The sequence below is a fragment of the Salvia miltiorrhiza genome, chromosome 3 (assembly GCF_028751815.1).
Source record: "Salvia miltiorrhiza cultivar Shanhuang (shh) chromosome 3, IMPLAD_Smil_shh, whole genome shotgun sequence".
Classification (NCBI taxonomy): Eukaryota; Viridiplantae; Streptophyta; class Magnoliopsida; order Lamiales; family Lamiaceae; genus Salvia; species Salvia miltiorrhiza.
This window is the reverse complement of record NC_080389.1, coordinates 40,558,598-40,630,686: the sequence shown is the minus strand read 5'-3', so window position 1 is coordinate 40,630,686 and position 72,089 is coordinate 40,558,598. Positions and strand designations below refer to the sequence as shown.

The following is a 72,089-nucleotide window of genomic DNA, read 5'->3' as shown; positions in this document are numbered from 1 at the left end:
TCACGAACCTTCAGTCGAGCCTTCAATCGAGTTAGTACACGAGCCTTAAACGAGTCGAACTCGAACTCGAATAACATATTAATTAAAAAAATTTTCTTAAATTTATAACAAATTCGAGCTTGAACACCATATATACGAACATCTAACGAGCCGAGCTCGAGCTCAAGCTCGAATTCGACATTATCGAGCATCACCCGAGGTCGAGCTTAGTATAGTGGGTGACGAGCCGAGCTCGATCATCAAGATAAAAGCTCGAATCGAGCTCGAACACCCGAATATTTAAACGAGCCGAGCTCGAGCCTGCTTGTATTCGGCTCGGCTCGGCTCGTTTACAGCCCTAGGCACACCTGCAGCCAGCGGCGGCGGCGAGGGTGAAACAGTAGGTGAGCGGCGGAGGAGACCTGGCAAAACGACGTGAAGCAGCAACTTTTTTCTTTTATTTATTTATTTATTTTATTTAAAATAACTTGATAAAATTACGTCGTTTTAGGTGTTGTAATGTAACAACAAAACGATGTCGTATTCTACATCGGAAAATCTTCCACGTCAACAAAATTTGACAGCCACGTCACCACCGATTAAGGTGGTAGTCAACGCGGGTGCAATTTGCAATTAAATTAAGGTGGTGTATTCTGGGGCTATTTTTGAAGGTCATGTGCAATTTGCAAATTTCGTGAAAGTTCGTGTATTTTTCGGCTATTAACCCTTGAAAATATGCATGATTTTTTGTATCACGTAACAAACTGAATTATGACTATACCCTTGCTACAATCTAATCAACTTAAAAATGTAAACAAAAAAATATGGACCATATGATCAATGAGATGGATGGATGAGATTGAGTACTACATATCACCTAAGGTTTAAGTACTATATAGTTCATTCCCTGTACACATAAGGCTATGTTTGGTATTCATGTTGGGATATATTATGATTAATATAACCAAGACAACTAATATAGATAAAGTGAGATATTTTATCTAACTAGGTGTTTGGTAAGCTATAATAAAAACCAAGATAACATAAAGCAGGTGTTTGCTACAATAGGTTAATCTCCAGATTAAGTTATACTCCCTCCGTTCCTCTAGAATTGACACTTTTGAATTGGGCACGAAAATTAAGAATAAAAGGGTTAAAAGTGTAAAGTGGTAGGGTTCACTTATTTTATGTGTGTGGAGAATGTAGGGACCACCTATCATTTTAGGAAAATGCTAATTCTAGTGGGACAAACAAAAAAGACAAGTGTGCCAATTCTAGTGGGACGGAGGAAGTACTATATTGACGAAAATAATCCTACAATATTTTCAAAATGACAACTATATCCCCCACTAAAACCAAAGTGAGGAGCAGCAGTGGGATTGCCTTTTCGAAGAGCTTTCTCTTCTATCTCAGCCCAACAGACGACCCCTTGTTTGTATACGGGAAATGTAGAAAGTTTATGGAGAAACCTCATCAAATTCGTCTTCACCGCTACCAAACATCATCCGAAATGGAATCTACCCAAGAAGGTTAGTCCGCATGCATCGATTTAATCTTACATAATTTAGGACATGGCGTCAAACATATGTTACTACGTCAAAATCTACTTCTATCAGCAATAATTGTATTGCTCCCATCAACATTAAAATTGGGAGCCATAGTTTCTTATCCTCTTGTTTTTCTTGGAATTATATAACTATATTGCGCCCATTGACATCTCTTGTAATTCCATCGACTTAATCAATATTGCTCCCACATGAAATTATAATTTTAATCGTATTTTTATTCCAATATAATTGGGAATTACAAGAAATTACGTGTCTTTTTACAAGAAATGAGCCTAATTATATTGATCTCATCGACATGAAAATTGGAGAAATCATACTTGGAATTGGAAGAAATATGAAATTAGGTAACATGATAACTCTGAAATTTGTTATAATTTGATTTTCTGTTTGTGGGCTGCTTTAAATGTGAGAACATGTCTTTTAAGCGTTTCTTATCCTTTTTTTTTCTTTTTTTTTCTGTTGTTGCTTACATGTTTGAACAATAGGATTGATTTTCAAATGTAATTGTGAAATAAAAAATTTTCATGGGTCATGTCAATGGCAAGAAAACCAATAAGAGCGGATGTAGTTGGTCATCTAAGGAGGAGAAGACTCTTCTTGCAGCTCTGAAAGAACTCGTGGCTCAAGGTTGGAGGTCAGACAAAGGGTTAGGGTTAGCTACCTTAATAAACTAAAATATGCTTTAAAGAAACATGTTCATGGAACAAATCTAGAGGAAATCCTCATATCAACTCGAAGCCGAGCACATAAAAGAAAAATTATTACTCCTTGACCAAAATCTTGAGTCGAAGTGGAGTTGGATTCAATTTGGAATGAGACATCCATGATTTACTGTGATGATGATCAGTGGGATTGTATTGTGAAGGTAAACTCGGTACATTGATTGCATATTATAATTTTCAACAAATTCTTGCATGATTTAAATTTGTGATTATGGAATGATGAATGAAGCGATATAAACCTAAAGTTATTGCTAATTGTAATTATCTTTATGCATGCATTTGTACATCAGGTAAATGAAATGAAATATATAATTCAAAAATGGAAGAAAATAAGATATTAACAAGAGTGATATAAAGATGTTTATTAGCAGTTATTTGTATAGTGGCCGGATACTCAGTGCCTTAGCTACACTTTATATTGGCATGGAACTCGATCAGATTCTTTGTTTGATATAGTCATGTGGATATTAATGTCTATATCTATGAAATCCTTCATTTCCACTACAACCTTCACATGCATATAATAAAATGTGGGCATGCTTGATCTGAAATGATACTAAAGATTATCTACTATGATGATAATAAATATGTAAAGTTGAAATTTTGTTATTGGGGAATAATCCATATCTCTGAAATCCTTCAATGAATTTTTAAAAATGGATGAAAGCTTTCTCATTGTGGTGCTAACTATGTTCATGAATGAAATGAGATTTGTGACCCTCTGAACCTGATCATAGCTTTTGTTTCATAATTTTTCTCTGCTATATAAATGACTGTCTTCTGAATATTGTGGAGAAGAGTCTTTATCTAAAATTGTTTTCTTTCTTCTATATTTTTTCCCTCGATGATTATAGTTTGGTCATGAAGTCCATTGTTTCTTTCTCGTAGTGAATAAGGACTTGAAGTTACACGTACGAGGTTGGCTTATTTTTACTTATCTTCACATGTTTTAAAATGTTAACTAGTGATTTCTATAGAAAACATGACTTATTTTTATCCTTAGAATTTCTTTCAAATTAATTTAGATGTTTATGCTCTGCAGGAAAGTATTACGAAAAAGGTGCATTATTTGCATAATACTATAATTTTTGTGATAGCTTCCATGATTTAAATTTGCGATATATGTTGAATTTTGCTTTTTGTTGACATGACAGAGTGATAGTAATGCTTGTTCAATGCGGTAAAAGCCTTGACCTTACTTTGTGGATTGGAAAGAGATTTTTGGAAACGGACTTAGGAAAAGCGAGGAAGGAGGTATTCGATCTGTTGGGTTCCATTCCTGATCTGTTCAACATTTGTGAAATTCTAGCCCACAAGGTGGAACACTTGGAGATATTCATTACGTTCTACGCCTCCTCAATTCTAAGTAACAAATATGATCCAATAATGTCAAGATAAATTGGAAATCTGATGCCACCATGTCAAATACATGGCAAAACTATTTTCATGACAACTTTTGGTTGGGAGTTTCTGTGATTATTTTGCCTCATGATTTTAGCAATTAGTGTCACAAAATATTTTATCCTAGAGGATTGCTTGGTTATATTTCCTGTACGTGGAAATATTTTTTACTAGATTTTTAGCAATCAGTTTTATATACATAATAATTATATGTTTGGATTTCTTTCTATTTAGTTACTTGTGTTTGAGTTTCTATATTATGTACTCAGAAAGATTCACAGGTTTCGGATGTTCCATTTATTACTATCAAATTGTATGAGTTCGTTAAATATTTGTCCAGAGAAATATGTGGTTGTTGTACTATATATGGGTAAATTACGCTTCTATATAATTGTTTATAGTTTACCAAGGTTGTGGCATTATGTTGCTCTATATTAGTGTGCAACATTTGATTAAATGGGTAGGAAGCAAGGTCAAGAATCTCCAAGAAACAGTGGAACAAGAACTGTGTGGGAATTGCAATTATGGATGAACATTATGTTGTTTTCGACAACAAACTCTTTAAATAATCTTACATTTTTGTGGGACGTACAAAAATGGTTAAAAAAAGTTGCACTCTTGATGGAAAAAGTTAATATTTGTTTCAATGTGATTAACGTTGTAATACTAATATCATCGTGATTATGATCAATTATATAGTTTGTATTACTAATATAGTGTCTTGTTTTGCCGATATCTCATTTTCAAGTATATATGTTAGATAAAGGAAAAGAAAGTTGAGTTTCAATAATTTGTATACAAATTAATATATATATATATATATATATATATATATATATATATATATATAAGGTAGTGCTATTCAATGGACTCCCCTTAGTATATAATATAAGACTTCATCACAACCGTAGATTTTATAGGATGGACGACTGGATCTTAATTTTTAAAAATGATTAAATGCATTTTTTATTTCTTTTTATGCAGCATCGGACTACAATAAAGGGGTAAATTTGACATATAATTTCAACGCAAATCTTCTCGGTTTGACTTTCCAAATATTTTGCTCAATATGCTCCGTTTCTGATGCGTGATATATTAGTAAATTGAAGATTCACAATGATTACATCTAAGATTATGGGAGGGTGTGACTCAATTTGAGTAATAAATGAATCTCAACTAAAAAGTGACCGAATTTTTTAGTGTTTATCTCTTAAAATTTGAATTTTATATCATTGTATCTAATCAAAAACCCTTCTAGCTTCTGAATAAAAAGTAAAAATTTCCCTCAACCAGTTCAAAGAAAAATCCAGTCGGCCGAAGGTGGTGAAGTGTTTCAGTTCATCCACCAAAAAATTCGATTAATTTTGTCGGATTCTGTCAACGAGTCGACGGAGATGGCGAAAACTAATTCTAATACACCTGGTAATTGTGTTCAATTGCGTTCTCTACTCCTTTTTTTAAAAAAAAATTTGTGGGTTCCATAAACTTTATTCTATTTTTGGGGATATGTCCTACATGTTTCGTGAAATTAATAATCGTGTAAATGGTGCCGAGTGGTAGGTATTTGTGGTCCCTATTTTGGGTCTTTTTTTGTAGAATTGTATATAGTTTTGGGTGTTGGGTGCCTAAGATATTGTTGTTAATTGAACGATTTTTTAGGTTTTTTGTGTTGCATTTGACTTGAGAACATGTGAACCTAATTTTTCTGCATTATTTTTTTTTTAGATGATTTTCAATGATGTATATTCTGATTTAGGTTTTTTTTTCAATTATTAATGCATGTTAAAAAAAATTACATCTAGGTATGACGAGTCCCCATTTTTTTTTTTTATCTGAATCCGATTTTAGATGTTTGTGTATAGTGACTTGTTTTGGGGTAATAACTTTAATTTGTTGTTGGAAGGTTACGAGGGGGCAGTCTACACACGTCGGAAAGGTTCGAAAGTCATAGAACGTGGGGAGCCAAGTGGGCACAAAAATGGAGGTATATCAATATCATATAAATTCATCACTTTGTATGAATATTTTATGAGTCATGTCTGAATTTTTTAGAGTTACATTTATTATGCAGACCATGACATGGATAATGTTGCAAGTAAAAACTCTGGAAAAAGGCTGGACATTGGTCAATCTAGCAATGTTGTACAGGAAGGTAAAAAACAATTTGCAGAAACTTGCGGGGGGTGCATTATTTGATTGCATTTTGTTTTGGTAAATACCAATTTGTTATTTGATGTTCCAGTTCGGTCAAAATATCGGAATGATCCCATATTTGCTTCCTTTGTCAAGGCAATAGCTGAAGGTATAAATTTAAATTACCTTGTTATTGTTATGTCTTTTATGTTGTGGTTGCGTGTGCATTAATTCTGATATTATGTGAACAATGCATATTTTGAACGCTAAAGTTATGGTATTACAACATTGGGTTTAGGATTGAAGTGGTGTTGTGGTGTGAATTCTTGTGTTATTGTTGTGTGAATTAATAAGTGAACCGTGTGAATTTTTTAGGAGTAAATAGTCATTTGTTTCTTGGCATGATTTTCTTGGATCTATAAAATGGATTTTAAATAGCATATTTGATTGGAAAAGTTTGTCATCGCTTTATGAGTAAATGATATATTGGAAGGAATAGTATAGTTTATTATTTATATACTATTGCTTTAAGCAAAGTCATGCATTTTTGTTGTTGGAAATCATGATATAGTACACAAATGAATTAGTTGCTGGGGTGGTATGAATTTTTTTTTTCTCAATGATTATAGTATGTGTAAAATAATGTGTGAATTTTTTATTTGATTATGACGTAAGCAGGAGATGCTAGAAAGAGGAAACTCAATGATATTCCAAAAAAAATGTCGCCGTGGTGATTAGGGAGAATGTTCAAACTGAGACAGTGGCTGTTCCCGACTCTCCTGTGGCTGTGACGAAGAAAACACGTCACGAGAAGAGGAAGGAAACGTTGGTTAACTACATACCAGACGTAATCAAGTCCGAGAAGGATTACGCCTCTTTGTTTACCCGGACCACACCATTTGCACTTGTGAAAGGAATTTCAGAGATGAACGACCTACAACAGAATTCAGTTGGCAAGCTTGGTTTTGAACATATCTTAGATCTGAAGGTGAAAGATCTACCGGGTCGACTTAGCTATTGGGTTCTAGATGCATTCAACATCAGTATGCTTAAAATTTTCATATAAAAAAGGCATAACTAAATTGCAATAGAACTAAAACTAAAGCATTACAAAATATTCGGATATGCATATGTGAAAAATTCAGATTGAAAAATTATAGCATAACTAAAGGTTGAATTGCAAATGTATTCAAGCTCATAATTCAGAAAAAAAAAATATGAAAAACATACTAAACTAAATGCATAACTGTAGAAAGTAGAAAACAAATGTCATTATGCAATTAATCATCATCGCTGCTATCCTCTTCGGCAACCTTCCCGCAGTTGCGCGAATCGTGCCGAACCAAACGCCCACATTTCTTGCATCGTCTCTTCGGTTTCTTTGCCTTGATAAGTTCTTTCTCATATGTAGACTTCAACCGCTTCCCACTACCCTTTGTTTTAACAGGGTCAGGCGGATGGATGGTAATTTCAGACGGAAGTTTGGACCCGTAGAACATCTGAAACATTCGTTCCTTAGCCGGTGCAGATGGTGTAGAATGAGTATCGTTACTGTCAGCCCATCTTTTTAGTTCAGCCATGAGAGACTCTGTTAAAGAATCATTTCCTTCAGCAATTGCAATACATCTAAAAGCCTCTGAGATTAAAGGCTTGTTGTGGGGTTGTGCGGCATCTCTAGCTAGAACACTATTACCCGCATCCTTCCGCCATCTATCAACAATATACTTTTCTGGAATAGCTTTGAGACCTAAGTTACGCATGACGACAAACATGTGCCTGCACACCAAACCCATCTTCACAAAGTGTTTGCAATAACAGGTTATGGTGTCAGCCACCATGTTATGGACAACAGCGAATATGCCACTGGATCGATCGTCCACGACGTACTTATTCTCTTCATCTACAATATCCATTGACTTGATACGACAGCGGTTACATGCCTCAGTGATCTCAATTTGGACATCCAAGAAAACCTTCCTGGTGTAGATATCAGCTGCATGCTCCTCTATGGGGGTGTGTGTCTCCAGCTTTGGTGTAGACGTCTGGTCGGTCATACACAATTATTTGTACGAGTGTCTTTGTGCCTGCATAGCACTTTCGTAATGAATGTAGAAAGCTGCCAAGTTAGAACTGCGATTCAAATACTTACGAAAAAAACTGTTCTCACTTTCGGACATTGATGTCGTCTTAAAAAGACCACTCATACTTAAATCACGGAAAAATGCAGGAATCCAATAAGAACGCTTGGAGAACATATCAGAGAACCACGAATTTTCCTCCAATCCATACTCATTTATAACCCCATGCCAATTATCCTCAAACTCAGAAGGTTCATCAATTTCTGACCAAGCAACTCCATATAAACTACTTGTCAGTTCAGCGTTCTCTCTCAATGATATTGGGAGTTTCAGCGCAATCTTTGTCATTATATGCCACATGCAGAACCTGTGCCTTGTAGTCGGCATGACATTTTCAATGGCTATTTTCAATGCGGGATCTTGATCAGTTATCAACATAGTAGGTGTGTGTCCCATGCAATCCCGAATTGTTTTAGCACCCAAGAATACGCACTCACATCCTCCCTATTTAGAAGGGCAGCGGCAAATGTAACACATCCCCCATGGTTGTCTTTCCCGGTGAAAGGCGTAAATATCATGTTGTACCTAGTAGTTGAAAAATGTAGAGTATTATAACATTATTTAAATATTCATGCACAATTAAACTTTGTGCTAAGTATTTTCATATTGATAATGAATATTTCACATTCACTTCATGAATTATATCGTGAATATTCGTGCACTAAAATGCATGCATTCCAAAACACAACATATACAGAAACTTCAATCTAAAGCATTGCAGTAGATATTACTAATTCAGAAAAAATCCACGTAGCATAAATATTAGGGTATTGATTTTCGAATTATTAATGGTGAAACTTAATCATGAGCATGATAAAAAGAAACTAACTTGTTGGTTGAGTATGTGGCATCAAACGAAACGGAGTCGCCGAATACTCTATAATTCTGTACTGCTATAGCATCACTCCAGAATATGCTTTTAACTTTATGAAACTCATCAAGCAAATATTCACACTTGAACCCCTCACCAAGATCTCGCTGCGAGATTAACATGTCCAACAACAATTGTTCATCGGAACCATCAGGATAGGTACTCATTTGATAGGACAAGTTTCTGAAATCGTTACTTGTACATCCAATATCTTCGTAGCTACCGACCAACTCCTTAAAGACTCTAAATGCTCTAAATGGTCCAATATTCGCTTTTGCACACTTCAACATGACCATGTGATGTCCCGCATCAAGATTTCGATTGCATCTCATCAAGTGGCGACATTCTGGGGATATTAATTTGTGATTATGAGCTTCGGAAAAACTGTTAATGCAATACTGATTCTCGTTCTGTAAGATGACAATAATGCGTGCCTTATAACCGTTCCTAGTAGATGGCTTCCTACGTCTCTTTTTTTTCTTGGGCTGCCCTTCAGAATTCTCATCATGTCTTCCAGGATTAATCCCTTCTCTGGCACACACGAGGTGACGATATATGATCTGCCCATATAACCCTTTCTTAGATGACCCTCTACGAACATCAAAACCTGACGATTTTCCATATTTTTTATAAAACTGAAATGCATCTTCTTCAGATTTGAAGACTTGACCGACAAAGGGCTTCAAAGATTCATCGCATACAGGAATATATAAGTGGTCACCATGAAGTACGCCTTCATTGTTCAAGATAGGCACTGTTAGCAAACGAAAACAATAAATTAAATATCAAACACTGCACCCTATAATGGTATGAATGTTTATAACATTGGCATGAATTATTGATACACAGTCCTGCACTAAAACGCATGCAATTCAAGAAACAAAATGTACAGCAAAATTAATTCTAAAGCATCGCAAAAGAAATTTGTGAATGAATAAAATTGTTACTTTGTGCTAAGTATTTTCATATTGACAATGAATATTTCACATTCCCTTCATGAATTATATCGTGAAGATTCGTGCACTAAAATGCATGCATTCCAAAACACAACATATACAGAAACTTCAATCTAAAGCATTGCAGTAGATATTACTAATTCAGAAAACATCCACATAGCATAAATATTAGGGTATTGATTTTCGAATTATTAAATCAAAGTATATATCTTCTCAACTTCAGTTGTTGATTAATGGTGAAACTTGATGATTTTGATGCAAACATTCCAAAATAAATAAATTAATCAAGAAACCAAAAATTTCGATCATACCTGTAGTATCCATATATACTGATTGCGTGAAATTGATGATATATCTGGCGTTTTCTGTCGCTGAAACCAAACTTGGACGATGCAGTGTTTGTGCCTAAAACTCTAGTTTAGTTTTCTGAAATAATAACGCAGGGAAAATTCATCCATAATGAAGATATGCACAACGTGATCCCATAAATCATGGGATTCATATTAATTAAGGGAATTGTATTTACATTATTAACCTTATAGGCATTGTTCGGCTACCACCTCTCCAAAATGATCTGGCCGTTAATTACAATTGAGATCAAGAGTGGAGATTAAGTCTTATTTTATAGTATAAGATTGAGTCTTATTTTAGCGCAACCCTATATATATATATATATATATATATATATATATATATAGGGGAAGGCTAAAATAAAAACCAAAGTTAGACTATAAAATAAGAACTAATATAGGCCATTAGATCTTAATCAATTAACGGCTGGATTTAGTCAATGATTTCTCTAGCAAATTTTCGGTGCATATGTGTATTGGGTAAACAAGTAATTTTGTGGTTTTAATTAATATCTTTTCCTAAATTATGGGGATTACATTCAAGTGTGTATCTTCTTTCTCAATTAATAAATCACTATTAAACACTTTAATTAGAAAACTGAAAACCTCACCTTCGGAGCTTCTAAACATCCCCAGAAAACTTTTTTTTTCTGCATGCGTAATTTGTTCTTTGTTTGTTCTTTTTATGCGCACATGATTTCATGGGTTGTACAGTATGATACATCTAAATTGTAATGTGGGTTTCATATATTATTTGATTGGCACGAATTATTTTAAACATCTCAATGAAACGTATAGTTCATCACGTGTACAATTTTAATTCAGACTACACTATGTTTTTATTTCTGAACTAATATGAACTACAACGAATTAAATCACATATTTATTTTTATTGCTGAACTGTCATGAATTATGTACTGAACTAATATGAACTACTACGACACATGTAGGGTGAGGCTAAAATAAATAATTCATACATAAATAAAAATTAATTCGTACAAAAATTAAAAATAATTCATGCAACACATATAAGATAAGGCTAAAATAAATAATTCATACATAAATAAAAAATAATTCGTACGTAAATAATAAATAATTTGTACAAAAATAAAAAATAATTCACGCAACACTATATCATACGATTTTTTTAAAACCTACACATGAACGATATCATACAAAAATTTGTTTTTAAAAAACTCAAGTCTATCAATTTAGAATGATAAAAATGATTTTTAATAAAGCTATTAGTTGTAATCAATAATGGCAGATTTGTTCTTCCATAATTAGTGGGCGTACGAATCGGAACATGTAGGTGAAGATATGGAAGATCAAAAATCTAATTCCTATTTTGTCATTCGATTAAATATCATTATGCATTTTAAGATGAAATACTGCGAACTAAAGCAAGATCAGATAATTTAATCAAGACCGTTAATTACCAGCAGATCTATGGCCATAAATTAGTCTTATTTTATAGTCTAAGTGGAGTTTTCTGAATAGCCCTCCCCTATATATATATATATATATATATATATATATATATATATATATATATTGTCTACACACGCTTGTTTTCTTTTTATACGATGTCTCAAATATATGGCTTTCTTCACTCATGTACATATTCTTATTTAACTCTTTAACCGACTCTAACATTAAATTCATTTAAAGAATAAATATGTGCATATTAGAAAATTTATTTTATAATTTTCTTTTTCAATATTTTTTTTAAACTTTGTGCAAATTGCAATCAACCTATATAGGATGAAGGGAGTATACAACCTCCTCCTATATATAATAAGCACACAGAAACATTCATTTTTCACTTCTATACTCTACCCCATCATAAACTCCTTATTATTTTATCTTTACTTATATTCACAAAAAAATCACCCATAGCCACCACTGAACTCACATCAAAATGAAATCTCTTCTCCACTCACCTAACATTTCATCAAACTCATGTAATAAAAATTGTTGCATATTTTTGTGGTATCCACTCATAGGGATGGCAGTGGATCTTGGACCCGGTCCAGATCCGTGGATCCAGATCCATTTTTACAGATCTGGATCTCAATTTTTTGGACCCGACGAATATGGATCTGGATCTGGATCTCAGTTTTGAAAACGGATCTGGATCTGGATCTTGAAATTTTAGATCCGGATCCGGCCCAGATCCGATCCGTGGATCTGTTTTATTTTATATATATTTTTTATATTTTATATTTAGTTTACTAATAATATTAACTAAATTAAAAATAATAAATAAATTATATTCAAAAGAATAAAAACTAAAAGTAATTAGATAAAAGTATTTTGTGTTATATTTTTCATGATGGAAATTAGATGTTGTTGATTTTGTGAAATTTTTTTAATTTAATTTAAAAATAGTAGATCCACGGATCTGGACCCGTGGACCCACGGATCTGACGGATCTGGATCCAAAATTTTCAGATCCACGGATCTGGATCTGGTATTGGCCCGACCCGGTCCAGATCCGGCCCGTTGCCATCCCTGTCCACTCACAATAAAATGAGATCTCTTCTCCTTTCACAACATACTCACCTAACATTTTTTAAAATTAGTATCATAAAAAATGCTACATACTTTTATGGGATGAAAGTATAATATACAACATGAATACACATGTACTTCACACAATCTAGAAACAGACAAATACCCAACCCCTTAACATTATAAAGAAAGAATGGATATTTAATGATGTATTAATATTTAAGATTAACGATCTCAGGCTCAAGTCCACCGCAATGTAACCTTTAAATTTATGTTTGTCTAATAAAAAAATGGATATCGAATATACCACTATAACCTGTTAGTGATTTTATTATTACAGTTGAACATGTGAAAAAAAAATAACAAACTTGCCCCAACTCTCAACTGATAAATACTCTTACAACAAAGATGAAAATCCAACCCATCAAAAAAAGTTGGAAATCGAAAAAGAGGCCGTCAGCAGCATTAACTGCCCAGTGCACTCGCAGTTTTGTTATTTTCCCATGTCGAGAATAATAAGGTATTTTGTAAAAATATCAAAAGTTCCGCTGTCTGCAAAATTTGAACCATGCCACTCCACATGCTAAGAAAACCTATACTGCCGCGGACTGTTTCTCCTCGTTTTCGTCAAGGTTCAGTGCTTCCAGCAGCTTTGGCAGTGACTCCGGGATACCACCAGGTATAACAAACTCGAGCAGTTTCCCTTGGCGACGGTAGAAGTCCTCCACGGGTTGACTCTGCATCGTCCAAAGAGAATTGAATTGAGCAAAAGATGAACTAGAAGTAACAGGATATAAACCTAATGGAATGCACAACTCTGCTACTGACAGTGTATTAATAGCAACGAGTATGATCAGAAGTAAGACAGGATCAAGCGATGTTCTACCAAGTTATATCCCTAAAAAAGATTTGGCATACCTCTTTTCTTATAGTATAACTTAAGCGATACACCAAAACTTATCTAGTATATCTATTCATACTTTTGAACCCAACAGTTACATGCAAATTCAGAAGGGAAAGCAAGTACCTTTTCATTGTAGACAGCAAGCCTCTGTTTCACGATACTCTCAGTATCATCAGAACGAGTAATGAGCTTTGAAGCACAGTGGGCAGGAGGAAGAAGTGGGGCCATATTTATGTCTGGATTCCCATTCTCACCCTTCACATTGATTGTTGCCACATTGAAGTTCTTCCCACATTGACTGCAAATTCTTCTTCCCAGGCATTTCTCTAGTAGTACTTTTTCAGGGAGCCTGAGATTTACCACCAGATCAATGTCGGTTACATCATCTAATATTTCCTGCATATTAATAAAAGGGGCGTAAGTAATTGAGTTTACGATAAATCTCACCCCAGAGAGGGAAGGACATAGTTGCTCAGCATTTCAGAGACAACTGACGATTTTGTACATAAATGGGGAAAAACTGATGAGTTTGGTACAACACTTGGAGGTGAAAAGGCAACTCTTTCCTTTAAACAGCATTTACAGAGTGCACCAAGTGTTAAACATATAAGTAGCGCATGTCATATCTTATTGCCAAGGCCTTCTACCACTTGCGACCAACATTCATTTGCTGAAAAAATGATACGACTTGCAAAGTTTGGGAAAATCTTATTTGTGATCAGCTCATTTAAATTAATGTTATTTATATCAAGGTAACAATTGCAAATTGAAATAATTTGAGAAGTCACATTTAGTATATTTTTTTATGAAATACCAGATTAAGGTTTAAAGGGACATTTATTTTCCTTATCTTCTTAATGGAAGATTAATAACACCAAATATAACACAAAGCATAAGTGATATTTCATAATTGATTTTCTAGGAATGTTCTTTGACATGCTCGGCATGCCACAAGAGGCAGAAATGTTAACGTAGTGATATTCAGTAGATTTTCATTAAGATTTAAATGGAAATACAATTTCCAATGTTTTCTTCCAGGTTTACTATTGTCTATAGCACATGTAACTTGAAATTTATTTGGTAGCAATTTGACTTGTGCATAAAAATTAAAGGCATAAACACATTAGCAAGATTACCAGGGGAGAAATGCAATATATTAAACAATCACATTTGTACAAACAAAAAAAATGGGAAATGGAAATAAAACCCAAATGACACTTCTATTTGGATCACAAGAGGTAGCGTAGCGTAGCATGACACTCATCTATGACTATGAGCAATATAATGCTATTCAATTTGTTTATAATAAATCCATAAATGTGCAGGGAAGCAATTCCTTAACTAAATTGCAAGTGTTGCAGGACAACGCCTCATTTGTAAGTACCACTATCATTTTACAGACAAAACCTTACCTTATAAAACCACCTTTACTTTGCACAAAGAAAATTACTCACCGCTTGTCTCACTGTGCGAGGGAAACCATCAAGTATAAATCCTGATTCTCCCTTGGATTCTCCCGACTCAAGCCTCTTCGACAATAAATTAATAATTATCTCATCGGAGACCAGTTTACCCTGGTTTACAATCTCCTCCAGCTGCAACAAGTCATCAAATAATTCAGCTAAGCGCCATCAACCAAAACAAAGCACAAATTCATATCTCAGTATAAAGACAAACAGAAGCACGGAATTTTCAATTTGCACAAAGCTGCAAGCTTTATCATTGAGCATTACACACTCACCACAAAATTCGATGAATCCACAATTCAGTCATTACCACCTCAATTTGCTTAAGTGTCAAATATTCAATTATTTAACACATCTCAAATTTCATATTCACAAAATCCAAGACGAATATCCTAATAATTTTTCTTTTGGGGGTATATTGAAGAAGTATTCCAATATTATACATAATTGAAATCACAAAACACCTGCATTAAAATTCTACGATCTCACTCAATCCAATCAGATTCAAACACAGCCACAGCATCACCAACAAAAATATAACACACCTGCTTTGACATAGGGCCGGAAGAATTGAGCTCTTCGCGGACGAGATCGCCGGTGGCGATGTGCGGGACGCCGAGCAGGACCGACAGCCGGCTGGCATAAGTACCTTTTCCGACGCCGGGGCAACCGAGGAACACCCACTGGACATTCCTGCCCTTGGGATCTACACGGGGAGGGGAGGGCTGGGGTTTGAATTCGGTAGCGGCCGCCGAGGAAAGGGACCTCCGGATTGAGGAGACGGCGGAGGAGGATCTGAAGAGGCGGGTCATAGCCGCCATTGGTGGTGGTGGAGACGAGGGTTTCGACGGCGGCGCTCGGAGCTGAATCGCGAAGGGTAAATTGACAGCGAGATCTTAGAGAAAAAAGGAGATGTGTAGTTTTCTAGGCTTTACGTTAAACAAAGTGGGTAGTGCGGCGGAGAATCTTTTCGAGATTCCAGTTTTATTCTGATAGTTTTTTTCGTTAAAAGATTGCAACTCGTTCCATTACAGCACCCACAATGGGGTTCCTAGATAGCCTACTTGATAGTGGTTGTGTTATTGAGTAGGTAGTGCTGCATTGCGGTTCCTTGATAGCCTACTTGATAACATTAGTTTTGATTTTTATGTTTTTCATTTAAATTTAATTGCATAATTTAAATAACACAATTTATTTTAAATTTAAATTGCAATAATTATAAAATCCTAAATATTACATAAAACTTAAATAAAATAAAAACAATTCCTAAATTTTAACTACTCTGGCCGTAGAGGTCCGAAACGTGCCCAAAGGTGCTCCATCAAATCATATCGGAGCTGAGTATGTAGTTGTCTATATCGGAGAAGGCTATCCCTTCGCACATATTTCTCGAAGGACACCGGTGTTTGTCCAGCACTCTCCGTCGAACCACTGCTAGACGCCCCGTCATCATCTCTCCAGTTGGCAGCCGCTTCACCTTTGTGCTCCACAATCATGTTGTGGAGAATGATGCAACACAACATGATGTCCTTCAGGTGCTCTACGTACCAATTGCGCGCCGGACTTCGAATGATTCCCCACCGAGCTTGAAGGACTCCGAAGGCGCGTTCCACATCCTTCCGTGCTGATTCTTGCATCTTCTTGAACCTTGCCTCCTTCGGATTGGTTGCCATTGATGGACTCTTCACGAAGCAACGCCACTCCGGATATATGCCGTCACACAAATAGTAGCTCATCCGGTATTCGCGCTGGTTGGCATGAAAGACCACTGGCGCCGCAGTTCCTTCTAACACGTCGGAGAAGAGAGGAGACTGATTCAGCACATTGATGTTGTTGTTTGAACCAGCGACGCCGAAGAAGGCATGCCAAATCCACAAATCGAAAGAGGCAACGGCCTCCAATATCAAGGTGGGCTCTCCCTGATCCCCGCGTGTGTATGCGCCGTGCCACGCCTTTGGGCAGTTCTTCCACGCCCAATGCATGCAGTCTAAGCTCCCGAGCATCCCGGGAAAACCATGTCTCATCTCGTGCATATGAAGCAGGCGTTGCACGTCAGTTGCCGTTGGACGGCGCAAGTAATGGGCTCCAAAAGCCCGTATGACCGCCTTGCAGAACTTCTTTAGGCATACACGACCGGTTGAGTCCGCCACTTTGAGATACTCATCGAACACATCCGCACTAACCCTGGTGGCTAATTGGCGGATAGCCGACGTGCATTTCTGCAAAGGAGAAAGAGAATCTCGACCGAGTGCATCAGTGCTCATATGGAAGAAAATATCTTCACCTTGAACAGCCTCGACGATGTGCAAGAACAGCTCCTTCTGCATGCGAAATCGACGCCGAAAAAAAGTAGGGCCGTACGTTGGATTGTCGACGAAGTAGTCTTGTATAAGACGTACATGAGCCTCTTCACGATCACGGTGGACGTATGATCGGGGACGTTTGGCACGCGCCGGCTCCAGCGCCGGTTGGGGGCAGTATGATTGAAGCAGTTGTTTCTGCAACTCAACCAACTCCATGAACTTTTCAGCGACTTCGTCGGAATCGGGCGAAGAATCATGTTCAGGTGACGACATTTTTGGAAGAACGAATATGATATTTTGCAAGAAAAATTGTAGGAGGAAGAAGGAGTGAGTTGTGATGAATGAAAGTGAGTTGTGATGAATGAATGAGGGAGAAGTATTATTTATAGAGAGAGAAAAAAAAAAAAAGGAAAATGGGCTCAAACGGACGAAAGAGCCGTTGGGGAAGAAAAAAAAAATTTGAAAAACGGTCGAAAAAGCCGTTGGAAATTTTTTTTTTTTTAATTTCTGGCGCCGCTCGAGGCTACCCGATAACTCGAGAACTCCTCGAGGAGCTCCCCCCCGCATCGCGCCTACTCAAGTGCAACGCCCTCCTCGAGTAGCCACTCGAGGAGAGCGTTGCAGATGCTCTTATACTCTATCTTTCTCCTTTCAATTTATGTTTGGTTTATTCAATTTCGTTAAAATTGTACTCCCTCGATTTTTTAAAAAATTGTCTCAATTTTCACTTTTTATATTTCAAAAAGTTATTATAATATACTTATTTTTTATTTTATACATAACTTTATCATCAATTTTACAATTACAACTCTTTAAATATTATTTTTATATATTATCCTATCATCAAATAGCTAGTACACGCGCCCGTGCGATGCACGGCCAACATCAAAATTAAATGATATTTTAAATAAATAAGTATATTTATTTAATATATTCAAAATATAAATAAATATAAATCATTTTTTAAAAGTAAAATAATTCACATCAATTCAAAAAAAATATGAATACGAAAATATATGAATTTTTAACTTTATATTTTCAATATTTGAAATATCAATTAATTAATTTTAATTGATAATGAGTACCAATATATATATATATATATATATATATATATATATATATAAGAAAAAAAGATCTACAAAATCATCTATTTTTATATAGTTTAATATATTTTTTGAATGCATATTAAAATTATCTTATGCTGATCATTTTGTTTAAATAAAAAATTTACAAATAAAGTTCTCAAAATTCTGATTTTGCAAAAAAGAGATAGGATTTATTTTCATAAATAATAATTACTCAATTGATTAAGTTTAATTTTATACTCCCTTCGTCCCACATTAATAAGTCATAAGGGCAGGACACATATATTAAGAAATAAATAATTTATACTAATAAAATAAGAAAGAAAGAGTACTTGCTTTTTTTAAGAAATGTTTCTCCAAAAAATAAGAGAGATAATTATGAGTGGGTCACATTAACATATGATTTAAATAATGGGTTATATGAGAATATTTTCTATGTAATAAGCTTCCAATTTAGGAAATGACCTATTAAAATGGGAAGTCCAAATAAGGAAATACGACACATTAGTATGCAACGGCAGGAGTAATAATGAATAATAACTAGTATTCCACCCGTGCATACGCACAGGGTAAATTATTGTAGTTTTTATAAATTTATTAATTTATTGTAAAATAATTAGTATTTTATTATATTAAAATAATAAATAAAAATTAATGTATTGTATTGAAAAAAAATACATAACCTTTTTAAAATTGCTAAATTATATATAAAATACACACTTTTAAGTGAAAGGATAATCTTCAATATTTTAATTTGAATAAAATTATGTGGAAATCAATGACAAATTAAAATATGCACTACTAATTTAACACACTTTTGACTCTTCCAAAAATTAGATGATTTGAACTAATGTGCCAATGTATTAGAGCATGTTTATAATTGCCAACAGCAAATTTAATAGTTCTGTAATATATCAATTAACTTTAGTACCTGGATTATTTAATAGCTTCCGTTGCTTGAGTAGAATGTCATCGAACAAATATTTCCAACACCTTTGCCAAACAATCTCTGGTCTATTCATAGAATTAGCAGTTAGTAGATTTGCAAACAAATATCTAACTGACTGCGCAGAACTCCATTGACTTGCCTCCATAATTCCATCACTATACTCTCTGTCGTCATCTAACAAACCCAATGAATAACATGCACCCCTAAATGAATTGTATTGTACACCATCTATACATCTTATATCTTCAAAGCATGTCGGTCTGCGTACAACATTGAGAAGCAATCTCAAATAGTACATCTCGCCGCTTCCTGGATGTATGTAGAAAATTCTCCCAATAGAAAATCCTTGTATTCTAGGTTCCCACACCCGCCTCTTAATTTTTCAAAAAAACTTAGTTGGGAATTCAACATATCTCAATTTCCTAGCTTCTGGATACTTTTGATTAGCCTTAAACCAAGCAAGGAACATGCTTTGTTTCACAGTGGGACGATTGACAATGTTATCAATTGCATCATTTTCTGAGAAAATGATTGTTTGCTCACCTGGCAAGTGAAAACTAAGACGCTGAACAGACGGATCTTTATATTGGATATCAAAGTCAAATATCCTCCAAGATGCTTCACACTGGTGAAATATATCGACAATCACAATACATATTCCCCTCATCCACAACTTTTCCTTGTGTTTCATCTCCGCTGCTCTGGTAGAAAGATGTTGTTACTTCGGTCGTTGCCTTTATTAACATACTTGAACAAATACTTTATAGACCTCGATTGATTGCACCACTCAACATTGATATGAGCTCCATATGTCATCAACAGATATTTGTTATGAGGAACAACATATCTATTCTCAAGCACAACACCATTTTTCAAAACAGTGTGTCAATTATCCCTTCGTCTATAGCTTGGATAACCATCTTCGTCAATATCCGTTGATTCACAATATTTCTTTGGAAAATGCTTTGTGCATCTACCATCAACACATGCAAGGATAATTTTTCCTGACTGAACCGCATGGTCCATGGATCATGAATTCACGAACTGCATTGTAATAATCTTCGTCCAACATCTGATCTAGAATTTCAGCTGATGTGATGCGATCTATGTCTTCACCAGTTGAATATTTGTATTCAGTGGATAGAAAAATAAGGATGTGAGCATTAGGAAGACCCCTTTTTTGAAACTCTATTATGTAAATAGCTGCATATAAAGGATATCAATGTATAAGAATCAATTTATATAGTATGTATGTACGTATGTTTTATACATTGATTATAAATAAGAGAGTCAATTATAGAAGTATATCTTGAAATATTTTCAGAAATGTTTCTCCAAAAAGTAAGAGAAATATTTTCAGAAAGGCGTGACCAGAGGGTGTTCTGCCGCCCCAAGTCACCCATTCCCACTTTTTATCTTTTGATGCCACATGTCAAATTATGATTGATGTATTAAATATTTTGATAGATAAAATTTTATAATGATTTTTCTTTATAAAAAATATATTAAAATTTTTCTTATTTTTAGTTCTATAAATATAGCCTAATTTCATTATATTTTCACACCCAAACAAAACTCTCTCTTTCTTCATTTCACATTTCGTTGAATTTTTTTCTCACAGATTTGTTTCCATTTTAAGTTATGAATCCAAATAATCCCAATTATTATTATCCAAATTCTCAAAATCAACAAAACTCCCAAGATTATCATAATCCTCAAGATTCTGCAAATTTTTCATCTTATCCGACTCCTCATTTTTTTTTCCAAATTATGAAAATCAACTAAATTCTCAATTTTATGAATCGCAATTTTCTCCAAATTTATGTCAAATTCCTACCTCTCAAAGAATTCCACATCAGAAAATGTCTCTCGTAATTTGTTTATGGGTGTTTGGTGGACGTCGCCAACCACCAAATAATTCCTGCGGAATTACCAAAATAAATTAGTATAATGGTAAGCAGGGTCGATCCCACAGAGAGCAGTTAAAAACCATTCAATTCCCTAAATCTATAAAAACGGTGATGCCACCATGCCTTAACTTGGGAGAAAATATTAATTAAATTAAGAAAACAAAATTAAATCAAATAAAATAACTCTTGAAATAAATCAATAAAAGGGTAACTCGGCTCGAATAAATCCACACTAATTCAAAGCTCTGATCATCGACGCAAAGATTAATTAATCCCTATCAACCAACCAGTTATAGGATACCGTGAAATGCAACGGACATACCCCAATTCCTACTTACTGTGTCGATAAACAACTGGAGACGCCAGACCTGCTTATTTCCCTTATTAAAATATAACCTAGCTGGAGACGCCAGACCTAGATTTAATATTCTAATAGCATTACGATGAAGGAACCCAATTTAGACCAATTATCCTAGATACGCTAGTAATAATTAATCCACCAATTTATTCCTACTACGAACATGGTAGTTTTATCACTAATCAGCCCTATTCCAACAATTACGGATTGGAGGTGCTAATTGACTGTAATCTAATTAAATCTAAGTTGATCAGGCTTAAATAAAATCAGAATTATCTTTAAACCCTAGGAATAAATCGAAATCAATATGAACCAATTTTATGCTCAATTAGGTCTCACAGATTGATAAATTAGTGTTTCATTATTCTCGCCGAATTAAAGAATTAGCTACTCATAATTAAAACTAGAACAATCAAATAAATAAAAGCAAACATGAAATTAACAAACACGAAATTAACGAAATAAATTGCAATTCGAAGAAACTAATCACTGCACTTCAAAACCGAAAACCACGTCTTCTGCCAAAGTTGTCTTCCAAGAAATAAAGTCAAAACTCCTAAGAATTGAAATAAGCAAAAGCTATGTAATTATGACTAATTCTCCAAAAAACTAACTCTGCTCAAAGTGGCGGCTGCCTCCACCATTAAATACACAAGGGAATTAATCCCTTTCCATCTAATTGCAGCCGCCCTACTCCACAAAAGACATGGGCTGATCGGCCACTACAAAATAAGCCCAACAAAATATTAAAAAGAGTTTTGGGCTAAATAAATGTATAATAATTAATCTAAGCTCAATCTCTAATCCTCTCTTCAAAAGCCCACAAACTTCATCCAAAATTCGACTTCTTCCGATTTCTTCCATTCACAAGATCATCTCCAAATTTCGCTCAATTCCTACATCCAAAATACCACAAATCATGTAAAATCACATAAAATCATAGCAAACACACACTAAACTAGGTAACTAAAATACACACATCAAATCCCCTCACACTTAGATCATACTTGTCCTCAAGTATGAAATAAGAGAAGAATTAATGGTGAAATTCAGCCACTAGAAGCAACTCCCTTCCTTGACACGAAGACTCTAGAAACGAACGAACGGAAATAGACACCACAAACATGCACACAAAGACAGAAAATAAAAAAGAAAACGAGACAAGACACAGACAAACCAAACGACTAACTCAACAGACAATTGCAGCCAAGAATCATCAAACACTAGCAACAAAACCTACTGCCAATTCAAATCGTGCAACTCACAATCGATCTTCAACTCTCAAATCAAGAAGAGGAAATATCAAACAAGTGTTTTTATTGTCTATCGAGTCCAAATTAAGCAACAACAAATTCCTCTCAAGATTCACTCTTCTCTCAAAGATGTATTTGGAAATTCACACTCAAGAAGGAAGATCCAATCGGTCGTGATATGTCGTGGTCACATAGCAACTCAAAAATGACTTTTCTCATTGGTTATAATGGGGTTAAGGACTATCAATGATGTAGGCAAGATCCTATGGGTCCTAAGCTCAAACATTGAAGATCAAGTATTGTGCATATTAAAACCGAATCACATCCAAAAACACTAAGCATACGAGGAACAAACACTAACTCATCCTTGGGCAACAAGATCATCACAATCAACTGCATGCTCAACTAATTCAACTTGGTGCATTTTTTTTTCTTTCTTTTTCTTTTCTTCTTTTTTTTTCTTTTCTTTTCTTTTCTTTTCTTTTCTTTTCTTCTCTTTTTTTTTTTTCAGCACCTTTTATTCACATATTCAAACCACATACAGAGAATCATTTCACAATTCAGCTCAGTACAGAAAAACTTAGCCCAGCCATCAACAATAGTCCCTGTTTGGCCAAACAGATCGTTCCTCCACGGTTCAGAACAGTTTTCAGCATGGATTCTGTTTGGGCAGACAGATGCAACTTCCTCCAGAATTCAAATAGGATGTAATTCAATTCAAACATGCACAATAGGGTCAAAGAGAGAGTCCAAAATAGGCCTTGGCTAATTATTTTAGTGACTAACAACAAAGAACATGGTCAAGGCTGCAATGGGCTCACTAGGGGTGAATGCATAGGTAAGAAATGAAAAGCAAGCCAAAAGGGCTACCCTAGTGCCTTCTATCATGCATTACCAATGACACACAACATATCATAACCTCATGAATAACAAACCACTCAAGAATAAAATAGTAGAGGCTGCTCTACTCTAATAGGCTCAAATCTCACTTGTATGTGGCTTTTTATTCATTGTTGCTCTTATTTGTCATTCTGAATATCATCCAACAAAACACAGAATTTTCAATCACCAATTCCTAATTCTCGAGTGTCAAATCTTAAGTTCATCACACAATCCAATTCGGCAGCATGTTCATCACTAACATTTCAACAATCCTAAGGCTAACAAACTGCAAAACTCAACATAAAAACTAACTCAACGAAACACAAACTCAAAGACGCCCCCCTCACACTTAGATTTTGCTTGCCCTCAAGCAAACAAAATAAAGCATAAGTAAGGAACGACGAAGACACACAACGAAACACAAAACACAAAGACAACACAAGAAACAAGCGAAACAAAACAAGAAAAGGAAGGAAATCACCGTGTGCGCCGCCGCCTCATCTCCTGTCGAATGGTGGCGCTCAAGTTCGCAATGCTCTCTTGTAGGGCTGCCATGTTCCCATCGATCTTTTTTTTTTTTTAACTGAAACTTAACAAAAATTAAAACTAAGAAGGAACTAAGAAACTAAAAGGAAAACTGAACGAAACAAAAATAAAGGAAGAGAAAGGCAAAACGGGAAAATAAAAAGGAAAGAAAATCGAGTTGCCTCCCGATAAGCGCCATTATTTAAAGTCTTTGGCTAGACTATTGATGCAATCAGAATCTCGTCTGAGGTGACAATGGAATTTCTTCCACTGTTGTCATATGAGATGCATCGCAATATGGCTCCAACTTGTGATAGTTGACTACAAACGTCTTTGCCGTAGCCAAACTCTTAATCTCCACTGGTCCGCCTGGCCAAACAGACTGTATCTCAAAAGGACCTATCCATTGCTTTCCAAGCATGAATCGGACCTTTTCACCGACTTCAAATGTTCTCCAGAATCGATGCTTGTGATAAGTTATCGCTATTAGATCTGCATACCCTATGTTGGTATTATAGGCTTCCAAACGGAGCTCCCCCTCACACTTATCTTTTAAGTCGGGTGGTTCCACATTAAAATGCAGAGTTCTATAACGTGGCTTCCGTCTGGGCAAACGAACCGTATGTCCAGAACCTGTAAATTTCGGGTCATCATGAAGAATTTTGTCCTGTTTGGGCAAACAGAACGTATTTCCAGAATCTGCCAATTTCGGGTGGGCATGAAGAGACTTGGTAGATTCTTTGACTTCTTCATTGTTCATCCCACGAGCATCAAGACCAGTTGCTCTTTTGATCAAGGTCGGTTCCAACTTGTCCTGCACAGATTTAGTCTCAAGATGTTCTTGGACAGAAGGGTCAGTAATGTTAGTGGCACAAACAGTTTTAACAACAAGAGGATTTTTCATGGTATCATCAATATTGAAAGTGAACTTCTCTCCATGATAATCCAAACAAATAGTACCACTATAAACATCAATGAGTGCCCTAGTGGTCCTTAAGAAAGGACGACCTAACAGAACACCGGCTGACTCTTTCGACTGCATACCACTCATTTTCACCACATAAAAGTCAGCAGGATAAACAAAATCATGCACCTTTACAAGAACATTCTCTAGAAGACCCTCAGGATGAACACGTGACCCATCAGCCAACTGAATCACCACCTTAGTAGCCACTAACTTCACACCAATTAGGTTATTATAAACAGCTTAGGGCATGACATTAATAGAAGCTCCTAGATCACACATAGCATGCTCAATCTTAGTATCACCGATGAAACATGGCAGGGAAAACATACTTGGATCCTTGCAGTTGGGCGGCAACTCTTTTCGTATCACTGCTGACACGTTCTCGCCCATCACAATCTTTCCAAATTTCTTAGACTTTCCATCGATGAAGTCCTTCAAAAACTTGCTGAGATGAGGGAGTTTGAGTGCTTGGAGGAAAGGAAGATTAATCTCCAACTTTCCAAATATCTTCATGAAGTCATTGATCTCTTCCTCAGGCTTCTTCCTTGCTAACCTTCTTGGGAAAGGTACTGGTGGCACAAACTTAGGATCGCGGAGGCTCAGTATTGGTTCCTCCTTGGTCGAATCATCTTCAACATTTTCTCGTTCTGCCTCCCTTCCTTTCTGCACAGCTTCGGACTCACCGTCTTGTTTGGGCAAACGAGACGTATTTCCAGATTGACCTCCAGTGAGCACTAGTTCTTCAGAATTGTTCTGTTTGGGCAAACAGTTGCTCTCGCCAGATTCGTCTTCTCGAGTTTTTTCCACTTTCTTGATTGGTGGTTCATCCAATTCTTTGCCACTTCTCAAGGTGATCAAGTTCACACTTTCCTGAGGATTCACTTGGACTTGCGATGGCAATTTGCCTTGATGGCCCTTGAGTTGATTCACGGAAGTTGCGAGTTGAGACACTTGACGAGCCAACCCCTCAATCTGCACCTGCTGCTCGGCTTGGGATTGTTGGAGTTGTTGCACATTACTTTGCAGAAATTGCTGGTTACCAATCAAGTCCGCCATCATCTCCTCAAGTGACTTGCCTTGCTTCTCGGGCGGATGTTGCTGAGTTTGTGGAGCTTGGTACCCCGTCCTTTGATGTGGAGGACGGTAGTTTTGCTGCTGTGGTTGCTGCATCGCTGGTGGCTGCTTCGACTCGGGATCTCTCCATCGGAAATTAGGATGGTTTCTCCATGGAGCATTGTGATTGTTTGCGTACTGGTCCCGTTTGGGCAAATGGGGTAGTGGCGCGTCACAGCTGTAAAAATTGTGGGAAGAATTTGCATGGGCTTGATACTCTTCCTCATCCCCTGTGCATTGCAAACTCGTGTGGCCTGAATTACCGCATGCTCCATATGGCTTTTCTGTCGGTTGTCCAGCGGTTGCAACCTTCTCCACCACAGTACTCAACATTCTCTCCAATTTCCCCATCCTTGCTTCGAACTTCTGCTCAAAATCTGATGAACTAGCTTGAGCAGTTGGATGCGTGGTTCCTTATATTCCCTCGTAGCTTCCACCAAGTGTTGAATTAATCTTTTGGCTTCACTCACCGTGTTTTGGGAAAATCCCCCTCCACTTGCTGAGTTCACCAAATTCTTAGTGTCAACGGTCATCCCTTGGTAGAAATACTGCAACAAGTCACCCTCAGAAAACTTGTGGTTTGGGCAACTATCCACCAATCTCCTAAATCTGGTCCAATAGGCGCTTAACGATTCATCATACTCTTGCTTGGCACCACTGATCTCTTTCTTTAGCGCATTCGTCTTGGTGGGAGGGAAAAAGTGCTCCAGGAATAGCCTTTTCATCTCCGCCCATGTAGTGATAGAATACGGTGGGAGACTCGCGAACCAAGAGTTCGCCTCTGCTGTCATGGTGAAGGGAAAAGCAGCTAATCTGAAGTGTTCCTCCATTACATCAGTGGGGCGCTTCTGTACCTTGCAGATCTTGATGAATTCGCTCAGGAAATTATATGGATCTTCTCCTTTCTTCCCGTAGTACTTAGGAAGAACATTAAGCAATCCAAGCTTAATCTCTATAGCAGTAGCAGCCGCCGGCATCCGGATCGGGGTTGGGGGGTCATTAGCTTCGTGGCTGAAGAGATCGCACAGTCTCGGATCGTCAGCCATGTCACTCTCAGTACTTGCAACCGAAATTGAGTCGATTTCTTCTTCATAGTCTGATTCTGTCTCCGAGTCGTGGTCTGTTTGGGCAAACAGAACCTCTTCCGCAGCTACAGAACTGGGTTTCTCCTCGACGAACTGTTCTGGTCGAATGGGAAGGTCAGCCTGTGAATCCAGCAGATCCAGTAGCTTCATCGCCTTCGCCTCCTTCCTTAGCTTCTTCGCGGTCTTCTCAATTTCACTATCGAATAGAAGGTTTGGCTTGGACGATCTGCTCATAAACAAAGAAAATAAAAAAAAAGAAAAATAGAAAAAGGGAAAAGAATTAATTAACACCGCTCCCCGGCAACGGCGCCAATTTGGTGGACGTCGCCAACCACCAAATAATTCCTGCGGAATTACCAAAATAAATTAGTATAATGGTAAGCAGGGTCGATCCCACAGAGAGCAGTTAAAAACCATTCAATTCCCTAAATCTATAAAAACGGTGATGCCACCACGCCTTAACTTGGGAGAAAATATTAATTAAACTAAGAAAACAAAATTAAATCAAATAAAATAACTCTTGAAATAAATCAATAAAAGGGTAACTCGGCTCGAATAAATCCACAGTAATTCAAAGCTCTGATCATCGACGCAAAGATTAATTAATCCCTATCAACCAACCAGTTATAGGATACCGTGAAACGCAACGGACATACCCCAATTCCTACATACTGTGTCGATAAACAGCTGGAGACGCCAGACCTGCTTATTTCCCTTATTAAAATATAACCTAGCTGGAGACGCCAGACCTAGATTTAATATTCTAATAGCATTACGATGAAGGAACCCAATTTAGACCAATTATCCTAGATACGCTAGTAATAATTAATCCACCAATTTATTCCTACTACGAACATGGTAGTTTTATCACTAATCAGCCCTATTCCAATAATTACGGATTGGAGGTGCTAATTGACTGTAATCCAATTAAATCTAAGTTGATCAGGCTTAAATAAAATCAGAATTATCTTTAAACCCTAGGAATAAATCGAAATCAATATGAACCAATTTTATGCTCAATTAGGTCTCACAGATTGATAAATTAGTGTTTCATTATTCTCGCCGAATTAAAGAATTAGCTACTCATAATTAAAACTAGAACAATCAAATAAATAAAAGCAAACATGAAATTAACAAACACAAAATTAACGAAATAAATTGCAATTCGAAGAAACTAATCGCTGCACTTCAAAACCGAAAACCACGTCTTCTGCCAAAGTTGTCTTCCAAGAAATAAAGTCAAAACTCCTAAGAATTGAAATAAGCAAAAGCTATGTAATTATGACTAATTCTCCAAAAAACTAACTCTGCTCAAAGTGGCGGCTGCCTCCACTATTAAATACACAAGGGAATTAATCCCTTTCCATCTAATTGCAGCCGCCCTACTCCACAAAAGACATGGGCTGATCGGCCACTACAAAATAAGCCCAACAAAATATTAAAAAGAGTTTTGGGCTAAATAAATGTATAATAATTAATCTAAGCTCAATCTCTAATCCTCTCTTCAAAAGTCCACAAACTTCTTCCAAAATTCGACTTCTTCCGATTTCTTCCATTCACAAGATCATCTCCAAATTTCGCTCAATTCCTACATTCAAAATACCACAAATCATGTAAAATCACATAAAATCATAGCAAACACACACTAAACTAGGTAACTAAAATACACACATCAGTGTTCAACGCCCAAACAAAAATCAGAAATGAGCAAAAAATGTAGCTTGGTGTGTGGAAGAAGATGTTGTCCTTATGATGGCTTGTATCATCATGCATATATGATAGTCGAGGATGAACGAGATACCTACCAAAATTATTATGATCCAACAGAATTTTTTATGGATACACCTACAACAGTACAAACAGAAGATGACGAACATTTCTGCTATTCTACTGAACGTATTGTGAGCTTGTATGCTTATATGACTAATAGATGTTGGGAACCTTATGGAATATCCTAACCCTTGTTTTGATGATACCAAAATTCATAGGACTTATTTGTAATAGACTAGAATCGTTTTTGAACTCAAGTGTTAGAGTTCGTTTCTAGTTTAGTTGCGGTGTCGAAGACTGAAGACTGAAGAACGAAGACTGAAGACTGAAGACTGCTGATACCAACTGAAGTATCAGTTGAAGAATCAGTTGAAGACTGATTATTTAATGCGTGCAAAGGACTGATACTAAAGTCAAGTATCAGTTGAACATTCCTCCTAGGACTGATCTTCCAACGTTCAGAGGAATCCACGTACGCACAAGTACAGCCGCATTAAATGCAGAGATCTCAATATCTTATCTCTGCAGAGGTCATTCCTATCTGGTGGTTACTTTTCAGAGATGTCACATCTCCTGTCCATCAAAGAGAGCCGTTTCCACACAGACAAGGAACCTCGAAGATTGAAGCCTCAGCCCAAATTCGAATTGCTCTCCAACGGAAGAAATCTTGAGGACGATTTACGCCAACGGATCTATTCAAGAGTTCTCCTACAAATAGCGCTCGAGGATCACTTCAATCTTGACCGATTCAACGACATAAGCTGAAGCTCTGCCGAAATAGCTACTCAGCCTAAAGCTTAACCGCCCAAAGCTTGAATCGAAGAATAGAATTCCAAAGCCAAAATCAGTCACTGCTGATTACATACATTCTCTTAGACCCTAGGCATATATCTGTTTACCCAGAAGCCAAAGGTCAAACTTGCTTCAAAGAACTTGTTCTTTGTAAGTATAGTTGGCACTCGTTTAAACCTCTCCCCCATAAGAGTGTTTGAGTGATTCGGAGTTCAGGAAGGTACTCTGAACTCTGAGTGAAAAGTCTGAGCACGAGGTGTGCTTAGCAGGGAAATCCTACGCGAGGTGTGTGGGTGCTGAAGAGAGGTTATCTTCAGTTTACGGTTGTGTGCACCAGGCAAGTACACGGGTACGGTTTGCAGTGCACCAGGCAAGCACTTGCGGAGTGGATTGTTGGTCTGATCAACCAGCCGTGGATGTAGGAAAGGGTTTTTCCGAACCACGTAAAAATCTCTGTGTTATTTACAGCTTTCAGTTTTACATTTATACTTGTGCTATTTCATTTGATAAAACTGAACACTGACTAACAACAAAGAGAAACCTTAATCCAACAACTTGCTCCACCGAGGCTATTGCGAAACTTAGTTTAATTTTCGCTGCGTATGATATCAATCTGACTGAACTATCCTCTGATAGTAAGGAAGAGCGATATCATCTCTATCTTTGCAAACACGACTGAAGCCCTTATTTGAATCAGTTAAGTTCCAGTAACTTAACTGATAACTCATTATTGAAGAGCTTTCAGTATCAGTCGTCAACCCTGTTGGTCAAAACTGATTTCAGTAAAACAGGAGTCTTTGTTTGCGTGTAAAGTTTCGTTTTAATCTCTGACTGAGATCCCTCTGATTGAGGTCAGTAGATAGTCATAAAAATAGCCTATAGGTGTATTCCCCCCCCTCCATACACCTATTCGAGACCCCCTGGACCTAACAATTGGTATCAGAGCAGGTTGTTCGCAAGAACTATCTGTATCTGACTAGTTTGTAATTGAACTAGATCCTTTTGGGGAATCGCTGTCTTTGATCAAAAATCTTTTCTCAAGACTACTCTTGAGATTGCTTGCTCTGTGTTCGTTTCCTGTTTCCTGTGTGCTTCTCCCTACTTTCTCTAACAATGTACAGGAACAAGAATGATTCCTCCAGCGATTATATTTATACATATTTTCGAGGAATCAGCGGACTTGAGTTGGGATCATTGGATTCTGATGAATAAGAAAGATTTATCTTTCCAGAAGTAAACATGAGTCCAACCCACTCACAATCAGAAGAAACGAGCAGATATGATCAGACACGACTAGAGTATCAACACCTAAGTACGAGATTTGAAAATCTCCTTAGGGAGCACAAACAGATCACCAAAGAGACTGATCTTGTGCAAGATGCTCGAAGGATCGTCATGCGCCACTTCATTTCAGATGAAGACGAAGCAAACAAAAGAGATGTACAGGAGCGCAGACTGATCAACAGACTGAAACTTCTTCAGTCTCAGAAACAAGAACTTCTACAACGTCTCAAGGAAGCAGAGACAGAATTCAAAATGGCGTCAGAAGTTTTTGAAAGAGTGATTCATGAGGAATCACTACAGCACAGAAGAAAGATGGAACGTGAAAGGAGTGTGCAGCAACGGCCAACGGACTCGAAAACAAAGGAGAATCAGTCATAAAACTCAGGGGGAACTTACACTTCAAACAATGACGAAACTAGTGATAATCACTGTGTAAGCTTCTCTCAACAATGTCACTTGTATCTATGACTGTTTTTCTTTAATAATTTTCGGCTGTATTGTGCTTAGTCTGACGTGTCTAAATGCTTACTCTCTTTATTTTATGAAATAGACACGTGCACGTTTATTTTAAAACGGTTGTCACACGATCACACGAACCCGCCCTTTTTACTAACAAGCGGAGTGATCCACGTGTCACGACTCCATTTGCACGGATTTCAAACAATTATTGAAACCGCCTTTTGCACGATCTTTCACACTCTCTTCAAAAACGTTTCATCTTCGACTAAAGATTTACTCAATCTCAAAGAAATCTTTGTGCACCAAATTTTCTTGAGTATACCTTTTTCTGCAAGACTAACAGTAAGAATCCACAGTTCTATCTCTGTGAGAATCAATCATCAGACTTTTGCAGAAAACCTCTCAAAGATTCAAATGGGGAAATCAGCATCGGAACAAGTTGTTTGTTACGAATCAATTGCTACATTGGAGTCACTCCAACTATTTGCTGATTTCAACAAGATCAACGAGATCTTAGAACGACATGGATGGATAAAGTTCGTCCAATGCTCGCCTAAGTTTCTTCTCGACGAGTCGATCATCCGAGAATTCTACGACAACATCAAAACAGATGAATCAACTGGTGAACTCAAAACAGAAATTTCTATTTTCACAAATGAAGGCTTCTCAGAATCAACCAAGATGTCCATCAACATTTCTAAAGCGGTGAGAGAAATGTTCAACCTTCCAAATGATGGACCAGCTCCATTCTTCACCGATGAAGAAGCCACAGAGCACATGAAAGAAGCACTGACAAGCAATGCACCTTCTGATCGCATCATCACCAATGTTCTGAGCATATCAAGAATTCAGCTTCATCTCAGACCCATTGCCAAGATGATCAAGAAATGTTGGTTTGGCACTCTTGGATCCCCTGGTCATCTTTCAAGACCACACAAACTTGTGTTGATCGCCCTGATGCAGAAAGGCCCATTCAACTGAGAGGAGGCCTACATTCAGATTCTCGCTGAAGAGAAGACGGAATCCCACTCCACAAAACATCTGCGTCAAGGAACAAGAGTCTCAGCACTCATTCTTCATAGTGCTAAGGAGACACCTTGCTTCTGGAAGAACACTACTCAAGTGTCTTCCACCATCCATCTGTTTGAAAAACATAAAAGTTCACTCAGAGGGAATATCAGTATCTCGACTGAAATTCCTCTCCTCACTTCTGAGACACGATACAAAACTCGAGGCTCAACCAAAAGAAAGTTCGAAAGCGTGTCGTCTCCAGTCAAGATCTCGTTGGACACCCCTCAGAAATCTCACAATGAGGAACATGAAGAGGATGCACCAAAATCTCCTGAAGAAGTTCCAATGCCAAGCACGGGAACTCCTCAACAACAGGCACCGTCTATCCCTCTAGCAAATGAAGGAAATCAAACGACAGAGGAGACACGAGCAACATTTGAAAGAGAAACGGAATCTGAAGAACTTCCTCTCAGAGGCTTCTTCCATTACTGTCTTTAAGGGTTCAACAAGAAGGGAAAGTTTGATGAAGTCACTTACGTCAATGCCGCATCTTCATCCTCAAACTTTGTCAATCAAACTGCCCTTCTCAAAAACTTCGTGACACAACTGTCCGAACACTGTGTCACAACCCTTTTTCCCACTGTCTTAGCCTCCCTGAATCCTGAAGAGTTCCAAGCTCTTGTCAGCTATTTCTTCTTTATCTTCGTCAAAACCCTACCCAAATCCCAATACAAGGAGATTGATGAAGTGCTCACTGAAAGAGAGATGGAAGTCTTGGAGAATAGCATCTTTGAGAAGTTCAGAGTCACAAATGTTTGGGATGGCATCCACGATTGGGCACCCAACTTCAGACTGTACCTCACTTCCAGAGGTCTTCTCAAAGACGATAATGCTGAGGACTTCGAAATCCACCATGAATCTCCACCGTACCATACTGCTCCAGCCAAAGAAACAGAAGAATGGACGCCAGCTGAAGAACCATAGCCTACTGAAACTACCACTGATGAAAGAGTTCAGATGCTGGAAGAGAGGCTGCTCATTCAAGAAGAAGTTTCATATGAGCTGAGAGTCAAGATTGCAATTCTTGAATCAACAGTCACTCACCTACAACAGCAACTGGAAATCCAGAATAAATTCAGTGAGGTCTGTTGGGTCCGGGGGGTCTCGAATAGGTGTATGGGGGGGGGAATACACCTATGGGCTATTTTTATCTTCTATCTACAAACCTCAATCAGAGGGATCTCAGTCAGAGATAGAAACGAAACTTTACACGCAAACAAGACACCTGTTTAAACGAAATAAATGTTGACTAACAGGGTTGACGACTGATACTGAAAGCTCTTCAGTAAAGAGTTATCAGTTAAGTCACTGGAACTTAACTGATCCACGTAAGGGCTTCAGTCGTGTTTGCAGAGATGAAGATGATATCTCTCTTCCTTACTATCAGAGGATAGTGAGTCAGGTTGATATCATACGCAGCGGAAATTAAACTTAGTTTCGAATAGCCTCGGTGGAGCAGATAGTTGGATTAAGGTTTCTCTTTTCAGTTAGTCAGCATTCAGTTTTATCAATTGAAATAACACAGATATGAATGTAAAACTGAAAGCTGTAAATAACACAGAGACTTTTTCGTGGTTCGGAAAAACTCTTTCCTACATCCACGGCTGGTTGATCAGACCAACAATCCACTCCGCAAGTGCTTCCCGGGTGCACTGCAAACCGTGAACTGAAGATAGCTCTCTCTTCAGCACCTACACACCTCGCGTAGGGTTTCCCTACCTACACACCTCGCGCAGGATTTCAGCACCTACACAGCTCGCGCAGGATTTCCTTGCTAAGCACACCTCGTGCTCAGACTTCCCTATCAGAGTTCAGAACACCTTCTGAAACTCTGAGTCACTCAAACACTCTTATGGGGGAGAGGTTTAAACGAGTGCCAACTATACTTACAAAGAACAAGTTCTTTGAAGCAAGTTTGACCTTTGGCTTCTGGGTACACAGAATATATGCCTAGGGTCTAAGAGAATGTATGTAATCAGCAGTGACTGATTTTGGCTTTGGAATTCTCTTCTTCGATTCAAGCTTTGGGCGGTTTAAGCTTTAGGCTGAGTAGCTATTTCGGCAGAGCTTCAGCTTATGTCGTTGAATCGGTGAAGATTGAAGTGATCCTCGAGCGCTATTTGTAGGAGAACTCTTGAATAGATCTGTTGGCGTAAATCGTCCTCAAGATTTCTTCCGTTGGAGAGCAATTCGAATTTGGGCTGAGGCTTCAATCTTCGAGGTTCCTTGTCTGTGTGGAAACGGCTCTCTTTGATGGACAGGAGATGTGACATCTCTGAAAAGTAACCACCAGATAGGAATGACCTCTGCAGAGATAAGATATTGAGATATCTCTGCATTTAATGCGGCTGTACTTGAGCGTACGTGGCTTCCTCTGAACGTTGGAAGATCAGTCCCAAGAGGAATGTTCAACTGATACTTGACTTTAGTATCAGTCCATGGTGCGCATTAAATAATCAGTCTTCAACTGATACTTCAGTTGGTAACTGCCGTCTTCAGTCTTCAGTCTTCAGTCTTCGTTCTTCAGTCTTTGACACCGCAACTAAACTAGAAACGAACTCTAACACTTGATTTCAAAAATGATTCTAGTCTATTACATTTAAATCCTATATATGAATTTTGGTATCATCAAAACAAGGGTTAGGATATTCCACAAGGTTCCCAACAAGGTCCCTAAGTCTGATGACAAAGACAAACGAGAAGATGACAGAAAAGGAAAAGGGAACCTGACTGAAGAACCAAAAGGAAGTCCTCCAAGGAAGCCAAGCAAACAACTCTGCATCAACTAAGGACTAAGAAAGAACAAGGAATGTCATCTAAACAGAAACTCATTATTTTGTATATGATGTTCTTAGATTGTCTTAGTTAGCTCTTCCTTGTTATGTTCTTCCGCACCTTTGATTTATATTGTTCTTTACTGAGTTCATGGAGATTCATGTTTATCCAGTCTTTGTTCCTTTTGCCTATTTTTACTTGATGATTATGGGTTATCTCATTTAGGGGGAACACTGTTTAAACTTTTTCCAGTACTTGACTGTTGCCCTTACTTACTGTTGGGAACTTGTTCGTATTCGCTTTTACTTGGACTTGCAATGAAAAAGAGGACCTAGGTGTGATTATGATTAACTGGTGAAATTGCGTTCTACTTTAGTCTTTCAATTTCCAAAATCTCTCTTTATGCATATCTTTTCAAATCATTGCATGCACTACACGCCGCCTATTTACGGCAAGAGATTATGACAAATATTCTATATCAGTTCATATCTCATCTTTCTAGGCATTCGTCTGACGGGCATTTATTACGGACGTCAAAAATTATTATAATTGAGTTGGCGCGCAGATTTCAAACCGCCCACGTCTTTTCAATTGCCCTAGGAAACTGTTCATCACCCACGATCACATTTTCTCCATTACTGCCATTCCTCATTCTCCATCACTTTTGCACTCTCTCTCTAACATTCAAATCCACAGCACTCTACTGTGAGATCACTTCCTGCAATTTCTCTTCAACAGATTTCTCATTTGAAATGGCTAAAACTACCATGAAGAAAACTGACAACGAAAAGGAAGCTCCAAGAGATAAAGATGTCAGATATAAGCAGACGGTTCACACGGAATCCTTTGAAGAGAAGCCGGAATACTCAAAGGTATCAGGAATTCTTCACCAGAACGGTTGGATGAAATTCATCACCAGTGAACCAAAGTATCTACTCGAGGACGCTGTCAGAGAATTCTACAGGAATCTCAAGTTCAACGATTCCGAAGAATTAATCTCTAAAGTCAGTATCATCAACGGAGCAAACTGCAGAAAAGAGACTCTCAACGTCTCTGAGATTGTTAGGGAATTGTTCAAACTCCCAAACAACGGATATCTCCTCTCCTCATTGACTGATGATGAAGCAAATGAAACTCTCAAGACTGCACTGAAGGATAAATCGGAATCAACGAAGAGTCAAATCACTCTTTCTCATCTCCATCCAGAGTTTGCCATGTTGGGCAAAATTATCCAGAAGTGTTGGATAGGTGCTACAGGGACTCCCGACAAAGCCTCTCAACCGCAGAAGAATGTCATGGCTGCTCTTATGAAGAAGGAATGCTTAAACTGGGAAGAAGCTTACCTGAAGCTTCTTTACAATGAAGCTCACAACACAAGGCCGACGACGATGGTCCGACAAGGGAACAGGGTATCCCAGATCATCATCGAGGGGACAAAGAAGCACAATTTGTGCAATGGCCTAAGATGATCGAATTCACAGACAGCCTACGTCTCTTCAAATTGGTCAGAAGAGATCCCAAACCTTCCTCGAAGGCGAAGGTAATTGACATCTCTTCTCCTCCATCATCTGATTCTGAAGCCTCTGATTCACCTCCTTCAAATCCTCGCACGAATGTGCCACGGCGTGTTCGTACCACCCTCCCCAAGAAACCATCAGTACCAACTAAGATGCCTTGGAAACTCTCTCCAAGATCCAAAGGCAAAGCAGTTGTGGAAACTGTACCAGAACCAGCTTCCACCTTTATCTTCAAAGGTACTCAAGAAGCTGTTGAACTTCAGTCTGAAGCTCAACAAATTGCCACCAATCGCCTTCGACGCATAATTGGTGATATTAATACGTCTTTAGAAGTCTACCGGGACCTTCATAGACTTCTCACGTATACTCTTCTGAAGACAGCGCCATGTCCAAGAATCAACAGTCTTCACAGCCCTGAAGCTGAAGACTCGTTTGAGATGGAAGAGGCTTCCTTGATCAGCCTATTCCAAATTGAACATGTTTGGGACGTAATTCATGACTTTGACAGTTTTGCCATGAATTACTTGAACTCCTCCAAACAATTCAGACGCCTCTTGTCACTAAACGACGATGCCGGGACATCAAAGGTGTTGGACGAGCCTCTCATCATAGAGGAAGTTACTGCAACTCACAGCTCTCCTTTTGATGACACTCCACAACCGGCGGAAGCTACTGCTGACCCTGCCACCGATGTTCAACCAATGACTGACTCAACCAGTCAACCGGAGCTACCATCTTCTCATCCAACATTTCCTGCTGAAGCAGACCAGGCTAGCATCACTGTAGTTGATGCTCCTCCTTCAGTAGAAGAAGAGAGATCAGCAGACAACGCTGATCGTCCAATTTCTGAAGAACGAGTTGACAACATCCTCCAGTCTCCTCTGACTTCATCAACACTCTTGAACACTGATGTCAGTCAAGAGCAAGAAATTCCACAATCTATCGAAGAAAGAACAGATCGCCCTGATCCAACCAGTCAAGCAGAGGCCTTCACATCCAAAACTAATGAAGAGCGTCAGCAAGAGAAGAATTATCCTGACGAATCAGAAGTTCCAATAGAACACGTCGAGCTTCCTCGCGCAGAAGGACCTGTTCTATTTGATTCGGATGCAGAAACTGATGAGCGCCTCACCGTCTGGAAACATAATCGGCCGTGCAGACATCTATTACGGATCTCTGATGATGAAGAAAGACCAATGGATGCACTGCTAAATCAGCTTGCTGATCAACGGTTTGAAATCAACTCACTCAAGCACGAGCTCGAACTACAGCAAATCTATGGTAAAAAGTTCGTGAAGAAGCTTAAAGAAGTCGAGAAACAGGCAACAGCAGACATGGTCTATCATGCTGGATTGATTAATGAAATCAAACAGCGGATAAAGGCACAGAAAAAGGCTCTGATCGATTATAAGATTGAAATGCTTGATCCAAAGACTGGTATCCCCAAAATTCGGAAGGATCACACGGAACTGCACACCCTCTTTCTCGAATCAGAGATTGAAAGGAAGACGCAATACGTTAGTCTAACTACAAAGCTCCAGGAAATGGAACTTGAGTTCCTAAAGACGTTCATGCCTAGAACCGAGGTCAAGGAACTCATTGCAACGACAGTACAACCTATCATGGACCGACTGGCAAAGGTGGAAAGGCAACTTCAACAAACCAAAGAATCTCCTGACTCCGCTCTCGTTCAGAAGATGCTTAATGATCTTCAAGAGTTACAAAGCCGACTTCCTCCAGCTGATGCCAAAAAGGGGGAAGAGGATATATTGAGGCGTATGCAAAGAGAAGCGGAAATGCTCCCCTCTGTTTTCAACAGGATGGAAAATAGGGCTGAAGAAATCACTGCAAGGGTTGCCCCCACTTTCGCCTCAGTTGAAGCCAGCAGAAAGAGAAGCAGAGAAAGCTCTTCAAGTGAAGCAGAACTGAAGAAGAAGAAAACTGTCGACTTCATTTCAACTCTAAAGGAAAGTCAAAAGCTTGAACATTATCTCAAGAATGGATTGATTGTATCTCATCTGGAAAAGTTTGAGCGACCAGATAAATGGATACCGTCAGAGTTGAATGATTGGTGAGAACAAGTCAAGGAACGCTACACCAAATGGATGGTGTTTGCAAGTATCCAAGGCGACAATGAGCGCAGGTATGAAGCCTGGAAGTACTTCCTAATGCATTTGCAAGAACAAGAGTCTGTTCGTCAAATGTTGGAAGCTCAGAAGGATTATGGACAAGGCATACCTGACCCTCAGAAGAAAGTAGTGACTCCACCAAGGTTCAGGAATGGAGTCGACAGAGAAAAGATCAAGAAAGAAGTCAGAACTCCAGACTCCGATAATGCCAGAAATGTATGGGAAGCAGTCTTCAAACTCTACAATCAGAAACCCTGAGTCTGTTGAATGTCCTCTGTAATGTTTTTTTTTTTTTTCTTTCTGCCTTCAAGTTGTAATTTAGACTGATATTTTATCAGTCTTTCCTTAATAGAAAGAACAACTTCTTATTGATCTCAACCTGAAGACAATGACTCTTTGTCCAGGCTCTGATTATGGTTTTTCTGTCTTCTTTTTAGTTCTGTTTTTAGAACTGTTTTCGTTCTTGCTCTAAGTACAAGTTGTTTAGGTTCTATTGTTAAGGGGGAACTGTTTTCACCCCTTGTTTAGAACTTGTACTGTGAGTTCAGTCTTTTTGCTGTCTAGAACTGCTGTGTGGTTTTGGCATCATCAAAAAGGGGGAAATTGTTGGGAACCTTGTGGAATATCCTAACCCTTGTTTTGATGATACCAAAATTCATAGGACTTATTTGTAATAGACTAGAATCGTTTTTGAACTCAAGTGTTAGAGTTCGTTTCTAGTTTAGTTGCGGTGTCGAAGACTGAAGACTAAAGAACGAAGACTGAAGACTGAAGACTGCAGATACCAACTGAAGTATCAGTTGAAGAATCAGTTGAAGACTGATTATTTAATGCAAGCAAAGGACTGATACTAAAGTCAAGTATCAGTTGAACATTCCTCCTAGGACTGATCTTCCAACGTTCAGAGGAATCCACGTACGCACAAGTACAGCCGCATTAAATGCAGAGATCTCAATATCTTATCTCTGCAGAGGTCATTCCTATCTGGTGGTTACTTTTCAGAGATGTCACATCTCCTGTCCATCAAAGAGAGCCGTTTCCACACAGACAAGGAACCTCGAAGATTGAAGCCTCAGCCCAAATTCGAATTGCTCTCCAACAGAAGAAATCTTGAGGACGATTTACGCCAACGGATCTATTCAAGAGTTCTCCTACAAATAGCGCCCGAGGATCACTTCAATCTTGACCGATTCAACGACATAAGCTGAAGCTCTGCCGAAATAGCTACTCAGCCTAAAGCTTAACCGCCCAAAGCTTGAATCGAAGAAGAGAATTCCAAAGCCAAAATCAGTCACTGCTGATTACATACATTCTCTTAGACCCTAGGCATATATATGTTTACCCAGAAGCCAAAGGTCAAACTTGCTTCAAAGAACTTGTTCTTTGTAAGTATAGTTGGCACTCGTTTAAACCTCTCCACCATAAGAGTGTTTGAGTGATTCGGAGTTCAGGAATGTACTCTGAACTCTGAGTGAAAAGTCTGAGCACGAGGTGTGCTTAGCAGGGAAATCCTACGCGAGGTGTGTGGGTGCTGAAGAGGGATTATCTTCAGTTTACGGTTGTGTGCACCAGGCAAGCACACGGGTACGGTTTGCAGTGCACCAGGCAAGCACTTGCGGAGTGGATTGTTGGTCTGATCAACCAGCCGTGGATGTAGGAAAGGGTTTTTCCGAACCACGTAAAAGTCTCTGTGTTATTTACAGCTTTCAGTTTTACATTCATACTTGTGCTATTTCATTTGATAAAACTGAACACTGACTAACAACAAAGAGAAACCTTAATCCAACAACTTGCTCCACCGAGGCTATTGCGAAACTTAGTTTAATTTCCGCTGCGTATGATATCAATCTGACTGAACTATCCTCTGATAGTAAGGAAGAGCGATATCATCTCTATCTTTGCAAACACGACTGAAGCCCTTATTTGAATCAGTTAAGTTCCAGTAACTTAACTGATAACTCATTACTGAAGAGCTTTCAGTATCAGTCGTCAACCCTGTTGGTCAAAACTGATTTCAGTAAAACAGGAGTCTTTGTTTGCGTGTAAAGTTTCGTTTTAATCTCTGACTGAGATCCCTCTAATTGAGGTCAGTAGATAGTCATAAAAATAGCCTATAGGTGTATTCCCCCCCCATACACCTATTCGAGACCCCCCGGACCTAACAATAGAGATCAACTTTGCAATAAAGAAACTCATAGGACTCTTCAAGATGATTTGATTGAGCACATATGGAAAAAATTTGGCATTAATTTGCATTTTCTAGTTGTATTTTTAAGTTTCACGTATTATACTTTGATATATTTAATTTCAGTTATATGTTTAATTCTTGTAATCTTCATTTGTTATTGAGTTAAATTAATTATAATATGATTACAATTTTTTTAAAAAATATTAATTTTATTTTATTAAATATAATAAATAATTATTTAATTTTAATTTATATTTTATTTTAGATATTAGATAATTTAAAAATAATGTGAAAATAAAAAATATGTAGGTTAAGTTGGTGTCACAATTGGAAGTAAATAGGTTGTGGGTTGTATAGGTGGATAAGAGAAAAATAAATATTTTATTAAAAAGTGGAGGAAGATTGGGTTGGACGAGTGTTCCGACCGTGAGTCCTCTAATAAAAGAACATTTTCTCTTCTTATTCTAAAATTAAAGATCACAGGAAAACTCACGTGTCAGTCAGCTGAGCATTTCCCCATGGCTGTTTTTCTCTGCACAACTACCGCGCACGGCGTCGCGGCCGCATCTTGGAAGGCCTCTCAGTACCACTCACCTAATGACGTGCTCGCAAATCCGCCGCACAAGCTCGTTCTCCGCCGTGAATCCCCTCCCCTTCGTGCCAAATTACCCTTCCACAGCTCGCACGGACGGTATCTTATCAGTCCCTCCGCCGTCTCCAATTCTCCTGGTAAGCTTCAACTCGACATCATTCCTCGAAGTTTCCATACTTTTCTCCATTGGCTCGTGCAGTTTTCGGTTTTAGGTAATTCAAAAACTTGCGCATATTCACTACGTTGGAGATATAATCATCGCTAATTCAATAGGAAGGAGGAATCAATCAATTGATGCATCTATGTTATACATGTGTTTTCCAGTAGTATTTACTGAAACTACGTCGGAGAAGTTGTTCTTTGAAAAAGGAGTTTTGTTTTGGATTCTTAACAAACAAAAGAAAAGTTGCAACATGTAGACTATCTTATCAGTGTTTCTCAGCGGGATTAGTAATACTTTGTGGCATACGCTTTAGACTAGTTATGATTATACTTTAGGCCTTGCTATATTCTTGTAATATGTTTACGCATATTCTTTTGTACACGTATATCATGTATGGATTTTCATGATAATCACTCTTCGGGGAAAAGGGAAAGTTAGAAAAAGCAAATTGCTGCGACTGGTTCAGCATTTCAGTTAATTGGCAAGGATATATGAAGAAAAAATTGGAAGTACCTTTTTAGTAAGTATGCCACTGAGAGAGGTTAGTTTAAGGATTAAGAATTGAGCCAATTTATATCAAAGTGGAACTGAAATTGTGGTGGTTGTGAATGGTGCTGAAAAGCAGGGGCTGACACTTCGGCTGTGACTGATGGTACCAATGACTTGCTGGATAGCGTGATAGTCTACGACTTGAATGGAAATGAGATCCCCATTTCTGATTTGTGGAAAGATAGAAAAGCTGTAGTAGCATTCGCTCGTCATTTTGGGTGATTATTTTTAATCTTTGTGCTCCAATATTCTGCTTCTATGCATATGCCTTGCAAACGTAATCTTATTTATTGTTGTTTTTCGCCATTGCAGATGTGTGCTCTGTCGGACAAGGGCAGCCTACCTTGCTTCTGAAAAGGTGAATTGCCTCTTGACTGTGAAATAGGTTGCATTAAGATCACTTGGTGCTATATTATTTTCCACATGGACTTGATTCCCTGCCAGCTTTGCAAATGAACAGTTTGAGGACCAAAAATATGAAAGCTTTCTAATTTTAATAGGGAATTCGTACCTTTCTATTGTATTCTATCATACATCAAGCCCTTTCCAGAAATCGTCTTCCCTCCTAACTGTGCATTGCCACGCAGTTATTTTGCTTCATTCAGTTAGACTGAGAGCATTCTGATATGTTTGAGAATTTTCTGTTATTTGCATTATTAGCACTGAAATTGCCACCTTCTTCATTTTGGCAGAATTTTGTGCTTATTTGACAGGATAAGATGGATGCTGCTGGTGTGGCGCTTGTTATAATTGGGCCTGGCAGTGTTGATCAGGTATGTATCTTTTCCTAGATTTTTCTATACGACAAAAGGCTCCTAAGAGTGTTATCTGCTTTTAGTATCCATTAATGTTCCCACTTCAGATCCTATTCAGCAGCCTGCTTCATGATTTTCTTTTGTGATAAATACAATCTAGTTTCCATCAACTATGAATTATCTTTCAACAGTATTTGCCCCCCCCTGGGGAGGCATATTTTGCCTTTTTGTTTCCTTCCGAGTGTTTGTTGGTTGGCTTGAATAGTGAAAGTACTATCGGAGTACTGATTAGTCATCTGGTTGCAGGCAAAAGTTTTCTCTGAGCAAACAAAGTTCAAAGGAGGTGAGTTTCTAGATTTATTTTGTTTTATTTTATTCTTTCTCTTTTAAAGGAGGACCAATAATAGTTCTCTATTTCCTCTCTGTGGTAACTCGCACCCCCAATCTAATGGGGAAGTCTCTATGCTTGTTTTGGGGAAGTCTCTATGCTTATTAACCATGCTAATATGCTATCTATATATTGGTAATTTTGGAAACCTCATGTATTGCCTTTTTATAAGCTTGTCCTAATAAACAAAAAGTATGGAAAAAGAAGGGTTAGAAGCATTTAAAAATAGTGACTAGCATATTAAGATAAATGATTATTACTGTCTTGCAAATTCCTGGTTGTAGGAATATGATACGAAGAAGAGTCTTTCATTTTGTAAGTGTACACATCGATCAAACTGATTGACTTGTTACTTTTTATTTATAGTTATGCTTCAATTTTCTTATTTTTAGGAATATATTATATTATTGCTTATTATAAATGGAGTAGATTGTAAATGTAGGAATCGTTGAGGAGAATTAGTGAACCATTCGGTTGTGTTCCATTGTTCTGTTTAGTTCCCCATTAAGATTTCAGATTATTCTCCTAAAAAGTCATTCCATTACCCTTGACTCTATCAGAATATTTCTACATCAATAATCTTTGTCTTATTGTTACAGAGGTATATGCAGACCCTAGCCATGCATCTTATGACGCACTGAAATTTGTCTCTGGTATTACCACCACATTTACGCCTGGGGTATGATAGCGCGCTTTAATCCCTATTTTTATGACTTTTACTCCTCTACAATCAGTTAAGGGTTGAAGCATGCATGTGATGAGGAGTGAGGTCTTTAAACTTCTTCGTGCACTTTACCAGCTTTATATTTTTCCTCAGGCTGGTTTGAAAATAATACAAGCATACCTTGACGGATATCGACAAGACTGGGAGCTTTCATTTGAGAAGGATACCAGGACAAGAGGTGGCTGGTAAGTTACCAATCTGGAAGTACGCAGTTTATCAAAATTGCAAATGATTTGCAATGACATCTTTTGTTTAGTCTTAAAATACTCTGGCATATAGTTTATTTTCACATCTGAACTAATTCAGTGTGAATTACTGATACATAGGCATAGTAAACGTTCGAAAAAGCTTCCTCTATAAACAGAATACTAGAACTTTGACAATGTGTGTCAGCTCTGAAACTTTACCTACACAAAAATGCAATGAGTTTGAAGGAAATTGACTGCTTCGCTCCACTTTGTCCTATAAACTGTAGAGGTATTGAGACTGTGGATTTACTTGGTGGGATGATATACCAGTGGCTACCATAGATTATTATTCTTTGGATGTGTATTGTCGATTTTCTGGTTTTCTATGGTACCGAAAGGCCCTTGAAACTAAGCCTTGTTCAATCCAAAAAGAAGAGGGAAGGATAGATGGAAGAGGGGGAAAAAGAGGCCCCTTGTGTGATATGTGAAATGATTACTGTGTGGAAGTTAGTCCAAAAACTGTTGTTATGCTTATGCATAACAAATCGTCTCCTTTGAGGTGCAAATATTTGAATTATTATTTGTTCATTTTGTAGGAGGCAAGGTGGCATCATTGTTGCCGGCCCTGGTAAACATAACATCTCATATATCCACAAGGTTAATCCCCTTTCATCCTCCATAATATATACAGCTTTGTCACTGAAACAGAAGTTTTCTGTTACTGGAGTTGAAATTTTCGAACATAAGATAGAACCTCCTGTTCCTGTAGTTGGTTCCAATTTATTCATCCGTTTCGAGAGTTGATTCACTAGTGTCTCTACACAAACTAGGCACTCGACTAGTCTCTTGTTTGGTTTGTGCAGGACAAAGAAGCAGGCGACGATCCAGAGATACAAGAGATCTTGAAGGCCTGCTGTAACTGAGAAGGACCTGTGAGTCCTTGACATTGTGCTGCAATACAAAATATATCTGTATATACACATCTCTTGTTCTCACGATGGAAATATGCAACTCCTAATTGCATCAAAGTTAAGCTAGTATGTGTCTTTTCTGTTTATTTGTTGTTTCTTACTTTCCAATAGGTCTAGTTTCACACGTCTACCTCTTGGGCAACATAATAAACAATAGAATGCCTTTTTTTTTTTTTTTGAAATCCTATTATTTGCATTCAGACTTGTGGGAAGATTCGAAAATTGAAAGATTAAATTATTGTCTATATATATTGGAAAGAAATTAACAGGGTAATTGGTGTATAATTAATAAATACATGAACTTTTACTCATTTTTTGGTATTTAACATGAACTTTAAATCCTAGTTATAAATACATGAACTTTATTTTCTTTTGGTATTTAACATGAACTTTAAAATATAGTTATAAATACATGAACTTTAAATTTATTAAATTTTTGACTCGTTTTTCATTTTTTCCCAAATTAAAGCTCTTGGAATGCCTGAATTGTGACGAGCACAATTTCTCGCTATAAAAATTAATCTTCACCGTTCAATTTTTGATCCATTTTTTATAATTTGAATTTCTGAATTTGGCTTTCTGAATGATGAAATTGACTTTGTGAAATCCCCAAATCTTAAAGACGAAATTTGCTTTCTGAATTGTAAAATTTGCAGACAAATTTTTATCGTTTACTTTCATATTTTAGTTTTGAATTATTTTCCTCAAACAAAAAATGACGATGTCGTATCTCAGTGCCGAATTGTCCACATTAAGATTCAAGCATTTCAAGTCAGCTTTAATTTAAGGAAAATGAAAACGTATCAAAATTTGAATAAGTTTAAAGTTCATGCATTTATAACTACTAGCAGAAAGAACGTACATTATACGTGTAATTAATGTTATTTTATTTAATAATATATTATTTTAGAAAATATATTAATTCATTACTTTTATTATAGATAATTTATTGAATAAATATATTTATCTATAAGCCTTATTAATAGCTATAGATATATATCACATAGATTAAGTGTAATATCTAATGAATTAATATATTCTTATAAATATATAATATGTAAAATAACCTTAAAATAAAATATGTAATAGGGGTAAAATAGGCAATCCACAAGTTGTGGCTTAGTATGCCTTAGGTTCTCTTTCTATTAGTATAGATGTTTTAAAGTTTATGTTAAATACTCCCTCCGTGCATAATTTAATGCCCTACTTGCCTTTTAAAAATGTGTCCACAATTTAATGTCCTATTCTGCTTTTTGTACACTTTAATTCTTCTTATTTTCCTATATTTACAATCCTTTGCCACTAATGGATCCACCTTAAAACACCTTTATCATTTTTATATTCTATATTTACTACACTTTAATTATCACTAGTGGACCCACTTACAATACCTTTATCACTTTAGTCAACTATCTTTATCACTTTAGTCAACTAGCTTTATATTTAAATCACATCACATTTTTCAGCTTTCTTAGCTTCCGTGTCCACACCCAAATAGGGCATTTAATTATGGACGGATGGAGTACTAAAAAAGAGTAAAATTCATGTATTTATAATTAAAGTTTATTATGTTAAATATCAAAAAATGAGTAAATTCTTATATTTATACACCAATTACTCAAATTAAAATGAGCAATTAAATTAAAAAATGTAGAAAAAGCTATAAGAACCCTAACACGCATTTTATACCCCCAAATCTCACTCTCCACTTTCCCGCCTCACAATGGTAGACAAGAAAAAGCGCCGCCGCGCTGCCTCCGATTCCGATTCCGATTCCGAGTCGGAATCGGACCCGCTCCTCTTCAAGTCCAAGCTGAAACCGGACTCCTCCATCCTCCAAACCCTAAAAACCCTAAAATCCACCTCCGCCGCCACCTCCTCCGCGAGACCCACCGCCCTCTCGGAGCTCAACCTCTCCACCGCCTTCCGCGAGGTCTGCGATCTCCCACTTTCCTCTGTCCAATCGAACATCGAATCCCTGGTACTCTCCCTGGCCCACTCCATCCTCTCCGGCGCCGGATTCGCCTTCTCAGTCCCCTCCCGCACCGCCGCCAACCAGCTCTACGTCCCGGAGCTGGACCGCATCGTGCTCAAGGAAAAATCCTCCACCCGCCCCTTCGCCAACGTCTCCTCCGTGCGCAAAGCCACCATAACCACCCGGATCATCCAGCTCATCCACCAATTGAGCCTAAAAAACATCCACGTCACCAAGCGTGATCTCTTCTACACCGACGTCAAGCTCTTCCAGGACCAGTCGCAGTCCGACGCCATCCTCGACGACGTCTCCTGCATCCTCGGCTGCACGCGCTCCAGCCTCAACGTCGTCGCCGCCGAGAAAGGGGTCGTGGTCGGCCGATTGATCTTCAGCGACAACGGCGACATGATCGATTGCACCAAGATGGGGATGGGAGGGAAAGCTATCCCTCCCAACATCGACCGCGTCGGGGATATGCAGAGCGACGCGCTGTTCATCCTCCTCGTCGAGAAGGACGCCGCGTACATGAGATTAGCAGAGGACAGATTCTACAATCGGTTCCCCTGCATAATCGTGACGGCCAAAGGGCAGCCCGACGTCGCCACGCGCCTCTTCTTAAGGAAGATGAAGACGGAACTGAAGCTGCCTGTGCTGGCATTGGTGGATAGCGATCCGTACGGGCTGAAGATTTTATCCGTGTATGGCTGCGGATCGAAGAATATGTCGTACGACAGCGCGAATCTGACGACGCCGGATATAAAGTGGCTGGGGGTGAGGCCTAGTGATCTTGATAAGTATAAGATACCGGAGCAATGTAGGTTGCCCATGTCGGAGACGGATATCAAGACGGGGAAGGATTTGTTGGAGGAGGATTTCGTGAAGAAGAATCCGGGGTGGGTGGAGGAGCTGAATTTGATGGTCAAGTCAAAGCAGAAGGCGGAAATTCAGGCTCTGAGCTCCTTCGGGTTTCAGTACCTAACGGAGGTGTATCTGCCATTGAAGCTGCAGCAGAAGGATTGGCTCTGAGCTCTCTGAGGTGGAGGTCAGTTTTTCTGGTTCTAGTTTGATGCTTAGTTGTGGAAGGGAATGTGTTGTGTCGTGTGTGTGTTTTGCAAATCCAAAATCTTGGATTTGATGAGGCCTCAGTTTTCCAACTGGTGAGTGTTGTTTTTGCAAATTCTTGGGGATTTGAGGGATGAGAAGCTGATGTTGCTGTGTATATTTGTGATGGTGGAGTGAGGTTACCAAATTGACTTTCTTGGATTTAATTCTAATATTTTAGAGGAAACCATTATGCAGATACACAATTTGATATCAAAGTTTATCTTATTAGAATTTAATTAGCTTCGATGTTACTATAGGATTCAAAACTAGATATGATGATTTAAACGAGTCTATCATATTGTTAGATTAAATCTTGTATGTATGGAAGTGAAACTGCCATCAAGCTCAATTGGTAGTGAAGGCAAATCCAAAAGACATTTTTTTTAAAAAGATTTAAGAGTTAGAATTTTACATACTTATTTTGACGCTATTATATTTTCCGTCACGTTAAGTTTTGCGGTTGCGATTCTACAGAAATACTACGCCCTCCGTCCCACTTCAATATGCTCATTTTCCTTTTTGGGATGTCCCACTTCAATAGGCTCATTTTCTTTTTTGGGTAAAAGAATTGTATTTAAATGGTATGGACCACACCACTTTACTACCATTTTTCTACTAAAAAGTAAATTTTCCGTGTCTAAAAGAAGTGAGCCTCTTGGAGTGGGATGGATGGAGTAGAATTTATGACGTAGCATATTCTTTTTTTGTTTTAAACTGTATACATCTTTTTTATTTTAATGTTCAACTTGTTTTTTTTTTCACGATGTAATACAAGTCAAACATTTTTCTTAGTATAAATCATTTTACTTATTAAGTATTACCCTATACTTATTATAAAAATAAAATTCTTGTTTAACAAATTTTGATTTGTTTATTATATCCCTCACAAATACTTAATTTAAGGTTAGGTATGTACTCCCTCCGTCCATTACAAATGTTATTACTTTTGGGCATGAGGATTAAAAAATGTGTAGAAAGTAGATAAAGTGAATTGGTAGAAATTATTTAAATATTAGGTATAGAGAGAGAATATATTGCCAAAAAAAGAATGAGACATTTGCAACGGGACATCCCGTTTTGAAAAGTGGGACAATTGTAATGAGCCGGTGGGACAATTGTAATGAGCCGGAAGGAGTAATTTAATGTATTATATATTTAATAAATCTAAAAATATAGTATTATGATGTACTCCCTCCATCCCGTTAAAAGCGGCCACGTTCTTTTCGGCACGGAGATTAAGAAGGAGTTAATTAAGTGTTAATTAAAGAGTTAATTAATACATCCTCAATCTAACTTCTTCTTCCTCTAACTGCATCTGGGGGCCGGCGGTCGACCCTCGCCGCCCTATCATCGCGAAACCAGACACCCAGAAACCATCTCAATCTGTGTGTCTCTCTCTCTCTCTCGATCCAACAAAAAACAAATTCACCCCCAATCTGAGCAACCTCCATCTGAGAAATCTCCTATCCTCATTTGATATCTTCAAAGAAAAAGGCCCTAATTCTCACCACCAAAATCCCCAAAACAAAATCAAAGAGAAATCTGTCCACCACTACACTATTTCGCTCTTCTCTCAGAATCGGCGGGCAACCGTCGCCTCATCGGACCCAACGCGACGATGCCGTCATCTGAGTCGGCGGCTAGCACCCCTTTGCCGCCTTTCACCTCCTCTACTCCAAGTCCGGCCTCTAGATCGAGGCCAAATTCGGCACAATAGCCATTGGTTCCCTGGATCTGAGCGATCTGACGGCGGAGATCCGCCTCTTCTGTTAACGTTGACCACCTCGCCGGAGAATAAGAGAGAAGGGAGAGGTTTTGTGTTGGGCGGCGCTGTTGGGCGTGTGTGTGTGTGTGTGCAACGAGAGAGAGAATGAGAGAGCAGAGAGCAAAGGCGAGGGTGAGGGAAGTGAAGGGGCGAGGCGGCAACCGGTCGGCGAACGATAGCAGCGCCAGCTGCTGGAGAAGAAGAGAGAAGGAGGAGATTATGGATCTATGCGCGTGTTTGTGTGTGTGTTTTGTGGGTATGTTTTTATTTAAAGAATGTTTAGGTTTAATTAAAAAATTAAATTAAATTAATTAATTGGTTTAATTAAGTTAAATATTTCTATTTTAGGAAAGTGGCCACTTTTAGTGGAACAAACCAAAATGAAAATGTGGCCACTTTTATTGGGACGGAGGGAGTATGATTTAGCTCAGACATTCGTCACCTTGCATTCTACTATGCTCAATTGCTCTTGCTCCGATCAATTGGGACACCATTATGATCGATTAAGCCAATATCTCTCTTATTTTTATCATTATTTTACACATTATTTATGTTACTTGGCATACTTGCTACTTGCGCCAATATTATTTACTACTATTATTTTACTGACTTGAACGTCGGAGATCCTTGTACCGATACTTCCATCGGTATTTCTAGGAGGGCTCTAAATATTACTTATAGTTTTAAGTTGTTAATGTTCACCGATCTACATGTAACTAATGTTACTTCTGTAATTATTAGATGCATTCTCAACAATTTAGAGTTATATTGTAGGGCCTTAGCAATCGAAGAATTGTGATGAATGAGTGGTATTCGAATTTCATCATTAGTATGTTGAATGACGTTCGTGAGCAATTCATTTAGCACTTTAACATTTTTCTTTCACAAAATTAATAAGATCAGTTAACCCAGTGAGCATCACAATCACAGGATCCAACGGGTGAGCCTTCATTAATAGTACTAAATTCAAAGAGAAAATTTCTGTGTACTAGGGGAAAAAAAAGTACTCGTCAAATGTATCATAAATCTTTTGATTGTTTTGGTTTTTTTTGTTTTTTTTTTTTATAGTTTGTGAATCATAAATCGTAACATGATTACATGAGTAATGTAAATAGAATCGACTATACACAAAGTTAATTGCAGTAACTAAACAATAGAATAAACAGGATTTCATTTCATGTTATGTTTAATTATTTACTCATGTTCCTTCTTTTATGTTTGATTTTTTTTTTCTAACTTTTTTATTTCGAAAAATAAAAAATTCATTGTTACTAGGGTAAATATCATGAAAACCCCTGAACTATACTAACTTTATCAAAAATACCCTGAAACTTTTGAAATGTTCTCTAAACCCTCAAACTATAAGGTTTTTATCAAATATATCTCGTATCTATTTTTTGGTTAGCAGAAACGTGATGTGGCTAGCCGGATACTACAATATAATTTATATTCTATTTTTTTTAAAATGACATGGAAAAAATAATTTCGTTTTGTATCATATTCTATCGTGTTTATCCATGATTCTTGGTTATTAGCGTGGATTTCAAACACGATAGGAGTGAATTTTAAATTTCATAGTAGATTTTTTTAAATGATATGGTACTAAACGACGTCGTTTTTGCCATTGCATTTTAAAAAATAGAATATAAATTACATTGTGGCATCCGGCGAGCCACATCATGTTTTTGGTGACCGAAAAATAGATGCGGGATATATTTGATAAAAACCTGATAGTTTGAGGGTTTAAAGAACATTTTGAAAGTTTAAGGGTATTTTTGATAAAGCGGACATACTTCAGAGGTTTTCATGATATTTACCCTTGTTACTATTACTTTAGATTCTTGTCTTAAAAAAAAAAAAAAAAAAAAAAAAACCTTACTTAGATTTGGATGTGGGCTGGAATTTATGGCCCAAGAATGTCGTTTTAAACTAGTTCCACATCTATTCCATTCAACAAAAAACATGTTAAAGTTGCGAATGGAAATCTTACAAACATAATTCAAAAAAAAAAAAAAAGAAATCTTACAAACACAAAAATTGAGAAGGGACTAGGGATGACAGTTTACCTGCGGGTAATGATACCCGCGAAAACCCAAACTTATTAGGGTGGATTTGAGAGGCATTTGATATCTACGGATAGTTTCGTAGTTGCAATTCACTATCCATTTAGTTCGTGGGTATGGGTTTAGATACTTACTATCCATACCCGCGAAAAATATCCGCCAATTACCCGCCAAATACCCACAAAAAAATTATAAAAATATGGGCTTTGAATATACATTTGAGATATGTGCCAATATATCATATCTAAAAAAAATACGCAAACAGAATCTAAAGCCTAAGGCCCAACTAATTCAGCCGTTTCCTCCCAAGGCTCCAACCTAAACCCAAACCCATGAATTTATAAATTTAGAATTAAATTTTATTTTGCGGGTATGCAATGGATAGTGGGTGGCGGGTATCCGACGGATAGTGGGTACTGGCGGATACCCGATGGGTAGCGGGTATCCGCGGGTGGCGGGTTTGGATACCATTTGATATCCATTGATAGTTTCGTGGTTAAAAATCACTATCCATTTTGTTCGTGGGTATGGGTATGGGTATGGATAGTCACTATCCGTATCCGTCGTACCCGATTGACATCCCTAGAAGGGACATTCTTACTCTGTTTCCAGGACAAGACAAATTTGTTTTATTCAACACCGCACATGTTAATTTATTTGTAGTTTTCAGAAAATACAAACAAAAACATCGTTAAAAAATAACACTAACAATAAATTTAAGCCATATAAATCGCTATAATCTTGCCAAAATATACCTGAACTTGCAAATAACAATGCATTAGTTCATAATCAAATCACCAATGACTTGATATACTGTACTAAGTCATCCATATTAGAATATGATGAACCACCTTTACTAACAGACTTTTTCACAAGTTTAGCCATATTTTGTGCCATTTCCAAAAACTCATCTTTTCTCACTTCCATCAAATCCCTCACCGCCTTCTCAATAATCAATCTATCACAAGTATCTTTGATGTCCAATCCCACTTTCCAAACTTCACTCACAAACCTACTATTAGTGGTTTGATCGGCAAAATAAGGCCAACATATCATCGGCACACCCGTCGCAATGCTCTCGAGAGTCGAGTTCCATCCACTGTGCGTCAAGAAGCCGCCCACCGCAGGATGGTTGAGCACCTTCTCCTGCGGCGCCCACTCCACCAACAAACCCTTTTCTTTACTACGTTCCATTAATTCCGCCAAAACTAATTGATCATTTCCTTCATCCCCGATGATGGAATCCGGCCTCATCACCCACAAGAATCTCTGCGAACTGTTAAGCAAGCCGTGCCAGAACTCTAACACTTGCTCTCTCGTCACAAGTGTTATGCTCCCAAAGCTAACATAGATGACAGATTTGGGTGGCTGCGCGTCCAACCAATCGATGCAGCTCCGGTCTTCTGCCCATAGACTCGCCGTGATGATGGAGGCCTCTTCCTTCTTCTCCGTGAGTCTGGATTTCACTTGCTCGTGAATTGGACCGATGGAGAAAATTCTCGGCACATGCTTCTGTATCTCGGCAACTATCGGCCCCTCGAGATCATCACAAGTGTTGAATATGGCCGCTTGCGCCCTCACAATTAGCCTTGTTACAGCTACCACTTTCTCAAGCATGGGGTCGTTCACATCGACACGGTAAAAACTCGGCAGGTCACGTCGCCGAAGGAAACCTTCCATTCCTGGTATGCTTTCAACTAATTCATCCATCGAATTTTCTGCAAATTAATCCTCAAGGAATTATATATATAGATATACAATATTATGATTTCTTTAATCTTATTCAATCAATTAAAGTAACATAAATGATATAAAAAGTATCAAGAGGAAAGGAAATTCTACTAATATAATTCATGTAACCTGCGAAAGGAAATTCTTGAGCTTGAAGGAGGCGAGGAAAGCAGAAAAGAGCCCAGAAGTAGGAGGTGGTAGCAGTTCGGAAGTAGATGAGGGGAAGCCCAATCTCTTCGGTGAAGTCGGCGGCGAAGCTCAGCAGCCCGTCTGCAACGAAGCAGGTAACCGGTCTACGGCCGGCGGCGGCGAAGAAATTTTCTTGGAGCATCATTTTCTTGAAAAGTGGGACTGTGACGTTTGTGACGGAGGACAAAAACTCCATGGCTCTCTGACCGGCGCGTGGGTGGTCGTCGGGGAGGCCGTCGGGGAGAGTCCGGAACTGGAATCCCGGGTAACGGGCGAAGGTGGCGGCGACGGAGGTGTGCTGGAGGAGGCGGCGGTGGCTGAAGTCGGAAATGATGAAGGTGACGTGGAAGCCGGCTAAGCAGAAGAGCTGGGATAGGTTTAGCATGGAATTGAGGTGGCCCTGCACCGGCATCGGAAATATCAGTACATGCGCTGCTTCTGCTTCCGAACTCATCTTCGAATAAAAAAATTCTAATGCTTTTTGGATTTTTAATTTGCACTAATTTGAGACTGAAACTGATATTTATGGTTATAGCTACTGCTGTCAAACCTTGCGGGCCGGCCCGGCCCAACCTAACCCAGCGAGAGCCTAGACAATTTTTTGAATTCATTATTAATTCAAATAAATATTAAGAAATACTCCATCTGTAAGTGAGACACTTCTTTTAGGCACGAGATTTAAGAAGTTGGTGTTTAGTGTATTAAATATATTTAATTATATTTGTAATTAAAAATTTATAAAAAAATTAATTCAAAAATAATTTTGAAAATAAGGGATGAGTATTAATTAGAGTGATTAAAAAAAATAAGGGAGTAATTAGTTTTATTAATATTCTTAAATTCCCTAATTTTTACCAAAAAGAAAACGACCTACTTTCGTTAGGACGACCCAAAAAAAAATACGACTAACTTTCGGTGGGACATAATTATAACTTCTGAACCCTAGTTAATTATCTTAAATTATATTAAAACTAAAAAAATAATTAAAATTTATAACAAATTGAAGGTAGGACACGATGAGACATAATAAATTGTGGGACGGATGATCTCATCCGCTATTTTCACATCTTATTGTATCTTCAGCACGATTTTGGATTTATTTGATACTCTTATGTTTTATTTTTGGATAATTATTTTTATAATATAATTTTATTTTTAAAAAATAACAGGTGAACTAGGACGGAATAAATAAATGCTTAGACGGAATAAGTAAATGCTTTAAAAAAGAAAAAAAAAACATAATATACGACTTATTTTTGTTAATTTTTTTTTTTTTAGAATATATTCATTTTTACAAGACTTCATAAAAGGAATAATATTATTACGTATACGGAACAAATAAAATTGCGTATCTCACTCAAATTGAACTGTCGAATATTATGTTTGAAGCAAAATCATTGGTATATGGTACTTGATTTTTTTTATTTTTTATTTATCCTTTATTTGATCCGATTTTAATTTGATCAGCGGAAATTTCTGAAGTTGATAGAACAGACGAAATAGAGAAAACAAAAGCAAAGTTTGTAGGTTATGACTTTTGAGACCTTTTGGATACCCACGCCAATTTCTGTTTGTTGCTTAAGAAATTTCCTCAGTTGCAGAATTGGGAATTTATTATGTAAGCAAATATGTAATAACTTCTTCACTATTTATAGGCATATTCATAGGCAATTAATCCATTGATTAATTAACAATAATGCTATTTGGACAAAATTTGTCCGGACAAAGATAAGATTAAATAATTTAAAAAATAATTATATTTAAATTTTGTTTCAAAATAAAAAAGAATTTACTTAGTTTTATTATTTTATTCACATTGCAGTTTTTGTAATTTTTTATAATCTTTTTAATTTTTATTATTTTCAAAAGTACAAAAACTACAAAAAAATTAATAATTTTTTTATAAAATGTTAAAAAATTACAAAAAAATTACAATGTGGAGAAAACAATAAACTTAAGTAAATATTTTTTAAATTTGAATCAAATTTTTAAATCAATCAAGTTTTAAAATTTGGGCAGGCTGTATAATTTTTCAAGCAGCTCATTATCGCTTGAAAAATGGATAATTTTATACCTAAAAAATGGTGATAAAGTTTTATACCAACTTATAAGAAGTGAATAAATATATTATCCTTCAAACCAAACAAGATATAAAAAATGTGGTTCTCATTTTAAGTGATAAATTTATACCTCATTATATTATCCATTTATTTAGAGGGGATAAAAAGTAAACACACATGTATTGTATTGTAACACCCCAAATATTTAGATTTATTATATAAGTTTAATTATTAGTAGTTTATTATTTTTAGATATTTACATGATAGATTTAGATATGCACCATTAATTTTATTATTATTATTATTATTATTATTATTATTATTATTATTATTATTATTATTAATTCGATTCCTATTAGAACTAGAACTCTTTTATCATCTTTATTTTTTTATCGTAGTAGGAGATATACATAAAATATAATTTTTATACTTATCAAACATTCTTTAGAAATTAGTATAAATAAGAGATCTATTTTCAAACCCCAAAACACACACCCATACGCAGAAAATACCTTCCCTATAATTTTTTCTAATCTTCAAGCTTTCTCATCTTTCCTTTGGCTTGATCGCATTGTTTTGGTAATTTTTTTTTATTCTTAGAAGGGTGCTAAATTATTTTACCAAGTATTGATTCATGATTAAACTTTTCTGAAAAGGTTTCAACTACTTTTAAATCTATGGATGTTTCGAAAATTTGTTGTTAAGGTTTTATATTGTTAGTTTGACTTCTATTAGTATTACTATTATTAATTTTTCCAAATCACATCAAAGGTGATGGTTTCGTTTCGTATATATATATATACATATTCTATTATAAGTTGATGGCTTTATTGTTTTTTTTTTCTAAGAGTAGTTTAGTTCTTTAAAAGTTTTCATCAATAGAATTTTGGTATTTGCTTATGCTTATATATATATATATATATATATATATATGATTATATATATATATATATATATATATGATTAGAATTGGTTATATTTATAAATATACGATTATACAGATTTGTTCTTAAGATTCTAGTTTAAGTTATAGTTAGGATTCATATTGAAACGTTTTATCTATTTAATTAGGTGTGGTGCAATGAGGATCCTCTTTTCGGATTTGATTGAATTTATAAGTTTCGACATTAAGGTGAGAAATTTTGCGCTTATTCATATGGTTATATATGTTTTTATTATCGCATTTGATTACTTGTTTACGTGCATCTTATGACTATGTTGTTATGTGTGATCATGGGACCTAAGCCATTGATCTATTATGTTATGTGCGATCATGGGACTTAAGCCATTGATCTATGATGTTATGTGCGATCATGGGACCTAAGCCATTGATCTATGATGTTATGTGCGATCAAGGGACCTAAGCCATTGATCTATGATGTTATGTGCGATCATGGGACCTAAGCCATTGATCTATTATGTTATCTGCGATCATGGGACCTAAGCCATTGATCTATGTTGATAAGTTGATCATGGGACCTAAGCCATTCATCTATGTATGTCTTTGGTCATTGAACTTAAGCCATCGACTCAAACTATGATTATGTTTGTCAAGGGCTCCGGTCTCTTGGCGTATATTTGCAAGTATGATATCGCACTACAAAAAAATGCGTAAATAGCGACGAAAACTACCGACGGCGGCGCCGCCGCCGACAATTACCGACGGCACGGCGGCGGCAAAAAAGGGGACCCGCCTTTTGACTATTACCGGCGCATTACCGACGGCAAAACGGGCCGCCGCTAATGCGAAATATATATTAATATAAATATATATTATTTATTACCGACGGCAATTGCCGTCGGTATTTACCGGCGGCAACCGGCCGCCGCTGATCACCACCGCCGGTGACATCCGGCGATAGCACCACCGCCGTCCGGCCAAAATTACCGACGGCATTTTTCCGCCGCTAATTACCGACGGCAAATGCTAATTACCGAGGGCAAATGCTGTCGGCAATTAATTTTATTTTGTTTTTATTTTTTTTTATTTTTTTTATTTTTTTTTCATTTATCATCTAATAAATTGATCAAAGATAAAAATACAAAAACATTATAGTCAAATATATATTGAAATACAAGTGAAAATTTAAACATTGATTATTACTAATCTAAGATTATTACTAAGAATTCAAGATTCTTAGTAAGAAACTTATAATTATAACTTAAAATGTTAATTTGATTAGTGATTCACTCATCAATCATCACTAATCTAATATTATTACTAAGCATTCGAGATTATTAGTAAGAAACTTATAATTATAACTTAATAATGTCAATTTGATTAGTGATTCACTCATCAATCAACACTAATATAATATTATTACTAAGAAAGATTCTTAGTAAGAATCTTATAATTATAACTTAAGAATGTTAATTTGATTAGTGATTCACTCATCAATCATCACTAATCCAAGATTATTACTAAGAATTCAAGATTCTTAGTAAGAAACTTATAATTATAACTTAAGAATGTTAATTTGATTAGTGATTCACTCATCAATCATCACTAATCTAATATTATTACTAAGCATTCAAAATTATTAGTAAGAAACTTATAATTATAACTTAATAATGTTAATTTGATTAGTGATTCACTCATCAATCAACACTAATCTAATATTATTACTAAGAATTCAAGATTCTTAGTAAGAATCTTATAATTATAACTTAAGAATGTTAATTTGATTAGTGATTCACTCATCAATCATCACTAATCCAAGATTATTACTAAGAATTCAAGATTCTTAGTAAGAAACTTATAATTATAACTTAAGAATGTTAATTTGATTAGTGATTCACTCATCAATCATCACTAATCTAATATTATTACTAAGCATTCAAGATTATTAGTAAGAAACTTATAATTATAACTTAATAATGTTAATTTGATTAGTGATTCACTCATCAATCAACACTAATCTAATATTATTACTAAGAATTCAAGATTCTTAGTAAGAATCTTATAATTATAACTTAAGAATGTTAATTTGATTAGTGATTCACTCATCAATCATCACTAATCCAAGATTATTACTAAGAATTCAAGATTCTTAGTAAGAAACTTATAATTATAACTTAAGAATGTTAATTTGATTAGTGATTCACTCATCAATCATCACTAATCTAATATTATTACTAAGCATTCAAAATTATTAGTAAGAAACTTATAATTATAACTTAATAATGTTAATTTGATTAGTGATTCACTCATCAATCAACACTAATCTAATATTATTACTAAGAATTCAAGATTCTTAGTAAGAATCTTATAATTATAACTTAAGAATGTTAATTTGATTAGTGATTCACTCATCAATCATCACTAATCCAAGATTATTACTAAGAATTCAAGATTCTTAGTAAGAAACTTATAATTATAACTTAAGAATGTTAATTTGATTAGTGATTCACTCATCAATCATCACTAATCTAATATTATTACTAAGCATTCAAGATTATTAGTAAGAAACTTATAATTATAACTTAATAATGTTAATTTGATTAGTGATTCACTCATCAATCAACACTAATCTAATATTATTACTAAGAATTCAAGATTCTTAGTAAAAATCTTATAATTATAACTTAAGAATGTTAATTTGATTAGTGATTCACTCATCAATCATCACTAATCCAAGATTATTACTAAGAATTCAAGATTCTTAGTAAGAAACTTATAATTATAACTTAAGAATGTTAATTTGATTAGTGATTCACTCATCAATCATCACTAATCTAATATTATTACTAAGCATTCAAGATTATTAGTAAGAAACTTATAATTATAACTTAATAATGTTAATTTGATTAGTGATTCACTCATCAATCAACACTAATCTAATATTATTACTAAGAATTCAAGATTCTTAGTAATAATCTTATAATTATAACTTAAGAATGTTAATTTGATTAGTGATTCACTCATCAATCATCACTAATCCAAGATTATTACTAAGAATTCAAGATTCTTAGTAAGAAACTTATAATTATAACTTAAGAATGTTAATTTGATTAGTGATTCACTCATCAATCATCACTAATCTAATATTATTACTAAGCATTCAAGATTATTAGTAAGAAACTTATAATTATAACTTAATAATGTTAATTTGATTTGTGATTCACTCATCAATCAACACTAATCTAATATTATTACTAAGAATTCAAGATTCTTAGTAAGAATCTTATAATTATAACTTAAGAATGTTAATTTGATTAGTGATTCACTCATCAATCATCAGTAATCCAAGATTATTACTAAGAATTCAAGATTCTTAGTAAGAATCTTGTAATTATAACTTAAGAATGCTAATTTGATTAGTGATTCACTCATCAATCATCATTAATCCAAGATTATTACTAAGAATTCAAGATTCTTAGTAAGAATCTTATAATTATAACTTAAGAATGTTAATTTGATTAGTGATTCACTCATCAATCATCACTAATCCAAGATTATTACTAAGAATTCAAGATTCTTAGTAAGAATCTTATAATTATAACTTAAGAATGTTAATTTGATTAGTGATTCACTCATCAATCATCACTAATCCAAGATTATTACTAAGAATTCAAGATTCTTAGTAAGAATCTTATAATTATAACTTAAGAATGCTAATTTGATTAGTGATTCACTCATCAATCATCACTAATCCAAGATTATTACTAAGAATTCAAGATTCTTAGTAAGAATCATATAATTATAACTTAAGAATGCTAATTTGATTAGTGATTCACTCATCAATCATCATTAATCCAAGATTATTACTAAGAATTCAAGATTCTTAGTAAGAATCTTATAATTATAACTTAAGAATGCTAATTTGATTAGTGATTCACTCATCAATCATCATTAATCCAAGATTATTACTAAGAATTCAAGATTCTTAGTAAGAATCTTATAATTATAACTTAAGAATGTTAATTTGATTAGTGATTCACTCATCAATCAACACTAAGGTTATGAATGATGTATAAACTAGATTGATAAAAAAAAAATCGAAAATTAATAATAAATTAATTAATAAATATTTGTCCGACATAAAAATAAGAACGGAAACGAGCCCAATCCGTAATTAACAACATTTTTTGTATATCATCTCGACATATTCTAAGGTTATGAATATATATGATATTGTATATTGAAGTAGACTTTAAATGAATTAATAGATACTATATATATCAATAATACGAGTGTTTTGTACTGGTGACCATTCGAAAAGAACTTCAAGGTTAAGCGTGCTTGACTTAGAGCACAACTAAGATGGGTGACCGACTGGGAAGTTCGTCTAAATTATGCAATACTGTATAAATACCGAAATAAATTGTGGATATACAATAAAATAAATAAATAAATAAATAAATAAATAAATAAAATAAATAAATTAAAAAATATTACCGAGGGCAAATGCCGTCGGTAATTACCGACGGCATTTTGCCCTCGGTAATACCTTGAACAACTCCGGCGTGTGCGCCACCACCGTCCGGTGGAAATTACCGACGGTGATCTCGCCGCCGCTAATTACCGACGGCATTTGCCGTCGGTAATTTTTCGGCAACTCTCCGCCGTTCAACGGCGGTATTTAACGGCGGAAATGCCGGCGGCTTCGCCGCCGTTAATTGCCGGCGGCGGCCGATCGCCGTCGGTAATGGCGTTACCGACGAGCCGGTTAGCGACGCGAGTTGCCGCCGGTAACCTTTATCACCGGCGGCCGTGTCTTGTTACCGACGGCACGGCAAAATGCCGTCGGTAATCGTACGTTTTTTTGTAGTGACGTGATTTGATTATATATGTGACGTATATGAATATTTTGTTATATTCCTCACTGAGTATATTTTCAATATGCTCATCCCTTATCTTTTCAGTTTTGCAGTTCTGGAGTTGAGGCGGCCATGGAAGTCGAGAATGACTAGAGATTTAGTAATTTTATAGAAGTTTGAGTTGAATTTAAATTGATTTAAACTTTTATAATTCAAGAAATTTTATTTTATCTATTAGTTTTTCAAAAATTTTATATTGAAAAGTTTATGAAAATTGGGGTGTTACATGTATAGTAGATTTATTTTAAAGAAGATCATAGTTACTCATTTTCTCCCGCGATGACTCCAATTTTTAATTTATTAATTGTGTGAAAAATATCTTACCAGTTGAATTATGGTTAGTTGTCAGTTTAATAAATTTAGGACTCTAATCATTTTTGTAATAAGAGGTGGCTATTTAACGAGAATACTTGATTCCCCGACTGGGATAAAACATGCATGCATCTCTCATTTGACTATGATGTTAGTTGTCGATTTTGAATTCATTTGACTACGATGTTAGTTGTCGATTTTGAATTTAATTTGCAGTCACTTTACATTTGACATCCTATTTGTTTATTAGAAGAAAGAAACAACTTTTTCTAAAATATCGAATTGCTCATCACCATTTGACATCTTCTATTTCATAAGGATGATTTTATCATAGCTTCCATTTTAATTATAGATTAATTCCAATTTATGGACGAAAGAATTTGAGGCACAAATTTGTCAAGAAAATGATGTCCACTATCAAATTTTTATAGTTTTTTTAGTTTTATTTTATTATATTTTTTGTTCAAGATAATTGATTAAGCTTTTACTAATTCAATTTAAAAAATTAAATATTTTTTTGTATATTTTTTATTTTTAAAATTAGGCTATATGATTCTTTTGAATTTCAAGTTTAATACTCTCTTTGTCTCATTACAAATGTTCCACTTTCCATAATGGGATTTGGCATTACAAATGTCTCATTTCTTTTTGACAAATAATTAAAAAACTAATTAATTAAATGGTCCACCACTTACTCTTTCTATATTTCTAGTTTAACAAATATGAGTACATTTTTTCTCTCTCCACCAGCTCACTTTATCTACTAAGAACATCCACAGTGAGATGACTTGATAGCTTACTTGATAGAAGGGGGTACCACAATGAGTAAGGAGGCCACAGTGGGATGACTTGATTTCTTACTTGATCTTTTTAATTTTGATTTTTGCATTTTTCATTTAAACTAGGACGTCCATCCGTGCGATGCACGGCAAAATTGAATTAAACGATATGTTTAAATAAATAAGTAAATATAAATATTAAACAGAAACAAAATATAACAAATGCAAAATATGGTTTAAATTTATAAATGCAATTTTCAATTATTTATAAAGTGTAATGATAATTTTAGTTATTAAATTATTTGATAATGAATATTAATATTACACGTTATTATTATAGAGAATTTCACATAATAATAAATAAATATTTTCATACATAACATAAACAAAAAGTTGTAAAATTTTAACAAAGAAAAAGAAAATAAAGCATTTTAAAATTTTAATAACCTATTCGTTTTAAATTCATTTTTAATGATTTTTATACCATATTAAAGATCTTCTGTAGAACTTAAATTAAGATGCACATTGAATGTTTTTTCATAAAATAAATTTGACGATGTTTAGAAAAGAATTAAAATTATAAATAAAAAAGAGAATAAAATAGTAAAAAATTAATAGGAAAAGGGAGAGAAAAAAATGGAGAGAAAAGATGGAGAGAGAAAACTCATCTTTTATATAGATTATATAGATTTAATTGCATAAATTTAAATAACAAAATTACCTAAAATTAAAATTGCATTAATTTTAAAAACCTACAAATTACATAAAAAAAAAAACTAAAGACATAATTATAAATCGGCTAAATCAGTATTTGAGTGAAAAGAGGAAGAAAAAAAAAAACTGAATAGCCGTATGATTGAAGTTGAAAAAAAAAATGAATTTTATAATTTTGGTGATAAAAAATTATCGTTAAAAACTCGATTTTCGTATATAAATTATAGCAACTGATATAAATGTGATGAATTGAATTCAGTTCCAGAAACAAAGGAAAGGGGGGAAAAAAAATACTCCCTCTGTCCGCCAAGATTATGTAAAAATTAGTGTATCGGACGTCTGCTAAGATTATCTCACTTTCCTTTTAAGGCAATGGTCCCACCATCCTCTTTAATATTTTATCCTTACTAACACTCTTTATTTACAAAATACTCACCCCAAATTCAATCTCAACCACACATCTCATAAAGTGGTCGGACCATTTCTCCACTACATCAAAATCATCACCAATTTTATTAAATCTTGTGCCCAAACAATTTTACATAATCTTAGCGGACGGAAGGAGTACAAAAATCGGCTATAAAGCCGTTGAAATAAGCAAATTCTTATTACTATTTTTTTAAAGAACTGCGTGAATGACACGCGCCCAACATTTAAGAGAATGAGTATTACTTGACTTTTCGAGTAATACTCGAGTAAAGGGGGGCTGCAGTGGGGTGACTCGATCTCTAGCTTACTCGAGTAAGCTAAACGAGTCACCAATATGGATGCTCTAATTACACATTCATTAATCTTCAAGCCCAAAAATAATGTGACATTTGTAATGGGGCAGAGAAAGTAACAAACATTAATTAAAAATTTATTGCATAATAATATTTTTACATCTATAATAAATTATTATGAATATTACAATTTATAATAAGATGCAATAACTATATGATAGAAAATCACATCGACAAATTCGCTAGCGAAAATCTATAATATATTAAAATGACAATTTTCAATTTAAAATTAATTTCAAATAAATTTTAAAATTGAGTGGCAATTTTATGATAATAAAATTTAAGATTTATTTAGATACTATTTTTCCTTTACTTTATCTTTTTATTTTTATATTTCATTTATTTTCTAAAATTTTGAAATTCAGCTAGTTATAAAACCCGTGCCGTCCACAAATGGGTACTCATTTCGTGGACGGAGGGAGTATTAAAATTCATATCAAAATAGATCATTATAAGAGTTTTAATTTGAAATATGTACATATTGGATTTAAAATGTAAAAATTATATTTTTCTTAAAAATGAAATCTTAAAAAAAAACTATTATCTCTCTCTTCCTTAAATAAGTTGATTTTTAGTACTTTTTTATTTTTATTTATCTTTATTTTATTTTTATTTTTATTTTTATTTTTATTTTTTTAATTTTTATTTTTTTACTAATAAAATGTATATTTTGTTCATTGCATAAGTGCATATACCATTTATATTGCGCCGATAATTACAACTAATTTCATCACAATGTCTTAGCAACAATAAAATGGAGTGAAACCCCTACTCTAGCCAAAACCTTTTAGTTGTAGGAAAATATGTCCATGAAGATAAATATATGAAAAATGTAGCCTTTTTAGTGTTGAATTGACAAAGTTACCCTTAATATAATATATATTGATTAATTAGTTTTTTTACTAATTTTCGAAAATTTCACAAAATAGTAAAATCAAAAAAAGTTAAAACAAAAAACAAAACCTAGATTTTGGGTTAAATCATATTTGGGTAAAAAAAAAAGTTACCATCTTCTTCCCCAAGTTACCACCGTCTCCGGCGGCTTTTTTTCCGGCGACCTCTTTCCGACGGTCTCGTGAGGCGGTCTCCAAGGCCGTGTTGCTTCTGTTCCTCTCGTTTCCGGTAAGTCACATCCTCCTAATCTCTCATAACACGGAATTTGTCGAGAGGTTTTTGAAAAAAAGTGTTTTGAAATTTTGTTGGGTAAATCTTGATAATAGAGGGATGTGTTAATCCCCTTTGTAATGATGTTCAAACAACGAGATTTGGTTGATTTGGTTTAGTATTAGTGAATATTCTTGTTGTTGTTGGTTCTTGATTTGTGATTTTCGCATTGTGTTCATGGTTACACGAAAATATACTTGTTTACACACAAAAAACGATAATTACACACATTATCAATAGTTACACACTTTATTCGAGTGTTACACACAATTTTGCACTGTTACACACATTATCTTCCCAAATTGTGTGTAACCGTTCAAAATACTTCATTACACACATTATCGACCACAAATGTGTGTAATGGTTCAAACTTCACGTTTACACACAATTTCGGAAGATAATGTGTGTAACAGTGCAAATTTTGCACTGTTACACACATTATCTTCTGAAATTGTGTGTAACACTCGAATAAAGTGTGTAACTATTGATAATGTGTGTAACTATCGTTTTTTGTGTGTAAACAAGTATATTTCCGTGTAACCATGAACACAAGGCCGGTTCGGACGTCGCAGCGTGGGAGAGGAGAGGAAAGGCGGCAGCCGTTGAGAGACGGCGCCGGTTCAGACGTCCCAGCGGGAGAGAAGAGGAGAGGCGGCAGCCGTGGGGTTTTACGGCTGCTGGACAATGACGGAACGGGCGGCCGGCGTCGGATGTCGACGTCACGGCGGAGGCGTGAGAACTCAAAGGCGATGGGGAGATGTTAGGGTTTGAGTGTGAATTTTGGGTGTGGTAAATTTGATATGGTAATTTTGTGATGTAATTTTATTTGATTTAATTATATTTTTAATTGAACAAAATAGGATTTAATTTTTCAGTTTTTATAAATTATTAAAAATTCAAATAAGGGTAAAAAAGTCTTAAAGGCTACTATTTCCATGTTTTAATTTGAGTGGACATTTTTTCCTTTTATTAAGTTGGAAGGGCTAAGTGAGCCCATTTACTCCAATAAAATGCAATATATTTTCCTCGAAGTTTGGTCAACATTTGTTGGCTTGGGTGACGTCTACATATACTGGACCAGGGCTGGAAAAAGATACCGAAAACTCGGTATACCGATTATACCGTACCGAAAAATACCATAAAATACCGAATTTAAGGTATACCAAATTTTTCGGTAAAGTATGATACCGTACCGAAAATTTACGGTAAAGTAAAGGTATGAATTTTTCAAATAGCGGGGAATACCGATATATACTGATACCGAGGTATATACCGAAAAAATCAATAAATACCGTATTAAAGGTATATACCGGAATAATGTATGATACCTTATTAACAGTATTTACAAGGTATTAAGGTATAATAACTTGTTCTGATATGCCGCAATTGTCGGTATATATCGGTATATCGAAAATCACAGTATATACCGTATCAAAATCTATAGTTTTAAGATATATAAATAATATATATTTTTATATTTATATTTTTAAAAATATTGATAAATTTATAAAATGATGTATATAATCTATAGAGTAAAATTTTGCAGTAGCCAAAATGAAGCATAAAACACAATTTATGGCCACAAATTGAAAAAACACAAAATTTGGCCATATTTATTGATTGGACGTTTTTACCCTTAATGAGGCGGACCGGGTAGGATCAGGCACGCGGGTCGCATGCCGGGTCGGGTTAGGCACTTATGGCACTAATAGTGCCATAAGTGCCAAAATTTTACTTTGGATTTCCGTTGGCACTTATGGCACTATTAGTGCCATAAGTGCCCAAATGACCATTTTACTTGGTTTTATTTTGGATTTTCGTTGGCACTTATGGCACTATTAGTGTCATAAGTGCCATACGTGCAGCACAAATACAGAAACAACAACATCATTTAAACCCTAAATGAAACATCTAAACCCTAAATGGATAATCTAAACCCTAAATGAAACATCTAAACCCCAAATGGATAATCTAAACCTAAATGAAATATATAAACCCTAAGGGGAAGTGTGCACTTATGGCACTTATGGCACTAATAGTGCCATAAGTGCCATACGTGCAGCACAGATCAGATCAAATCAGATCTGTGAATGACTGAAATCGAAGGAGGCGAAGATCAGATCTGCCGATGGAGGAGGCGGCGCAACAATCAGATCAGATCCACCGTCGCCTCATCAGATCAGATCTGCAGATCAGATCTACCGCCGCCGCCTACAAATCAGATCTGATCTGCCGACACCTGGTGCTCCTCCACTGCCGTCCTCCCCAACGGCACCGTCCTCCAGACCGGCGATTACATCGACGACGATCGCGCCGCCCAACTCTACAAGCCCTACGCTGCCGCTGACGCCTCCTGCGACTGGCAGGAGATCAATCCCGTCCTCGCCCTGCGCTGCTGGTATGCCACCAACCACATCCTCCCCGACGGTCGGCTCATCATCGTCGACGGCCGCCGCCAGTTCAGCTGCGAGTTCTACCCGAGGAGATCAGAAGCCGAGAGGCCGCGCAACCTGCCGTTTCTAGAGAGAGAGAGAGGGATCGAAGATGAGAAAGAGAGAGGAGAGAGGGAGAAGGGTAGAATAGTCATGACATACAAAAAATGGCCAAAATTTATGTTTTTTCAAATGGTGGACAAAATTTGATGTTGTATGTTGAATAGGGCCATTCGGCCCTATTGTTTCTAATCTATATTATATGAATATATACAAGTACACGAGTTTATAAATATCATCAAATGATACAAAAATAAACAAAATATAGTTCATATAGTTATGATATAATATTCACCTTATAAATATAATCAAATGATAAAAAAATAAACAAAATATAATACATGAATTTATAACATAGTTATGATATAATATTCACATTTTGTGCATTATATAGTTATATTTTATATTATATAACTAAGATTATTGTTCTACAATAAATTACATCTAACTTATAACACTATATTTACATGAATATATATATATATATATACAAATATGAGAATATAAATATCATCGATACAAAAATGAACACAGTATAAGTGCGGTATACCGAAACATGATACGGTATACCGAAACCGTGGTATGCCGAAATACGGTACGGTATGCCGAAACAAAGGTATGGTAAAGGTATGGGATTTTTTCATACCGTAATTTAAGGTATACCGTAGGTAAAGATAAGGTAAATGTATGAAATTTCTTCATACCGGAGGTAAAGATAAGGTATAAGGTATGGATAATTTATTAAGGTATACCGTACCGTCCCACCCCTATACAGGACCACTGTGATAATTGTATTTTAGTGTCACAGCCCACTATCCCAATGACGGGTTAACCGGGGTTATGACTTGGGGTGAACAATAAGAAATGGAAATGGACAATTACTTAACATTAAAGTATATGGAAATGTCACTCATAGATAAAATGCTAGGATCATATATGATTATTTGGATACACATAATTGAGAACTGATTAAGGTGGTTACCCAATAACACGTATCACAACTTCATATCATAGAGCTATCTTAATCAAAGTGTTTTGCAGCGGAAAACGTGTGAGATATACATATGAAGATGTATACTCAAGGTTACATTTCTTGAAATGTCAAAGGAACACCCGCTCAACATCATTCCATTCCATCAACTGCTCAACCTGCACATTTAGAAATACATGCAGGGCTGAGTATAAAAATACTCAGTGGGCATAGCCGAAAATACAACATGCATACATATATAAATTGAACTGCCATAACAGTAACACACAGGGGTTTTCTTAAATGACCTGTGCTTACTAAAATATTTCTTTCATTTTCATAAAGTCGATCGGCCGATCATTTTCCTTCATATGATCCATATCTATTCCTTTCTGTCACGCGCCGGGAAGGAGGCCTCCTTACCACGGACGCCAAGACCGGTCGCAAGCGACTCGCGGTCTCCATAAGTGTACACGTTAACCCTAGCTAGCGACCTTTGTCTAGCATAGGATCCCAATTGGATTTCCTTTAAAGTTGGCGAACCAACACAGATAGGATACATATAAAAACATAAACATTTTGGCAGTCAATCATTTTATAAACATTTCATTTCATTTCATGAACATTTCATTTTCATAAACATTTTCATAAAGGGCATAATAATAAACTGAAATTAACAGTTAAAATCATCTCATGCATATATTCGTATAAGAGGCCTACGACACGCAGGGGATCTCTATATACGTATAGTAAAAGTAATGCCCACCTGGATAGGCAAAGCCTGAAGATCATAATCACATAACCTGTCTTGGGAAAACAGTGCTAATCCCCTTGGTCCACAAAGCCTACAAGAAATTCTATTCTTAATAGGTCTCCTTGAATCTAATCTTAAGTCATGGTGTAGTGCTTAACATTCTATGATTCACTTAGCCGGGTTTTTAATGAATAAATAATTAAAAACATTTCTCTTGAGTTAAGAACACCAACAATATTCTTACTCATCTTTCTTTAATAATTGGAATTATAAATAAAACCAATTAAATCATAAATACTTTTTATTTCATGATGCAAATGAAATGTCATGTCATGCTTAGCATATGATAAGTAATTACTTAAAATATGCACTTAATAATAATTTAATATTATTATAAAAATTATCCTTTAAATAAATTAATCAAACTAATAATAGTTCAATTAATTAAAAATAAGAAAACCCAATTTAATTAATTGAAGGCAATCCAAAGTCTTTAAAAATAATTAATCAAACTAATTAATAGTCTAATTAAATAAAATAGGGAAGCCATTTAAATAGATGAAATAGAGCTCATGCTTAAATAAATAATAGCCCATATAAATTTAAAAGATGAGGCCCAACTCAATAAAATATGAATGGCCCAGACTGAATAAAATAAATCGGGCCCAGCTAAATAAAATTAAAAATCGGCCCAAGCTTTTTTTAAAAATCGCAGCCCAAATCTATTTAAAAATCGAAGCCCATCACTCATAAAAATCGGCCCAAAGAGATTAAAACAAAAGCCCAACTGATTCAACCCAAACCTAAGCCCAACACTCCCAAGCCCAAACCTAGCCTAGCCCAAAACTCCCTCCCTTCTTCTCCACCTAACACACGCACACACTCACTAATCTCTCTCAGCGGCGCTCACTCTCTCTCGCCCTCTGCGCTCTCCTGCCGCCGCTACCGGACGGCAGCGCCGTCCCCGGAGGCCGGCGGCTCCGCCTCCTCTCTCCTTTACTTCGACCTCTCTCCTTTCCTCACCTCAAGTCTCCCTCGAAATTCCGCTGCCGCCGCCGCCGAAGCTTGCCAGAGCAACAGCGACAGCCGCTGACGACGCTCGGCTCTCCCTCCTCAAGTCGACGGCACCAAGGCCGCCGGCCATCACCCCTCTCTCTCTCCTCCTTGGCGACAGCAACAGCAAGGCTGCCGCCTCCCTGAACTCCCTCTGCTCTCTTAACTCCCCCTGTTCTAGGTCCGGCAGCCGCGGTCAATGGCTCCACGCCACCACCGTCAGCACACCCCTCCCTCTCTGAAACTTCCGGCTGCCACGACCAGCAGCTGGTCGCCGCCGCCGACGCTCCTCCCTCTCCTCTGCTCAACCTTGGCCGATGGCACCGCCATCGCCGCCCTCAAATTCCCAGCGAGTAGCAGCCACCAAGCTGCCACCACCGCCGCCCATTTCCCTTCTGTTCTTACTCAGACGGCAGCAACGAGCCACCGCCGACTCTACCCGATTCTGACTCCGGCGAGCAGCAGCAAAGGGCCGCCGCTGCCATCGCCATTACTCCCCCGCCAGACTCGACACTTACAACCACACAGTCCACACCCGACAAAGCTCAAAACTCAAGTTTGAAGCATGCTTGTTTATCAATATCTATCTCATTGCTTTATTCTCAATTGTAA

General features: G+C 36.3%; 5 protein-coding genes and 2 long non-coding RNA genes across 9 annotated transcripts in view; 2 read left to right on the top strand and 5 right to left on the bottom strand.

The window, feature by feature from the left end:
• The window catches only part of LOC131016706 (uncharacterized), a 1,741-nt gene extending 904 nt beyond the window's left edge, over window positions 1-837 (bottom strand). Inside the window, exon 1 of one of the 3 annotated variants that reach the window (XR_009099191.1) lies at window positions 348-837. This is a non-coding gene — a long non-coding RNA (uncharacterized LOC131016706). The remainder of the gene's footprint in view (window positions 1-347) is intronic. The other 2 variants (XR_009099193.1, XR_009099192.1) reach the window with 2 other exon arrangements.
• A 505-nt stretch (window positions 838-1,342) lies between these two features.
• Window positions 1,343-3,925, top strand: LOC131016705 (uncharacterized). Its single transcript, XR_009099190.1, has 2 exons — window positions 1,343-1,508; window positions 3,424-3,925. It is a non-coding gene; the product is annotated as an uncharacterized LOC131016705 (long non-coding RNA).
• A 3,158-nt stretch (window positions 3,926-7,083) lies between these two features.
• LOC131018804 (uncharacterized) lies at window positions 7,084-7,857 on the bottom strand. The gene has a single exon (XM_057947513.1). It carries the CDS (start codon window positions 7,855-7,857, stop codon window positions 7,084-7,086), a length of 774 nt encoding a protein of 257 aa, XP_057803496.1.
• A 6-nt stretch (window positions 7,858-7,863) lies between these two features.
• LOC131018803 (protein FAR1-RELATED SEQUENCE 5-like) lies at window positions 7,864-10,092 on the bottom strand. Its single transcript, XM_057947512.1, has 4 exons — window positions 10,080-10,092; window positions 8,771-9,566; window positions 8,375-8,466; window positions 7,864-8,282 (listed from the first exon to the last, which is right to left on the bottom strand). The coding sequence occupies exons 1-4, from the start codon at window positions 10,090-10,092 to the stop codon at window positions 7,864-7,866; spliced, it is 1,320 nt and encodes a 439-aa protein (XP_057803495.1).
• A 2,797-nt stretch (window positions 10,093-12,889) lies between these two features.
• LOC131016704 (adenylate kinase) lies at window positions 12,890-16,044 on the bottom strand. The gene is made up of 4 exons (XM_057945405.1): window positions 15,548-16,044; window positions 14,991-15,131; window positions 13,660-13,932; window positions 12,890-13,369 (listed from the first exon to the last, which is right to left on the bottom strand). The coding sequence occupies exons 1-4, from the start codon at window positions 15,821-15,823 to the stop codon at window positions 13,226-13,228; spliced, it is 834 nt and encodes a 277-aa protein (XP_057801388.1). The 5' UTR covers window positions 15,824-16,044; the 3' UTR covers window positions 12,890-13,225.
• A 25,834-nt stretch (window positions 16,045-41,878) lies between these two features.
• Window positions 41,879-48,751, top strand: LOC131016703 (DNA topoisomerase 6 subunit A). Its single transcript, XM_057945404.1, has 9 exons — window positions 41,879-42,149; window positions 42,798-42,942; window positions 43,037-43,082; window positions 43,438-43,497; window positions 43,786-43,822; window positions 44,467-44,546; window positions 44,685-44,776; window positions 45,376-45,436; window positions 47,531-48,751. Exons 1-9 carry the CDS (start codon window positions 41,939-41,941, stop codon window positions 48,749-48,751), a joined length of 1,953 nt encoding a protein of 650 aa, XP_057801387.1. The 5' UTR covers window positions 41,879-41,938.
• A 4,529-nt stretch (window positions 48,752-53,280) lies between these two features.
• On the bottom strand, window positions 53,281-55,161 carry LOC131016702 (7-deoxyloganetic acid glucosyltransferase-like). Its single transcript, XM_057945403.1, has 2 exons — window positions 54,518-55,161; window positions 53,281-54,375 (listed from the first exon to the last, which is right to left on the bottom strand). Exons 1-2 carry the CDS (start codon window positions 55,029-55,031, stop codon window positions 53,447-53,449), a joined length of 1,443 nt encoding a protein of 480 aa, XP_057801386.1. The 5' UTR covers window positions 55,032-55,161; the 3' UTR covers window positions 53,281-53,446.
• Window positions 55,162-72,089: the final 16,928 nt, after the last annotated feature.

Bases quoted from the DNA above. Each gene is read 5' to 3' on its own strand.
- LOC131018804 (XM_057947513.1), bottom strand. From the start codon at position 7,857: ATGACCGACCAGACGTCTACACCAAAGCTGGAGACACACACCCCCATA.
- LOC131018803 (XM_057947512.1), bottom strand. The intron at 8,467-8,770 runs GTTAGTTTCTTT...TTCAACTACTAG, and splicing joins GCCACATACTCAACCAACAA to GTACAACATGATATTTACGC. The intron at 8,283-8,374 runs GTGCGTATTCTT...CATTGAAAATAG, and splicing joins TCTAAATAGGGAGGATGTGA to CCATTGAAAATGTCATGCCG.
- LOC131016704 (XM_057945405.1), bottom strand. From the start codon at position 15,823: ATGGCGGCTATGACCCGCCTCTTCAGATCCTCCTCCGCCGTCTCCTCA. The intron at 15,132-15,547 runs GTGTGTTATATT...GACTTGTTGCAG, and splicing joins CCGGCCCTATGTCAAAGCAG to CTGGAGGAGATTGTAAACCA. The intron at 13,370-13,659 runs GTACTTGCTTTC...TGGACGATGCAG, and splicing joins TTGCTGTCTACAATGAAAAG to AGTCAACCCGTGGAGGACTT.
- LOC131016703 (XM_057945404.1), top strand. From the start codon at position 41,939: ATGGCTGTTTTTCTCTGCACAACTACCGCGCACGGCGTCGCGGCCGCA. The intron at 43,083-43,437 runs GTGAATTGCCTC...CTTATTTGACAG, and splicing joins CCTACCTTGCTTCTGAAAAG to GATAAGATGGATGCTGCTGG. The intron at 43,498-43,785 runs GTATGTATCTTT...ATCTGGTTGCAG, and splicing joins GGCCTGGCAGTGTTGATCAG to GCAAAAGTTTTCTCTGAGCA.
- LOC131016702 (XM_057945403.1), bottom strand. From the start codon at position 55,031: ATGAGTTCGGAAGCAGAAGCAGCGCATGTACTGATATTTCCGATGCCG. The intron at 54,376-54,517 runs GTTACATGAATT...ATTAATTTGCAG, and splicing joins TCAAGAATTTCCTTTCGCAG to AAAATTCGATGGATGAATTA.